Below are 71,114 nucleotides of genomic sequence, written 5' to 3'. Positions count from 1 at the left end.
AAACTAAATTTTAAAAACCTTGGGATAATTTTTGAGCATGAAATTCATTTTTTTTAAATACTTTTATTTTTAAATTTTCCAAAATAAATAACATGAAACAGGTAAGGACAAGGGCAGGTACAATTCTCAAAATGATAAAAACAGACATAAAAACACAGACACAGCATAAAAGCACAGTCTAACGATCTTAAATGAAAACTGAGGTTTTTTCCTTTATGACAATCCCATTTTTCCCAGTATTTCTCTCCTTTTTCCTTTTGAAGACGCAAAGTAAAAGTCATTTCCTACATTAAGCAAATAGAGGCTACAATATTTACAAGAAGTTTCACAGTTGGTGGATTCTTTTGGAGCCAGCACTTGGTAATTGCTTTCTTACTTGCAACCATGAATATCTTCAACAGATACGCATCACTCCTACAAAGGCAATCAGGTATTTTTCCAAGGAACAGAGAGGTGAAGGAAAAATCAAACGTTATGTCCAAGATTTTTACAATTACCTGCTTCACATCATTCCAAAAGGTAGTAAGACACGGGCAGGACCAACAAATATGAAAACGGTCCACAGAAACCATCCCACACCCCCCCCCCAGCAAGAGAACTGTGACCCACTTAACTTTGATTTCTGCAGAAATCACGCCAGAATAACGACTGTGTGGTGGAGGACTGAGTCTCCCACATTTGAGGCCACATTTCCTCTGAAGAGACTGCCTTAGCTTCTTTTTCCCAGCGCCTCCTAATAAAGTCTGTTGTATTTCTTCTGTTCAGTATGAAGCTTTTATAAAGTTTACCGGTAACACCTTTAGGGCTTTTTGAATCATAAGCATCAGTAAATAAATGTATTATTCCTGGGTCTTCAGCCAAATCAGATGTCTTTATTTCTTTCAATCTGCAGGTAGCGATAAAAATCTGCTTTAGCCAGCCCATAAGATTTACTCACATCCTCAAAACTAATCATATTTCTGTTTTATTATCCTACAGAAGGAGGCGATTCCTCTTTTAGCCCATTGCTTGTACTTTTGATCCTGTAATGCTGTGGAGCTCTCTGTGGAGCTGAAATCTCTGTACCACCTCTGATCACATTTTCAGAGAAACACCAACACAATGATGTTGTAGCTGGAATACTTCACTGATTCTACCAGGAAACCCAGGACTGCCTGGATGGGAATTTCCATTAAAGATAGCCAAGTGTCTTTCCATTTAGTTTCATAAGCTGGGTTACGCCAACACACCAAAGGCCTCAGCTGGGCTGACAGATAGTAGTCTCTGAGACAAGGCAGGGCCATGCCCCCCCCCCCCCCAGCCTGCTGCAGCGTTGAATATCTTACTCTTGGTCGTCTATTGTTCCAGATGAATCTTGACAGACGTTCATCCTGCTCCCTGAATTGTTTTAAAGGAACATCTATTGGAAGAGCTGTAAACAAATACAACAGTCTTGGGAGAATGTTCATTTTTATAGTTCGGATTCTGCTGCCAAGGTCGAGAGGAAGCAGGCCCCACCTGTCCAGGTCATCATACATTTTCTTATTTATCAGTTTATAATTATCATCATACATCTGAGAACGTTTTTTTCTCAACAAAACACCCAAATATTGAATATGTGGTTGATGCCAGTTAAATCGATGCCTTTGCATCAGCTGATTTGAAGGAGCAAAATTAAAGGTTAATACCTGAGTTTCTTGAATATGAAGTGTGTACCCAGAGTAACTACCATACTTTTCAAGAATATTCATTAGCAGTGGGACTCCACATTCAGGGTTTTTGACTGTCACTAGGACATAGGGTTAGGGTTAGGGTCTCCTATAGTTATACCCTCTAGAGCGGTCTCTTCTCTGACAGCTTGAGCAAGTAGCAGTCTCAGCGGGCAGCCCTGTCTACATCCTCGCTGTAGCATTACTCTGTCTGTAAGACAAGACTTGCTGTTGGGGAGGAGTAGAGCATTCTCATACATTGTATAAATGCATCACTAAGACCAAATCTTTCCTTAACTTGAAATAAGAAATCCCATCCAGCACAATCAAAGGCCTTCTCAGCATCAAGGCTGAGAAGGCCTGCATTTGATGCTTCTTTAGGAATGAGATCTATTATATGGATGGCTCTTATATTATCGTGTGTTTGTCTGTTGCTTATAAAACCCGTCTGATCCTCATCTATCAAGAAAGGCTTTATTGTACTCAATCGTTGGGCTAATACGGCTGCATACAGTTTATAATCCATGTTTAAGACACTAATTGGTCTATATCCTTTGCAGTCTGTTTTGTCCTTTCCCTCCTTTGGTATGACTGAGATAAACGCCTCACCCCATGGCGGTGGGATGGCCCCGCCCCTTAAGATATAATTAAAAGAGTCCTTTAATAAAGGCAGCAGGGATTCTCTCATGCTCATACACCATTCTGGAAGAATCCGTCACAGCCTGGTGATTTATTGGCGCTGAGGTTTGTGGTTTTGGTCTTTGCCTGTAGAGGGAAGATGTAATGAAGAGAGAAACTCTGAACTGTTGGTCTGTCTGCTTTTCCTGGTTGTGTATATACTAATGTGTAGTATTTTTCAAATGCCTTCTGGATCTCCTCTACCTTCGTGGTCATCTTGTCTGTTATTGGACCCTTAATTTTATGGATTGTATTTTCGGCCTGCTGTTTTCTAAGTCTCCATGCAAGCAACTTGGATGCTTCAGGCCCCGCCTCGTAATATCGTTGTTTCATGAATCTTAGCTTTTTTTCAATTTCTTCACAAAGAATTGTATCTATTTCCTGTTTAACAGGCCTCATTTGTTCACGTATAGAAGGGTCGCTGTTCAGAGAATGAAGTTGCTCCAGGTTCTATAACTGTTCCTGCAAGTCTGATAGCCTTTTAGCTCTCATCTGCTTTAGCATAGCACTCTTAGCAATAATCTTGCCTCTAAGAAATGCTTTTGCTGCACCCCATAAAACTGCAGGGTTTACTGTGCCATTATCATCATGTTCCATATACATTTTTAATTCCCTGGTCATTTCAATTTTGAATGAATTACTGTTTAATAAACCAGTATTCAGCCTCCATAAGGTGTTTTTGGGACTTCTATCAAGGTTAAAGGTCATAGTAAGTCCAGAGTGGTCAGAGAGGTCTCTCTGTCCGATTACACAATCCTTCATGGAGGTCTCTGCTAAACACGAAAAAATAATCAATTCTAGAATGAATATTGTGTCTTGCTGAATAAAATGTGGATTCCTTTTCAGATTTATGCAGAAATCTCCAAACATGGATCAGTCCTAATTCTTGCAGGATTTTATTTATTTGTTTTTCTAAGAGGCTCCTCCTCCTCACTTGATTAGTTGTGTCTACTCTAGGGTTAAGAAGTACATTAAAATCCCCTGTGTTTGTGCAGCGATGAGGCTGAATACCTCCCTGAATAAAGCAATGGTGCTACCAGGAGGCACATATATGTTACACAGAGTGACTTCCTCATGTTCTATTAGGGCTTAGGATTAGGGTTGCTCCTTTTGATGGGATTGTTTATGTCATTTACGTTCAAAGATTGTACATTGAAATGCTGCATAGACATTGATTATCATGAGCAGTTTTTCCCTGGACCTGTGAGAAACTAACCCCAGTCCTCAAAACACAAACAAACCAGAACAGAACATTCACTACACTTGTGGCAATCTTAATACAGGACAGGTCTTCCAGTTCAGAGGGTCTCTTGTTACCCCTTTAGGTGGGGAAAAGCCACTTGGTGGGGCCCCTCAGTGATACCAAACAAGAAAAATAAAAACTGGTGTCTTAGTGCTAGAGTTACCTGCATGGATCCACTATTGTAAACTTGTATTTTCAGGAATACTTCCAGTCACTGTTTCCAACAAGTCTTAGCATTACCGCTGGCTCTTTATTTCCATAGTTTGTTGTAACAGAATGTCAATAAAAATAAATACAAATGTTCTTTAAAGAGCCATTAAACTTAAGAGGTATAGGTAAATTATGACTTCCCAGTATAAAGGGGGCGTACAAAAGAAAAGGTTACTCATCCATTATGACATCCTCTCTATTCGGCCTCTGAAACACCTTCAGCTTCTCACGCACACTCTCCTGGCAGTCGTGCGCGCTCCCTGATCGCTGTACTCCACGGTAGAAGTCTGTCAGTTGTCTCCATGGTGATTTCTTTGGTCTTCCTTTTAGGCAGGGGTCCCACATTGAATCCACGTTTCTTTAAATCCTCCGCGGCTTCCACAGCGTTGGTGTATGTCACCGTGCCCGAGTCGAAGTGCACACGCATCTTGGTCAGCGGGGTTTGAAAGCAGATCTTCCTTCCTTTTCTTCTGTACATTGTCAGCGTAATCGTGGTCAAAGAACACCCGTTGTTCTTGAATGTAGGTGGGCTTCCTCCATGCCGCACGTGGGATTTCTTCCTTGGTTTTAAACTGTAGGAAACGGACCACCGTTGACCGCGGTGGTGCGCCTGCAGGTGGCTGAGGGCCAAGTGCCCTATGTGCTCTCTGGATTCCCAGACTTTTCTCCCCACACAGACCCTCACTGTCCCCCAGTTCAGTCATTATCATATTTTCCATGTACTCTGGCATAGACGTGCCCTCTGCATTTTCGGGGATGCCATAATTCCTAATGTTGTTGCGTTGTGAACGCCCTTCTAAGTCTGTTATCTTCTCCTGGAGTGACTTTTGGTTATTTAACAGCTGAATGAGCGAGTCTTTAACTCCAATGTCCCATTCCTCTCTCTCTGCCATGCCGCTCTCTTATTCTCCCAGTCGTTTAGCCACTTCCTCAATCTTGCCTGTAGCGATGCTAACCTGCTGGTGGATCTCGATCGTTAGCTCATCCAGTTGAGCTTTCATGTCATCCTTAAAACTTACTCTTATTTGCAACAGTTCTTTTTTCATCTCTGATTTAAGATCCTGCATGCCTTCAGCTTCTACTTCACTCACCACTTTTCTTAGGGAGCTGAGTGTAGCCGGGAAGGTCTCCTGGTCCTTTCTGTGGCCTCTGCCGTATGCACGTGTTTCGCTAGGAATGTTTTCCTTATGTGTTTCAAAGCAAGTCTGACTCCAAGTTGGAACTTTTCCTTTTTTGTTATTGTCCCCATTCTTCTTTCAATTTAAACCACTGTTTCCGTGTTAAAACCTCAAATTATGGGGTATTATATCTGTCGATGCGGAAGCTCCTTTTGACGCTACCGTACTCGTCGCCATGCCACCGGATGTCCTCATGAAATGCATTTTGATGAACATGTCAAGTCCCTGTCCCGTTCTTGTTTCTTTCATTTAAGAAATATGGCAAAACTCAAATCTATTGTGTCTCATGCAGAGCTGGAAATGCTTATTCACGCTTTTATTTCCTCCTGGCTTGATTATTGTAATTCCCTTTTTACCTGATTGAATAATTCCTCACTTTATCGTTTACAGTTAGTTCAAAATGCTGCAGCAAAACTGCTAAAGAGGTCCAGCAGGAAGACTCACATAAATGCTATTTTACATTCCTTACATTGCATCCAACTGATTCTCGAATTCAATTTCAAATCCTTGTTGTGGTTTATAAAGCCCTGCATGTACAGGCACCTGATTATATCAGAGACCTGCTCCATCCCTACATCCCTGTAGATCTCTCAGGTCTTCTGACCAGGGTCTCCTTGTGGTCCCTAGGGGTCATTTAAAAACTAAAGGTGATAGTGTTTGTAAATTTGTGATGCTAACTCTTTGGGACTCTCTTCTATGTCAGTTATGCTCAGCTGCTTCTGCAGAAGCTTTCAAAATGGAGCTTAGACTCATCTTTTCTGATTGGCTGTTGGACATCTGAGTCAATGATTTGGTTAATTTTCCATGTTACATGTTTTCATGCGTTGTTGTTGTTTTTAATGATTTCTGTTGAAGAACACATGGTGGACTTGTTCAGTGAAAGGTGCTATACAAATAAAATGTACTTACGTACCAGAAACTGTACAGCAGTAACTCTACCAGTTAGTTGACAGCAGTAACTCTACCAGTTAGTAGACAGCAGTAACTCTACCAGTTAGTAGACAGCAGTAACTCTACCAGTTAGTAGACAGCAGTAACTCTACCAGTTAGTTGACAGCAGTAACTCTACCAGTTAGTTGACAGCAGTAACTCTACCAGTTAGTAGACAGCAGTAACTCTACCAGTTAGTGGACAGCAGTAACTCTACCGGTTAGTGGACAGCAGTAACTCTACCAGTTAGTTGACAGCAGTAACTCTACCGGTTAGTAGACAGCAGTAACTCTACCGGTTAGTTGACAGCAGTAACTCTACCAGTTAGTTGACAGCAGTAACTCTACCAGTTAGTTGACAGCAGTAACTCTACCAGTTAGTTGACAGCAGTAACTCTACCAGTTAGTAGACAGCAGTAACTCTACCAGTTAGTAGACAGCAGTAACTCTACCAGTTAGTAGACAGCAGTAACTCTACCAGTTAGTTGACAGCAGTAACTCTACCAGTTAGTTGACAGCAGTAACTCTACCAGTTAGTGGACAGCAGTAACTCTACCAGTTAGTAGACAGCAGTAACTCTACCGATTAGTTGACAGCAGTAACTCTACCAGTTAGTTGACAGCAGTAACTCTACCAGTTAGTAGACAGCAGTAACTCTACCAGTTAGTGGACAGCAGTAACTCTACCAGTTAGTTGACAGCAGTAACTCTACCAGTTAGTGGACAGCAGTAACTCTACCAGTTAGTGGACAGCAGTAACTCTACCAGTTAGTGGACAGCAGTAACTCTACCAGTTAGTGGACAGCAGTAACTCTACCGATTAGTTGACAGCAGTAACTCTACCAGTTAGTTGACAGCAGTAACTCTACCGGTTAGTTGACAGCAGTAACTCTACCAGTTAGTAGACAGCAGTAACTCTACCAGTTAGTAGACAGCAGTAACTCTACCAGTTAGTAGACAGCAGTAACTCTACCAGTTAGTTGACAGCAGTAACTCTACCAGTTAGTTGACAGCAGTAACTCTACCAGTTAGTGGACAGCAGTAACTCTACCAGTTAGTAGACAGCAGTAACTCTACCGATTAGTTGACAGCAGTAACTCTACCAGTTAGTTGACAGCAGTAACTCTACCAGTTAGTAGACAGCAGTAACTCTACCAGTTAGTGGACAGCAGTAACTCTACCAGTTAGTTGACAGCAGTAACTCTACCAGTTAGTGGACAGCAGTAACTCTACCAGTTAGTGGACAGCAGTAACTCTACCAGTTAGTGGACAGCAGTAACTCTACCAGTTAGTGGACAGCAGTAACTCTACCGATTAGTTGACAGCAGTAACTCTACCAGTTAGTAGACAGCAGTAACTCTACCAGTTAGTGGACAGCAGTAACTCTACCAGTTAGTGGACAGCAGTAACTCTACCAGTTAGTGGACAGCAGTAACTCTACCAGTTAGTTGACAGCAGTAACTCTACCAGTTAGTGGACAGCAGTAACTCTACCAGTTAGTGGACAGCAGTAACTCTACCAGTTAGTGGACAGCAGTAACTCTACCAGTTAGTGGACAGCAGTAACTCTACCAGTTAGTGGACAGCAGTAACTCTACCAGTTAGTGGACAGCAGTAACTCTACCAGTTAGTTGACAGCAGTAACTCTCCCAGTTAGTAGACAGCAGTAACTCTACCAGTTAGTTGACAGCAGTAACTCTACCAGTTAGTAGACAGCAGTAACTCTACCAGTTAGTTGACAGCAGTAACTCTACCAGTTAGTTGACAGCAGTAACTCTACCAGTTAGTGGACAGCAGTAACTCTACCAGTTAGTGGACAGCAGTAACTCTACCAGTTAGTAGACAGCAGTAACTCTACCAGTTAGTGGACAGCAGTAACTCTACCAGTTAGTGGACAGCAGTAACTCTACCAGTTAGTGGACAGCAGTAACTCTACCAGTTAGTGGACAGCAGTAACTCTACCAGTTAGTGGACAGCAGTAACTCTACCAGTTAGTGTACAGCAGTAACTCTACCAGTTAGTGTACAGCAGTAACTCTACCAGTTAGTGGACAGCAGTAACTCTACCAGTTAGTTGACAGCAGTAACTCTCCCAGTTAGTAGACAGCAGTAACTCTACCAGTTAGTTGACAGCAGTAACTCTACCAGTTAGTAGACAGCAGTAACTCTACCAGTTAGTGGACAGCAGTAACTCTACCAGTTAGTGGACAGCAGTAACTCTACCAGTTAGTGGACAGCAGTAACTCTACCAGTTAGTGGACAGCAGTAACTCTACCGGTTAGTGGACAGCAGTAACTCTACCGGTTAGTGGACAGCAGTAACTCTACCGGTTAGTGGACAGCAGTAACTCTACCGGTTAGTGGACAGCAGTAACTCTACCGGTTAGTGGACAGCAGTAACTCTACCAGTTAGTGGACAGCAGTAACTCTACCGGTTAGTGGACAGCAGTAACTCTACCGGTTAGTGGACAGCAGTAACTCTACCGGTTAGTAGACAGCAGTAACTCTACCGGTTAGTTGACAGCAGTAACTCTACCAGTTAGTTGACAGCAGTAACTCTACCGGTTAGTAGACAGCAGTAACTCTACCAGTTAGTTGACAGCAGTAACTCTACCAGTTAGTGGACAGCAGTAACTCTACCAGTTAGTAGACAGCAGTAACTCTACCGATTAGTTGACAGCAGTAACTCTACCAGTTAGTTGACAGCAGTAACTCTACCAGTTAGTAGACAGCAGTAACTCTACCAGTTAGTTGACAGCAGTAACTCTACCAGTTAGTAGACAGCAGTAACTCTACCAGTTAGTGGACAGCAGTAACTCTACCAGTTAGTGGACAGCAGTAACTCTACCAGTTAGTGGACAGCAGTAACTCTACCAGTTAGTGGACAGCAGTAACTCTACCAGTTAGTTGACAGCAGTAACTCTACCAGTTAGTAGACAGCAGTAACTCTACCAGTTTGTTGACAGCAGTAACTCTACCAGTTAGTTGACAGCAGTAACTCTACCAGTTAGTGGACAGCAGTAACTCTACCAGTTAGTAGACAGCAGTAACTCTACCAGTTAGTGGACAGCAGTAACTCTACCAGTTAGTGGACAGCAGTAACTCTACCAGTTAGTGGACAGCAGTAACTCTACCAGTTAGTGGACAGCAGTAACTCTACCAGTTAGTTGACAGGAGTAACTCTACCAGTTAGTGGACAGCAGTAACTCTACCAGTTAGTAGACAGCAGTAACTCTACCAGTTAGTGGACAGCAGTAACTCTACCAGTTAGTTGACAGCAGTAACTCTACCAGTTAGTTGACAGCAGTAAGTTTCCCATTGGATTGCGTCTGGGCTTGTGTCACATTCTGGGATGCCTGGCTAGTAAAACAGAAAAGTGATATTCTGTGGTTGTTGCTCCATGAATGATTTGACACAGTCTCTGAGAACAGCCTGCTCTTCTACCAATGACCTTTAGCAACTCACCCTTCTCATAGAGGACGGTTGTCTACTGGACATACGTCCTGTTTGCAGTCTTCCCCTTGATTGTGGTCGTGTGTACTGAACCAGAGCCAGAGACTGAAGGCTCAGGAACCAAACCTTTGCTATGTGGACTTTTTCACAATATTCTCATATGATGTGGATTTGTGATTTTAATGAGATGTAAGCTGTCATCATTAGGCCTTCAAATATTTTGCTTTGCATGAGATGAATCTAGAATCTAGAGAAGTTGAACTAAATAACTGAATAAATGAACCTTTTCATCGTGTTCTTGTACATGCAGCTGTATTAACCCTCACAGAAACATGTGATACCCAGCTTGATCCACCAGAGGGAGCAGCTGAACTGTAAAGGAGATAGGGTTGATGGCGTCCAACCAGAGCAGGGTAAGACTTCAATTCAAAGTTACCCAGAATGCCATGCAGCAGTGGTGAGGACTCACTGTCACATGTTCAAGGAGACTCAGAGATCAGGAGAGGGTAAAGGGTCGCTCTCTCTCTCTCTCTCTGAGACACTGGGGCGAGTCAGACAGGCTGAGCTCTTTAAAAGGATTTTAGAGAAACGTAAAAATTTAACTAAATGTCTGAACATAAGAACGTCCTCCAACTTAACAGCCCTAAATCTATTTTTTTTTTCTTTCTGCCCATTTTTATTATATGTCACCGATGCTATTTTTAGATTTGTTTGTTTTGTCCTAAAATGAAATAAACAGATTTTATTCTGCAGCTCTTTTTCTCGTCATGCAGGTCACATGGTCTCTGTCTTTGTTTAACACTAGATTTAGTTTGTTTCAGTGATTTTCAGTGTTTTTTTAATATCTACAGCATGTTTGTGTGTTCTAATGTTTCAGTCTCTGTGCAGCGCCCTCTAATGGTTTAAAATGGGATTTATAAATAGAGTGGATTTAATAAATGCTTCAGAATAAAGGTGATAATGTGGCCTCTGTTTCTGCAGATGTTTCCTAATCTAGTCTCTATATCCTCATACAGATGGCTCTGGGGCCTCTGTCATTTAAAGTGTAATAAACTGTGTGTACGATGGCCTCTGAAGCATGATATAAGTATAAAGATAAGGATTGCTATCCTGTGAAACTGTGTGAAGTTCCCAGCTGTTAAATCAGACACAGTTAGTCCTTCAGACAAAACCATAAATCTCTAATGTCCAGCACTAAGATACAGACCAGGGGTGGAAGAAATGTCTGTAGGAATGTTTCCTCTCCGTGTGAAGGTCAGAGCACAAATGGTGTAGTTTCTGTGGAAAGGGAAACACTGCTTTTTCAAAACAAAAACAGCAATCAATCACCCAATCAGAGTGAAGACTCATGCTCTGGGGATCAGAACTCAGACAGACTCACGGATAAAAAAACACTACTATCAGCTGGAGGGATTGAGAACAGGTGAGAACGTCTGAAGACAGACTCAGGTACAAGAACACACACCTGAGTGTACATTAATACACACCTGAAGGTAATAACACACACCTGAGGGTACATTAATACACACCTGAAGGTAATAACACACACCTGAGTGTACATTAATACACACCTGAAGGTAATAACACACACCTGAGTGTACATTAATACACACCTGAAGGTAATAACACACACCTGAGTGTACATTAATACACACCTGAAGGTAATAACACACACCTGAGTGTACATTAATACACACCTGAAGATAATTACACACACCTGAGTGTACATTAATACACACCTGAAGGTAATAACACGAACCTGAGGGTTCAAATACACACCTGAAGGTCATAACACACACCTGAGGGTTCAAATACACACCTGAAGGTAATAACACACACCTGAGGGTACATAAATACACACCTGAAGGTAATAATACACACCTGAGTGTACATTAATACACACCTGAAGGTAATAACACGAACCTGAGGGTTCAAATACACACCTGAAGGTCATAACACACACCTGAGGGTTCAAATACACACCTGAAGGTAATAACACACACCTGAGGGTACATAAATACACACCTGAAGGTAATAATACACACCTGAGTGTACATTAATACACACCTGAGTGTAATTAATACACACCTCCTCCAAAAAAGGTGATCTTAGGAGGCATAACTGGTATAAAACCATTTTAATCAGGCATAACTGGTATAAAACCATTTTAATGGGGCATAACTGGTATAAAACCATTTTTAATGAGGCATGACTGGTATAAAACCATTTTAATGAGGCATTACTGGTATAAAACCATTTTAAATGAGGTATAACTGGTATAAAACCATTTTTAATGAGGCATGACTGGTATAAAACCATTTTAAATGAGGTATAACTGGTATAAAACCATTTTTAATGAGGCATAACTGGTATAAAACCATTTTTTAATGAGGCAACACTGGTATAAAACCATTTTAATGGGGCATAACTGGTATAAAACCATTTTAATGAGGCAACACTGGTATAAAACCATTTTAATGAGACATAACTGGTATAAAACCATTTTAATGAGGCATGACTGGTATAAAACCATTTTAATGAGGCATGACTGGTATAAAACCATTTTAATGAGGCAACACTGGTATAAAACCATTTTAATGAGACATAACTGGTATAAAACCATTTTAATGAGGCATGACTGGTATAAAACCATTTTAATGAGGCATGACTGGTATAAAACCATTTTAATGAGGCAACACTGGTATAAAACCATTTTAATGAGGCATGACTGGTATAAAACCATTTTAATGAGGCAACACTGGTATAAAACCATTTTAATGAGGCATGACTGGTATAAAACCATTTTTAATGAGGTATAACTGGTATAAAACCATTTTAATGAGGCATGACTGGTATAAAACCATTTTAATGAGGCATAACTGGTATAAAACCATTTTAATGGGGCATAACTGGTATAAAACCATTTTAATGAGGCAACACTGGTATAAAACCATTTTAATGAGACATAACTGGTATAAAACCATTTTAATGAGGCATGACTGGTATAAAACCATTTTAATGAGGCATGACTGGTATAAAACCATTTTAATGAGGCAACACTGGTATAAAACCATTTTAATGAGGCATGACTGGTATAAAACCATTTTAATGAGGCATGACTGGTATAAAACCATTTTAATGAGGCAACACTGGTATAAAACCATTTTAATGAGGCATGACTGGTATAAAACCAATTTAATGAGGCAACACTGGTATAAAACCATTTTAATGAGGCATGACTGGTATAAAACCATTTTAATGAGGCATAACTGGTATAAAACCATTTTAATTGAGGCATAACTGGTATAAAACCATTTTAATGAGGCATGACTGGTATAAAACCATTTTAATGAGGCATAACTGGTATAAAACCATTTTAATGAGGCATGACTGGTATAAAACCATTTTAATGAGGCAACACTGGTATAAAACCATTTTAATGAGACATGACTGGTATAAAACCATTTTAATGAGGCAACACTGGTATAAAACCATTTTAATGAGGCATGACTGGTATAAAACCAATTTAATGAGGCAACACTGGTATAAAACCATTTTAATGAGACATGACTGGTATAAAACCATTTTAATGAGGCATGACTGGTATAAAACCATTTTTAATGAGGTATAACTGGTATAAAACCATTTTAATGAGGCATGACTGGTATAAAACCATTTTAATGAGGCATGACTGGTATAAAACCATTTTCAATGAGGCATTACTGGTATAAAACCATTTTAATGAGGCATAACTGGCATAAAACCATTTTAATGAGGCATGACTGGTATAAAACCATTTTAATGAGGCATTACTGGTATAAAACCATTTTAAATGGGGTATAACTGGTATAAAACCATTTTTAATGAGGCATGACTGGTATAAAACCATTTTAATGAGGCAACACTGGTATAAAACCATTTTAATGAGACATGACTGGTATAAAACCATTTTAATGAGGCAACACTGGTATAAAACCATTTTAATGAGGCATGACTGGTATAAAACCAATTTAATGAGGCAACACTGGTATAAAACCATTTCAATGAGACATGACTGGTATAAAACCATTTTAATGAGGCATGACTGGTATAAAACCATTTTTAATGAGGTATAACTGGTATAAAACCATTTTAATGAGGCATGACTGGTATAAAACCATTTTAATGAGGCATGACTGGTATAAAACCATTTTCAATGAGGCATTACTGGTATAAAACCATTTTAATGAGGCATAACTGGCATAAAACCATTTTAATGAGGCATGACTGGTATAAAACCATTTTAATGAGGCATTACTGGTATAAAACCATTTTAAATGAGGTATAACTGGTATAAAACCATTTTTAATGAGGCATGACTGGTATAAAACCATTTTTAATGAGGCATAACTGGTATAAAACCATTTTAATGAGGCATGACTGGTATAAAACCATTTTAATGAGGCATTACTGGTATAAAACCATATTTAATGAGGCATAACTGGTATAAAACCATTTTTTAATGAGGCATAACTGGTATAAAACCATTTTAATGAGGCATAACTGGTATAAAACCATTTTAATGAGGCATGACTGGTATAAAACCATTTTAATGAGGCATGACTGGTATAAAACCATTTTCAATGAGGCATTACTGGTATAAAACCATTTTTAATGAGGCATAACTGGTATAAAACCATTTTAATGAGGCATTACTGGTATAAAACCATTTTAATGAGGCATTACTGGTATAAAACCATTTTAAATGAGGTATAACTGGTATAAAACCATTTTTAATGAGGCATGACTGGTATAAAACCATTTTAATGAGGCATTACTGGTATAAAACCATTTTAATGAGGCATTACTGGTATAAAACCATTTTAAATGAGGTATAACTGGTATAAAACCATTTTAATGAGGCATGACTGGTATAAAACCATTTTAATGAGGCATGACTGGTATAAAACCATTTTCAATGAGGCATTACTGGTATAAAACCATTTTAATGAGGCATAACTGGCATAAAACCATTTTAATGAGGCATGACTGGTATAAAACCATTTTAATGAGGCATTACTGGTATAAAACCATTTTAAATGAGGTATAACTGGTATAAAACCATTTTTAATGAGGCATGACTGGTATAAAACCATTTTTAATGAGGCATAACTGGTATAAAACCATTTTAATGAGGCATGACTGGTATAAAACCATTTTAATGAGGCATTACTGGTATAAAACCATTTTTAATGAGGCATAACTGGTATAAAACCATTTTTTAATGAGGCATAACTGGTATAAAACCATTTTAATGAGGCATGACTGGTATAAAACCATTTTAATGAGGCATGACTGGTATAAAACCATTTTCAATGAGGCATTACTGGTATAAAACCATTTTTAATGAGGCATAACTGGTATAAAACCATTTTAATGAGGCATTACTGGTATAAAACCATTTTAATGAGGCATTACTGGTATAAAACCATTTTAAATGAGGTATAACTGGTATAAAACCATTTTTAATGAGGCATGACTGGTATAAAACCATTTTTAATGAGGCATAACTGGTATAAAACCATTTTAATGGGGCATGACTGGTATAAAACCATTTTAATGAGGCATTACTGGTATAAAACCATTTTTAATGAGGTATAACTGGTATAAAACCATTTTAATGAGGCAAAACTGAGGTTTTAGTCATTGGTCCTGAGGCCTTGAGAGAGAAAATTTTACCCAAACTACAAGCACTGTCTTTTAATCCATCATCACAAGTGAAAAACCTGGGTGTAATTTTTGACTCTGAGCTGACTTTTATTCCACACATTAAGAATGTAACAAAAATAGGTTTTTATCATCTAAAGAACATCGCCAGAGTCCGCCCCATTCTCTCTCAAGCCAACACGGAGACGCTGATGCATGCTTTTATCACTAGTCGTATAGACTACTGTAATGCCCTGCTCTCTGGTCTTCCCAAAAAGAATATTTCAGGTCTACAGTTACTCCAAAATTCAGCAGCACGTGTCCTGACTAGGACCAGAGGGCGGGCCCACATTACACCGGTTTTAGAATCACTGCATTGGCTCCCCGTGTGTTTTAGGATCAATTTTAAAGTTCTTTTACTGGTTTTTAAATGTCTTAATGGTCTTGGGCCTTCTTATCTTTCAGAACTGCTTTTACCTTATGAACCCTCGCGGACCCTGCGCTCCTCTGGCAGCAGGCTCTTAGTCATTCCCAAAGTCAGGACACACACTCATGGCGAGGCGTCTTTCCAGCACTACGGCCCTCGTCTATGGAACAGCCTGCCAGAGGAGCTCAGGGCCGCAGAGAACGTTCATGTTTTTAAGAGCAGGCTCAAGACACACCTTTGTAGCTTAGCTTTTGATTAATATTTATCTATTTCATTTATGATATTTATTTATTTTAGGCCTTCAATCTGTATTTATTTATGAATTTTATTCTTTTCCTACCTTAATTTCTTAGTTATGCTATTTTATATTTTAGTTCTTAGGTTTTATTTGTACTGAGGTTTTATTTATTTTTATCCTTTTATCATTTTTAGGATCTCCAGTGTTTCCTCTGGGGGAGCCCTCTGCACCGGGAGCGGTGGTCGGCTATGGCTGCAGGGGTCTGTCTCGTGGGTTCCTGGTGGAGGTTTGGTGTCTCTGCCTCATCCCTCCTCTGGGTCCTGCGTCGGTGTCCTGTAGCTGTGGGTGACTTGCTGCTCCTGGTGCAGACGGCCCCTCTGATGGCGCTTTCTCAACTGGTTCATCTGTACTCAGCCTCTTGTACTCAGCCTAATGTCCACTATTTTTGTGTGTGTTTGTGAAACAGTGTGTGTGAGTGGGTGTGAGTGGGTGTAAGTGGGTGCACATGTAACTGTTGTCTGTAGGGTGGTTGCGGGTGTGTGGGTGTGAGGGAATGACTCTAATTGTCTATATTACGCAAAAGGTGGGGGTGGGTGGGTTTGAGGGAATGTTTTTAATTTGTCCATGTACAGCACTTTGAGTTACATGTCATGTATGAAAAGCGCTTTATAAATAAAGTTTGATTGATTGATTGATTGATAACTGGTATAAAACCATTTTAATGAGGCATAACTGGTATAAAACCATTTTTTATGAGACATAACTGGTATAAAACCATTTTAATGGGGCATAACTGGTATAAAACCATTTTAATGAGGCAACACTGGTATAAAACCATTTTAATGAGGCATGACTGGTATAAAACCATTTTAATGAGGCATGACTGGTATAAAACCATTTTAATGAGGCAACACTGGTATAAAACCATTTTAATGAGGCAACACTGGTATAAAACCATTTTAATGAGGCATGACTGGTATAAAACCATTTTAATTGAGGCATAACTGGTATAAAACCATTTTAATGAGGCATGACTGGTATAAAACCATTTTAATGAGGCATAACTGGTATAAAACCATTTTAATGAGGCATGACTGGTATAAAACCATTTTAATGAGGCAACACTGGTATAAAACCATTTTAATGAGACATGACTGGTATAAAACCATTTTAATGAGGCAACACTGGTATAAAACCATTTTAATGAGGCATGACTGGTATAAAACCATTTTAATGAGGCAACACTGGTATAAAACCATTTTAATGAGACATGACTGGTATAAAACCATTTTAATGAGGCATGACTGGTATAAAACCATTTTAATGAGGCAACACTGGTATAAAACCATTTTAATGAGACATGACTGGTATAAAACCATTTTAATGAGGCAACACTGGTATAAAACCATTTTAATGAGACATGACTGGTATAAAACCATTTTAATGAGGCAACACTGGTATAAAACCATTTTAATGAGACATGACTGGTATAAAACCATTTTAATGAGGCATGACTGGTATAAAACCATTTTAATGAGGCAACACTGGTATAAAACCATTTTAATGAGACATGACTGGTATAAAACCATTTTAATGAGGCAACACTGGTATAAAACCATTTTAATGAGACATGACTGGTATAAAACCATTTTAATGAGGCATGACTGGTATAAAACCATTTTAATGAGACATGACTGGTATAAAACCATTTTAATGAGGCAACACTGGTATAAAACCATTTTAATGAGGCATGACTGGTATAAAACCAATTTAATGAGGCAACACTGGTATAAAACCATTTTAATGAGACATGACTGGTATAAAACCATTTTAATGAGGCATGACTGGTATAAAACCATTTTAATGAGACATGACTGGTATAAAACCATTTTTATTGAGGTATAACTGGTATAAAACCATTTTAATGAGGCATAACTGGCATAAAACCATTTTAATGAGGCATGACTGGTATAAAACCATTTTAATGAGGCATAACTGGTATAAAACCATTTTAATGAGGCATGACTGGTATAAAACCATTTTAATGAGACATGACTGGTATAAAACCATTTTTAATGAGGTATAACTGGTATAAAACCATTTTAATGAGGCATAACTGGCATAAAACCATTTTAATGAGGCATGACTGGTATAAAACCATTTTAATGAGGCATAACTGGTATAAAACCATTTTAATGAGGCATGACTGGTATAAAACCATTTTTAATGAGGCATTACTGGTATAAAACCATTTTAATTGAGGCATAACTGGTATAAAACCATTTTTAATGAGGCATAACTGGTATAAAACCATTTTAATGAGGCATGACTGGTATAAAACCATTTTTAATGAGGCATAACTGGTATAAAACCATTTTAATGAGGCATGACTGGTATAAAACCATTTTAATGAGGCATAACTGGTATAAAACCATTTTTAATGAGGCATGACTGGTATAAAACCATTTTTAATGAGGCATAACTGGTATAAAACCATTTTAATGAGGCATAACTGGTATAAAACCATTTTTAATGAGGTATAACTGGTAGAAAACCATTTTTAATGAGGCATAACTGGTATAAAACCATTTTTAATGAGGCATAACTGGTATAAAACCATTTTTAATGAGGCATTACTGGTATAAAACCATTTTAATTGAGGCATAACTGGTATAAAACCATTTTAATGAGGCATAACTGGTATAAAACCATTTTAATGAGGCATAACTGGTATAAAACCATTTTTAATGAGGCATAACTGGTATAAAACCATTTTTAATGAGGCATGACTGGTATAAAACCATTTTTAATGAGGTATAACTGGTATAAAATCATTTTTAATGAGGCATAACTGGTATAAAACCATTTTAATGAGGCATAACTGGTATAAAACCATTTTTAATGAGGTATAACTGGTATAAAACCATTTTTAATGAGGTATAACTGGTATAAAACCATTTTAATGAGGCATAACTGGTATAAAACCATTTTTAATGAGGCATAACTGGTATAAAACCATTTTAAAGGATTTCTAAATAGTTGAGGTCCTTTTCCCCTTTTCAGATCACTCCTGGTCTAAGTCTGGACTGTCCTGTGTTGCAGGAAGTGGAACCCACCCTCTCTCTTGTTATGTTGATTGCCTCCCTCTCTCAACTCTGGCCTTATTTATGATCATTACCCTGACCTGCAGCAGCGATCACTAACATGCTCTCAGCTCTTTCCAACATGGCGTCCTTGGCTCTGTTACATAAACAGTTGAAGGTGATCTGTGGAGGAGGCCGGGGGGAAACCACTGAAACAATCACAGAATGTTTGGGTTCACTTTTAGTGAATATTAGATCAATCTAACCAGTCAACAAACCAACAAAACTCTGGTGAGACCAAATCAAAGTCCATGTTCCAGTCTGTCTCTGCTGACTGGAGCTTTATAAACAGAGAATCAGAAACAGAGAACGGATTTAGAGTCAGATGGTGTGCTGAGGATGAACCGTACTGAAAGAGACCAAAATCTTAATCACTGCTGACATGCTTCTCGCTTTCTTTAAGAATATTTCTGCTCTGCTCTGTCATGTGTTGCTCATTCCCATCTTGAATTAATGTATTTTGTGCTGTTTCTATCTGTGTAAATGGAACAGATTAAACTTGAAATGACTTTATGTAAGTATAAACAAGGGAAACCAACAACCATACAGTAAACCTATATAAACCTATATGATAACCAGAACCGGACCTAAATGATAAAACGTGTTGTTCAAAAAACGGAGATAAGAAGAATAAATATACTGACATCAAAGAAACTTAAAGAGCTACAGCTCTCATCTCTCTCCTGAATCTAATCCTAAAATAATCACTGACATCCTCCAGTGCACCGTTATATTTACACAGATTTATCTAAAGCCGTTCTGGCTCACTCCACAAAACACACATGACTACACACAAAACCAGCACCAAAAAAACCAACACCACAAAACCAGCACCAAAAAAACCAGCACCAAAAAACCCAGCACCACAAAATCAACACCACAAAACCAGCACCACAAAACCAGCACCAAAAAATCAGCACCACAAAACCACTACCTAAAACCAACACCTGAACCACTGATGTACTCAGCGACAGGTGTTTAACGGTAGACCAACAGTATTAGTTGACGATAGAAACATTTGAGAGCTGTAAAGAAAGACCCTAAAACAACTGTTAGTGACATCATCAACGACTTCCAGAGGACAGAAGTGAAGGTATCACCATCTACTGTTAGTGACATCATCAACGACCTCCACAGGACAGGAGTGAAGGTATCACCATCTACTGTTAGTGACATCATCAACGACCTCCACAGGACAGGAGTGAAGGTATCACCATCTACTGTTAGTGACATCATCAACGACCTCCACAGGACAGGAGTGAAGGTATCACCATCTACTGTTAGTGACATCATCAACGACTTCCACAGGACAGGAGTGAAGGTATCACCATCTACTGTTAGTGACATCATCAACGACCTCCACAGGACAGGAGTGAAGGTATCACCATCTACTGTTAGTGACATCATCAACGACTTCCACAGGACAGGAGTGAAGGTATCACCATCTACTGTTAGTGACATCATCAACGACCTCCACAGGACAGGAGTGAAGGTATCACCATCTACTGTTAGTGACATCATCAACGACCTCCACAGGACAGGAGTGAAGGTATCACCATCTACTGTTAGTGACATCATCAACGACCTCCACAGGACAGGAGTGAAGGTATCACCATCTACTGTTAGTGACATCATCAACGACCTCCACAGGACAGGAGTGAAGGTATCACCATCTACTGTTAGTGACATCATCAACGACTTCCACAGGACAGGAGTGAAGGTATCACCATCTACTGTTAGTGACATCATCAACGACCTCCACAGGACAGGAGTGAAGGTATCACCATCTACTGTTAGTGACATCATCAACGACTTCCACAGGACAGGAGTGAAGGTATCACCATCTACTGTTAGTGACATCATCAACGACCTCCACAGGACAGGAGTGAAGGTATCACCATCTACTGTTAGTGACATCATCAACGACCTCGACTGAACATTAACACACTCAGTGACTGTTCAAGGACTGTTTGAAGACCATTCAGTGACTGTTCAAGGACTGTTTGAAGACCATTCAGTGACTGTTCAAGGACTGTTTGAAGACCATTCAGGGACTGTTCAAGGACCACTCAAGGACCATCCAGCAGCAGCCCCTCTACTGTCCACTACAGAGACTGTTCAGGAAGTCCTTTGGGGGCCAAATCTCTGTGGGAGGTTCTAAGGCTGTCATCATCAGATTATCTGGTAAATTCATACACTCTTCACAGTTTTCCCTATTTGTGGGTAATAGCTCTTAGTGTGGTTAGCTGGAGTCCCAAAGCTTTCCAAATGGCTGACCACTGAGAAGTTTGACCACTCTTGTTTCTACCAACAATCTTTCCCTCACGTTGACAGGAAAAGTGGGTGGAACTGGTGAGGAGTGAGGGTGTCGCTCGCTCCACCCACTCCTTAATTTTCCAACTGGTCTACTATTTGGCAAAAATGGAGGGAAAAAGGCCCAAACACCCCCAGCTTCACCAACTTTTCGAACTCTCCAGTGTTCACAGTTTTGTCCATTTGTGGGTAATGGCTTTCAGCCTGGTTGACTAGAGTCCCAGAGCTTTAGAAATGTCTCTGTAACCCTTTCAGACTGACAGATGTCAGTGACCTTGTGCTTAAATTTCTTTAGATGGCGCTATGATGTATTTGAGATCTTTAACTTTGTCGGACAGGTTCTATTTAAAGGATTTCTGGATCCGGCTGGTCTGGCAGTCAAACTGGACTCAGCTTTATTAAAAATGTGATTATCACAGTTAATTCATGATTTAACAAGGGGACAGTGACTTTCTGATGGGACTGGGTAGGTTCTGATGGTTTTCTCTTCATTTAAAAACTGATGTTAGTATTTTCTCAGGTTTTCTCTGTCCAGGTCTGTTTCCAGAGTTAGATCCCAAATAGAGATGTTGTTTCTAGATGAAGCTGGTGGTCGTGTCCATTATTCATCCTCTGACAGATGCTGACGGCCGTCTAAACTCTGATTTATTGTCGTGTTCTCCTCCATTTAGACCGTTCCTCATGCTGCTGGCTCGTTCCTGACTTCCAGTCTGTTTCCAGCCTGCTTCCTGCGTGCTCGGCCTCCATGGCGTGCTGTCACCCACTTCCTGTGCGGGATCATTGTGTGGTTGAGCTGATAAAGACTCGCTGTGTTGCTATTCCTGTCTGCGCCCTGATTGGTGCTCAGTGCATGACCCCACAGCGCTCTCATCCGTCTTCATTCAGAGTAATCTGGATGGACAGAGGGCCGGGGTCTAAGCCAGGAGGGGGCGGGCTTTGGTCTGATGTATGGGCTGCAGACAGATGGAGGAGGTGAGGCGGTGGCGGTGAAGAATGGCGTTAAGATGGCTAAAGCTTTCTTTCTCCGTCCTTTGGAAGCAGACGGATGGTTTGACCTCAGATGGAGAGAGTGTGGGGGGGGGGCTGCAGCTCTGATGGATGTCCTGTTTCTGGGCCACGGCCGCCATCCAACCACCAACAGCACCAACACTGTTCTTAGGAATGCTGGAGGAGGAGGAGCTTATTTTCTGAGCTCTAAAAGCCTCAGAGGAGATCAGAAGATCCTCCTGGACCATCACCACTTCAGATCATCTCACTGAAACCTGACACTGTTCACTGTAAAGATAAAAACGCTCTGAAACTCGACATTTCAAGGCAACTTCCTGCACTCCATTTCTGGGTTTTGAGACCAAGTAAGACTCTTTAGTTCTGAAGAAAACTGCCTGATCTTGAGCCAACAAATAATCCGTAGTTGAGGTTACTTACAGTTCCTTTGTGATAAAACTTGGAATTTTAAGTTCTACAAAATAAAAACTCCACACTGCAAAAGTTATGCCAACTAATTATTTAGTGTTCAGATTTTTCAACTTTGATATGTAAAAAAACGTAGAATTTTAAGTTTTACATGCTGAGAACTCCAAAGTTGTACCAACTAATTCTCTTTCATACAAATAACAAACATTAAAATATATCAAATACACATGAAGATCACCAAACACAGCTCTCAGTAAATCACAGAATGTTGAACTCTTTCACAATAAAACAAAAGCTTGAATTGACTTTTACTGACATAATAATGATGGTAACAAATGAACATTTTCAGGGCAGACTGTAACAGCCATAATGTTGACGATGCAAGAATACAGAGTCCTTAACGAGGAAGTGATGTTAAACGAGGAGAAAAGTCATGATTTAAAACGTCAAAGAAAATAAAGCTATGTGGCTTTGAATAAGAGCTTAGAGTTTGAGTTCACAACACTTCAGCAACAATCCAGACGTTCAATGAAGATCTGCTGATTACTTCTTAAAGTGTTCCTTTCTTCTGTTGAAAGGTTCAAGGCATACAGGAGCCCAATGGGCGAGGAGATCTGTGAGGGCAATGGCATCCTAAAACACAACAGTTAATGTCCAATGGTGCATCATCATCATCATCATCACCATCATCATCATCATCATCATCATCACCATCATCATCATCATCATCACCATCATCACCATCATCACCATCACCATCATCATCATCATCATCACCATCATCATCATCATCATCATCACCATCATCATCATCATCATCACCATCATCACCATCATCACCATCATCATCACCATCATCACCATCATCACCATCATCATCACCATCACCATCATCATCATCATCATCATCACCATCATCACCATCATCATCATCATCACCATCATCATCATGAATGAATGCTTTATTTTGGTTTAAAAACTAAAATAAAATCATTTTATACATAATAATAATAATTTATCAACAGCAACTGAAAAAGGAATAGGCTGAAGCCCAGTGGCTTATTTTTGCCTTTCCTGTACTATCATAGGATTAATCAAGTAAATCAGAATACAACATCAGTACTAGTACATGATAGTTTAAAGTGGGAATCAATCAAATGAAACAAGTTTCAGGTCACATTGTAACCTTTGATCATTTTAGATCTCAGTCCTTTTGAATACTGATGTAGAATTACACATCTTTAGTTCATCATTTAGTCCATTCAGTAACTTCACACCCAAACTGACACACATCTGTACTTGAGATTAGTTCTCACTTTGTGGGTTTCAAACATTAGCAATCCCCTTAAATTATAAGTCCCCTGTCTTAGTTGAAAATTTTTTTGAATACAAACTCTTATTCACCACATGAAACATAATTTGTAATGTTTTTAAATATATATTGTCCAGAAATTTTAAGGTGGATGATCCTTTAAAAAGCTGATTGGTAGAATCACAATATCCAACTTTATTTATTATCCTAATAGCCCTTTTCTGCACTTTAGTTATTGGATCTAAGCTAGTTTTATATATATTTCCCCAAATTTCAGCACAGTATATCATATAAGGCATCACAAGTGAAAAGTACAGTAAATGAAGGCAGTTCTTATTCAGTAAATCCCTAGTGTTGTAAAGAATAGAAATAGATTTGGATAATTTCAGTTTTACATGTTCTATCTGAGGCTTCCAACAAAGTTTATCGTCTGTTATTACTCCCAAAAACTTAGTTTCATAAACTCTTTATGTTTCAACATTGAATTCAGTTTTACCAGTTTTCAGAATTCAGTTTTTAGCTTCCCTCCAGAACAAAATAAATGTCATCTGCAAACATGATATATTTTAATGTGTCACTTACTGTACAAATATCATTCATATTAAGTATGAATAACTTAGGTCCCAACACTGAACCTTGTGGAACTCCACAGGTTGATGTTTCAAGATGAGATTTAATGCTATCAGTGCTCACATACTGAAACCTATTATTCAAATAACTTCTTAACCAAAGTTGTGCCACACCTCTTATGCCATACCATTCACGTTTCTGTAGAAGTAAAGAGTGATCAATCATATCAAATGCTTTATGTAAATCAGTAAACACACCTACTCCAAACTGCTTATTATCTACAGCTGTTGCAATGTTTTCTACAAATTCCATCACTGCTAAAGATGTTGAGCGATTGCTCCTAAGCCCATACTGATGGTCATTCAATAAATCATATCTCTCAATAAAAGCATCCAGTTTGTTTACTAATAACTTTTCAAGAATTTTAGAAAATTGAGGCAGTAAAGAAACCGCTCTGTAATTTGACACAAATTGCCTATCTCCGTGTTTATAGATGGGATCGCTTTGGCTGTTTTCATCTTATCTGGAAAAATGCCTGTTAGAAATGATTTGTTACAAAAAATAACTTCTTTTATGAGTGACATATCTAGATCGTTGCAATCAGTAGATATTTTGCTCTTAAATTTTCTAACTACTCCTAAAATTTCACCCTCACAAACTCCTCCCAGAAACATCGAGTTACAGTTATTGAAAGTTAAATCAAAAATTTCATCTTTTACACCTGGAAGAGGAATCTTTTGCCAAATTTGGACCTACATTAACAAAGCAATCACTGAACTCATTGACCATGTTCTCAATATTCTCAGTCACTGAATTGTCATTTTTAACAATGTGTGTTGGAGAACACCTATTATTACAATTATTGATCACCTTATTAAGTACCCTCCAGGTAGCCTTAATGTTCTTTTTATATTTTTGGAGCTTCTGTTCATAGTTGTAGTTGTAGTTATCCTCCTTTTCCTTTGTTCTATGCGTTAAGAATTCCATGTATAGCCTGTTTTTCTTTTTACAAGCTTTCTCCCGTCCCTTTGTTATCCACGATTTCCTCCTCTTTTTAGAATTTTGTTTAAACTCTTTTAGTAGACAAAATCTGTCATAAAGTGTAAAAATGTATCCAAAAATGATTTGTATGCATCATTGGTATCCTCCACGTAAACTTCCTGCCAGTCATGGTTTGTCAATTCTGTTTTAAAGCTGCAAATTCTTCTGGTGTTTTCACTCCACCTGAATAAAGAGTCTGCACTTTCTTCTGAAAAATAAGCTGATTGTTCATTTCAAGCACTGAAAAAACAGGCAAATGATCACTTACTTCTGTCATTAAGAGTCCATTATTTATCTTCCCATCAGTCATACTTACAATTATATTATCAATCAAAGTTGCACTGTCCTTAGTTTTCCTGCTGAGCTTTAAAATCAATGGATAGAAACCAAAACTAAACTTTGTATCAAAAAATTCAGCAGTTTTCTTGTGATCATTTGACTTCAGTAGAAACAAAAGTCACCTTTTTTTTTTAAAATGTTTTTCAAGTATTTCAGAAATCTTCATGTTAAATTGATCAATGCAGGATCCTGGCATACGATAAATGCAGCTAATTAATATGTTTTTGGCTCTTTCCACCTGAATTTCAATGGTTAAACATTCCATCAGATTATCAATTACAGCTTCATATTGTTGATAGCAAAATTACAAATATGGCCACACCCCCTCCCCTTCTGTTCACCCTGATTTTCCAAAGCATTTCATAACCCTCTAGTCCGTCCTGCAGCTCTTTATCATTACTCAGCCATGTCTCACAAATTGCTACCACAGTAAACTTTTCTTGGAGCTGTTTTAGATGATTTGATAAAATTCCTGTAAAGACTCCTACTGTTAAAGTGGATCAAGGAGAAACCCTTCATTCTAGTATTTACCTCCTCCTCAGAATAGTACTCACACGTCATATTAACATTCTGGATCGATGCCATTTTCTAACTCATACAATTTGTGATCTTGAAAATCAAAAGATTTAAATTTTGTGTGTTCACACATTTTCATGCATAAGTATTATTTCCAACATGCATCACATTGATCACATCACAGAAACAAACAAAAAAGAATATTTTTCCACTAATCCATCCTTTTTCATTTATATCTCTCAAGATCTGTGAAATCTCTCGCAGCAGTTACTTTAGCCTGCTCTGGTGTACCACTGAGTCTTATGAATACCTTACAGTTCCTTGTCCAGGTGTCTTCAATTCACGTTTCCTTCTTCAGGAGTCTTGCCTGTCGTGAAATTTCCGCATTTCTCTTTGTGAGATGCTCGTTTACTTACACTCCTGTTCCCTTCAGTTTCTTTGCAAGCTTGAGCATCTCAATTTTATGTTTTCTGTTCACAAATTGGATTATATCATCATCATCATCATCATCCACGGAACCAATGACGATCATCATCATCAGGCCGTCTGCCCCCTAGGCCTCTGTTGAACCCTGTAGGCCCCCCTAGACCTCTGTCTGCCCCCTAGGCCTCTGTTGTTCCCTGTAGGCCCCCCTAGACCTCTATCTGCCCCCTAGGCCTCTGTTGTTCCCTGTAGGCCCCCCTAGACCTCTATCTTCCCCCCAGGCCTCTGTTGTTCCCTGTAGGCCCCCCTAGACCTCTATCTGCCCCCTAGGCCTCTGTTGTTCCCTGTAGGCCCCCCTAGACCTCTATCTTCCCCCCAGGCCTCTGTTGTTCCCTGTAGGCCCCCCTAGGCCTCTATCTGCCCCCTAGGCCTCTGTTGTTCCCTGTAGGCCCCCCTAGGCCTCTATCTGCCCCCTAGGCCTCTGTTGTTCCCTGTAGGCCCCCCTAGACCTCTATCTGCCCCTGCAGACCCCTGCAGGCTTCTGGAGGCCCCTGTGGCCGTCACTCCCTCTTCTATCCCTCACCCCTCTTTGGCCCCATTCACCCTCAGCTGGGCCAGTTATTGTGGAGCAGCCAATGGGAGACAGGCTGTGGCTGAGTTCAGCCAATCAGACATCAGATATCTCTGACAATGAAGGAGATGGTGGCAGGGCTGCTCTGTGTTTGTGGGCTCCATCCTGTCAGACAGAAACCAGAGGCACCAGACAGCTGAAAGAAGGAAAACTATGAGGTCAGCACGCCGCCTCCGCCGCCATCTTTCAAAGATCCAACAGGGAGTGGGACGATGAGAGACGACCGCCACTGAGGACGAAAAATGACCTGAAAGTGTAGAGCCTTGGACAGGAGAGAGAGAGAGAGAGAGAGAGAGAGAGAGAGAGAGAGAGTGTGATGGAGGTCAGAGAGAGGAAAGGGAGATTTAAGAAGAACGACTGATGCTTCACTAATGCTTCTTAATGCTCTCTGTCTGCAGTGGTTACAGTTCCCCACTGATTAAACCAGTTATACCCAAATTATCCATCCATCCCTCATCCATCCATCATCCATCCATCCATCATCCATCCATCATCCATCCATCCATCCATCCCTCATCCATCCATCATCCATCCATCCATCCATCCATCCATCCCTCATCCATCCATCCCTCATCCATCCATCCATCCATCCATCCCTCATCCATCCATCCCTCATCCATCCATCCATCCATCCATCCATCCATCCATCCATCCCTCATCCATCCATCATCCATCCATCCATCCATCCCTCATCCATCCATCATCCATCCACACATCCATCTATCCAACCATCATCCATCCATCACCCATCCCAGCTTTAGTCTATAAAGGAGGAGGCTGGGGTGGAGGAGGTGGAGCTTTAGTCTATAAAGGAGGAGGCTGGGGTGGAGGAGGAGGAGCTTTAGTCTATAAAGGAGGAGGCTGGGGTGGAGGAGGTGGAGCTTTAGTGTATAAAGGAGGAGGCTGGGGTGGAGGAGGTGGAGCTTTAGTCTATAAAGGAGGAGGCTGGGGTGGAGGAGGAGGAGCTTTAGTCTATAAAGGAGGAGGCTGGGGTGGAGGAGGTGGAGCTTTAGTGTATAAAGGAGGAGGCTGGGGTGGAGGAGGTGTTTCCTGTAGGTTTGTCTTGCTAATGAAAACAAAGGCTGTCAACAAACATTCGTAGTTATAGTTTAAGTTGACATCATTAGCACTGATACAAAAAGCAAGTATGGAATGTTTTTTTTGTACACTTTAAAAGAGATGGCATCATCCTCAATGGCAAGGATGGAGTGTTCAAAAGACTTTAATCAGGTCTGACCAGGACTTGATCTGGTTACCCTCCAATTCCCAGCTCTAGTCCTTACAGACTGAGTACTGACACCCACAGTGATATCTAAACCTGTCAGATCCATAAACTGTTCAGGTTGGGCTGTCTCAGTCTAGTCTCTTTGTTGCCATGGTCACAATCAGGTTCCGATGTTTTCAATGACAATCATAGCTTTCATTCCTGGTCCAATGATAACCCTTTTTATTAATAGATTAAACTCAGTCCTACTGCTCTTCCTCTCAGAGACATTAATGCCATCCTTCTCTGCTTGGCTCCTCCGTCAGTCTGCAAACTTTAAAGAACCACCAGTTTCTAAACAGACGGACGTTTTAATTCAGTCATCAATCAGCTGGTGGAGGACAAACAGCAGAAGTTTATGCTCGCTGCTCAGACTTAGAGACATCACAACGTTTATAACTCATCACCATTATTTCACTGTGACCATCATGGAGCGACAGAGCAGAGCCTCTATTTACAGCAGGAAAGAACATTTCACAGCTGGACTCATGGAAACTTCTAGATGTAAAGAAACAGGTCCTTCACTAGAATCAGAACAATCAAGAACAATTCACAGCTGGACTCATGGAAACTTCTAGATTTGGAGAAACTATTCACTTTTCATGGACTAAAGTAGACTCAAATGTGAGGACTGTTATGGACTAAAGTAGACTCAAATGTGAGGACTGTTATGGACTAAAGTAGACTCAAATGTGAGGACTTTGATGGACTATCTATTTAAACAGGATCCTGAACTGTCAGAGTTAGTCTGTAACAGACACTCAGACGGTTTGACAGAGTTTTTAAACTAAACATTACTGTTGAATGACCGTTCATTGTTCTTTACATTCTCCACTGTTTTTTAACCCTTTTCCATTCATCACCCTGTCGTCTGAGTTAGTCCTCTCTCATGTGGCTCAGTTTGGTCAAATCCAGTTTGGTTCAGTCCAGTTTGGTCCAGTCCAGTTTGGTTCAGTCCAGTTTGGTCCAATCCAGTTTGATCCAGTCCAGTTTGGTTCAGTCCAGTTTGGTCCAATCCAGTTTGGTCCAGTCCAGTTTGGTCTAATCCAGTTTGATCCAGTCCAGTTTGGTTCAGTCCAGTTTGGTCCAGTCCAGTTTGGTTCAGTCCAGTTTGGTCCAATCCAGTTTGGTCCAGTCAAGTTTGGTCCAGTCCAGTTTGGTCTAATCCAGTTTGATCCAGTCCAGTTTGGTTCAGTCCAGTTTGGTTCAGTCCAGTTTGGTCCAGTCCAGATTGGTCCAATCAAGTCTGGTTCAGTCCAGTTCGGTCCAATCCACCTTGTTCCAGTTGAGTTTGGTCCAGTCCAATCCAGTTTGGTCCAGGCCAGTTTGGCTGGCTGACTCAGCCCACAAGGTTTTTCCTGTTCTTAGTAAATCAGTATTTAGATTACAGACTGTTCTAGACTTCAGCAGGATTTTTATATGATATAAAGGTTCAGCTAGCCTCTTAGCTAGTCCTGCTAGACTCCTCCAGACTCTGGTCTCCCTTCATCTGGATAGACCACACTAGGAGGTCTGAGTACTAGTGGTAAAAAATCTCTCATTTATGGAATGTAGACCAGAACAGAGAGGATTTTAACGGCTTTTATTATAGTTTAGATCAGCTGTTCAGATCTAGGACTGCACAGCGGCGCAGGGGTCTGCAGGTTTCCTGGATTTCTCGGTCAGGGTCGTTCTGTGCAGACTCTGCATGTTCTCCCCGGATACTCTTCCTCCCTTCACCAAAGGCACACTACAAATTTGAAACTAAAAGTTTAACACCCTCAGAGTTAAAATTCCCTCTCTGCCAGGGTTTGTATGGGAACCAGTGATAGAGAGTTAGATTAACTAACAACTCTCACAGCGTCAAACATGAAGACTATCATAGCAGATCATCAGCGTTGATTTAACCCACATGGTGTTAAATTTAACCCTTTCCCAGAGTTTACGTAAGTTCCCTGGAATACCTCTCATAGTGCTCATTTTTAACATTCACAGTGTTGTTTTTGTACACATTGCAAAGTAATTTATATTGATTATAAATTGCCAGCTCACATCAATCTTCTCAGGTGATGTGAGGTATCTCATGGCGGGTGCAGAGCAGTAAGGCAGTCATCTGTGTTTGCCCTGAGTTTAACATTTGCACTGCCACTTTCAGTCAGCCATCCACCACCACAGTCAGGATGTGACCAACTGAATAGACAGCTACACTCATGGTGCAGAAGAGTTTAACATAAAAAACAACAATAATTCACCAGAAACATGAGCACAGGAATTCCAACAGTTATAGCTGTACAACAGGCACCATCTAAACACAACTGAGTACATCTGAACACCCTGCACCAAGGCACTGTGGGAAAACTCTGAAATAACAGTGGGCAGGGCTTAAATCAACTAACTCTCTTCAGAGTTTAATTAACACTGCACAGATCAACACTGTCAAATAACACTGAAGGCCATTTAACTCTGAATGGAGTTAAAATGACACTTTGAGTGTTAAAATCAACACTGAATTTTTTAACACTGAGAATTCAGCATTCCTGTTTTAGCTGTGCATGCTTGTTAGGTCAGCTGATCACTCTAAAGTGGCTGCAGGTGTGAGTACCTGGTTGTCTGTCTCTACATGTGAGCTCTGTGATTGACTGACCAGTCCAGGGTGACCCCTGCCTTTCACCCACTGACAGCTGGAAAAGGAAGGCTGCAGCTCCCTGTGACCCCCAGTGGGAAAAGTGGTGCAGAAACTGGATGGATGATGGACGCTGGACTCCAACCATAGACCTCTGCTGAACACCCTGTGGGGTGGGTTAGGGTGCTATGGTATCACTAATCTTATTTAAATCCTCGACCGCTCAGAAACACACTCTCTCTCTAACCCCCCCCATCTGGGGGAGTGAAGGATGATGGGACGTCAGTGAGCAGACAGGTGGAGGAAGTTATGATTTAAAGGCTGAGCTTCAGTCAGATTAATGTGAGAGCTATTCTAAAACACCATGACCCCCAACCCCCACTCACAGTTTCCTGTTTGTGATGGAGGTCAGAGGAAACACCAGGGAGAAAAAAACAGATTTACACACAGACACATAGAATACTACTATTACTAAAAGTGATGCTGAACACAGCTCCATCTACGACACAGGGACAGCGCTAATACAACAGACAGTTGAGGGTCCAGACCTGCCCCTATCCACTGAACTCTTCAGAGCATGTCTGTGTAGTAGGACAGGTGGAGTTCAGATTAAACCAGCTCAGCTCACAGCTGACCATCCTGTATTTGTGCTGCATCATGAAAGTAAGCCTCTTCTTGATGATAAGATTAGGTTGAGGTTGAGAACCACGGCAATAAAGACTTTTCAGCTCAAAGAATCATAAAACTAGTACAAATGACCCTGGTCTGAGGAGGTCAGAGAGGAAGGACCCTGTTCTGAGAAGGTCAGAGAGGAAGGACCCTGTTCTGAGGTTCAGAGAGGAAGGACCCTGTCCTGAGGAGGTCAGAGAGGAAGGACCCTGTTCTGAGGTTCAGAGAGGAAGGACCCTGTCCTGAGGAGGTCAGAGAGGAAGGACCCTGTTCTGAGGTTCAGAGAGGAAGGACCCTGTTCTGAGGTTCAGAGAGGAAGGACCCTGTTCTGAGGAGTTTAGAGTGGAAGGACCCTGTTCTGAGGTTTAGAGAGGAAGGACCCTGTTCTGAGGAGGTCAGAGAGGAAGGACCCTGTTCTGAGGTTCAGAGAGGAAGGACCCTGTTCTGAGGAGGTCAGAGAGGAAGGACCCTGTTCTGAGGTTCAGAGAGGAAGGACCCTGTTCTGAGGAGTTTAGAGAGGAAGGACCCTGTTCTGAGGAGTTTAGAGAGGAAGGTCCCTGTTCTGAGGAGTTTAAAGAGGAAGGACCCTGTTCTGAGGTTCAGAGAGGAAGGACCCTGTTCTGAGGAGGTCAGAAAGGAAGGACCCTGTTCTGAGGAGGTCAGAGAGGAAGGACCCTGTTCTGAGGAGGTCAGAGAGGAAGGACCCTGTTCTGAGGTTCAGAGAGGAAGGACCCTGTTCTGAGGAGGTCAGAGAGGAAGGACCCTGTTCTGAGGAGGTCAGAGAGGAAGGACCCTGTTCTGAGGTTCAGAGAGGAAGGACCCTGTTCTGAGGAGGTCAGAGAGGAAGGACCCTGTTCTGAGGAGGTCAGAGAGGAAGGACCCTGTTCTGAGGAGGTCAGAGAGGAAGGACCCTGTTCTGAGGTTCAGAGAGGAAGGACCCTGTTCTGAGGAGTTTAGAGAGGAAGGACCCTGTTCTGAGGTTCAGAGAGGAAGGACCCTGTTCTGAGGAGGTCAGAAAGGAAGGACCCTGTTCTGAGGAGTTCAGAGAGGAAGGACCCTGTTCTGAGGAGTTTAGAGAGGAAGGACCCTGTTCTGAGGTTCAGAGAGGAAGGACCCTGTTCTGAGGAGGTCAGAAAGGAAGGACCCTGTTCTGAGGAGGTCAGAGAGGAAGGACCCTGTTCTGAGGAGGTCAGAGAGGAAGGACCCTGTTCTGAGGTTCAGAGAGGAAGGACCCTGTTCTGAGGAGGTCAGAGAGGAAGGACCCTGTTCTGAGGAGGTCAGAGAGGAAGGACCCTGTTCTGAGGTTCAGAGAGGAAGGACCCTGTTCTGAGGAGGTCAGAGAGGAAGGACCCTGTTCTGAGGAGGTCAGAGAGGAAGGACCCTGTTCTGAGGAGGTCAGAGAGGAAGGACCCTGTTCTGAGGTTCAGAGAGGAAGGACCCTGTTCTGAGGAGTTTAGAGAGGAAGGACCCTGTTCTGAGGTTCAGAGAGGAAGGACCCTGTTCTGAGGAGGTCAGAAAGGAAGGACCCTGTTCTGAGGAGTTCAGAGAGGAAGGACCCTGTTCTGAGGAGTTTAGAGAGGAAGGACCCTGTTCTGAGGTTCAGAGAGGAAGGACCCTGTTCTGAGGAGTTCAGAGAGGAAGGACCCTGTTCTGAGGAGTTTAGAGAGGAAGGACCCTGTTCTGAGGTTCAGAGAGGAAGGACCCTGTTCTGAGGAGGTCAGAGAGGAAGGACCCTGTTCTGAGGAGGTCAGAGAGGAAGGACCCTGTTCTGAGGAGGTTCAGCACCAACACTCACTGCCTCAGGCTGTTTTAGGGGTAAAATGTTGAAATGACCGTACTCCCTGGGTTTCATGGGTACCTTAAAGGTCTGGAGTTCTTAAAAACGATGAGGCTCTAAGGTGTAGTAGATCTGTGAACCAGATGACGACTTTGAGAGCCACTGAGAATTTTCTCAGTTTGATTCTTGCCAGTGATTTAAAGTTTTCATTTTGATGATCTTTGCTGGTCTTTGGCAATCCAGATCAGACCTGATATATCCTGTTATATTGTTTCTCATCCCTCCCTAGATCAGCTGATCTGATGCTCGTCAGGCTTTCTTTCAGTCTCCTCTTTACGTAACAAACTTTTAACTTTATGGATCAGATCTTATCAAATATGATTATAATTAATTCTAACGAAGCTGTTTGAGAACGGAGATTTGGTTTGTGAAGAACTTTATGAAAAACATTCCTTAGTTCTCCATCTTTCATGTTTAACTCTGTATTTTTCTATCATTCTCTTCATCTCAAAAACACCTTCCTCTCCATCAGGTGTGTTCATACCTGGCCCTGCGGCAGGCCCCACCCCCCAGCAGATAAGACCAATGGTCATAAAGCGATGCTGTTGTTGGTGCCATGATGTCGCCATGGCGGCAGTAAAACAGCAGCCAGGATGCTGAAAGGTCGGTGTTTTCCTCCACAACCAGCCGCCATAAAGATGAGTTGGAGCTTTACCTTTGGCCAACAGTAAGGCAACGCACATGGAGTCAGACTTTTCTGAGCATGTGCAGTGATGTCCTAATCAGAGAGTAAACATGACATCATAAATATTCATCCCCTTTAAAGTGAGTGACCTAATCCAACAGAGTGAAATGGGGATCAGCTGAGGTCAGTGGATGTGTCTCAGTGATTGTAGCATAAAGACACCTGTGTCTGGAAGGTCCAGTCACTGGTTGATCAGTATTCCTGGCCTCCGTTACACCCTGAAGACAAAAGAACTTCCAGAAAAAAGGTTACTGAAAAGTCTAAGACAGAAACATCTCCAAGTCTCTGAATCCATCATGAAGAAATGAAGGAATATGTCACATGGTTAAATCTGCCTAGATCAGACCGTCCTCACAGACTGAGTGGGCGTGCAAGAAGGAGACTAGTGAGAGAGGACACCAAGACACCTATGACTACTCTGAAGGAGCTCCAAGCTTCAGCAGCTGAGATGGAGAGACTCTGCAGACAACAACTGTTGGCCGGGTTCTTCACCAGTCAGAGCTTTATGGGAGAGTGGCAAAGAGAAAGACACTGTTGAAGAAAACTCAGATTCAATCTGGACTAGAGTTCACCAGAAGGACTGTGGGAGACTCCATGGTCAAGAGGAAGAAAGTTCTTTGGTCTGATGAGACCAGAATGGAGCTTTGAGACCATCAGACAAGACGCCAAACACTGACATCACCACAAACACACCATCCCCACTGTGGAGCACGCTGGTGGCAGCATCATGCTGTGGGGATGCTTCTCAGCAGCATCGTGCTGTGGGGATGCTTCTCAGCAGCATCGTGCTGTGGGGATGCTTCTCAGCAGCATCGTGCTGTGGGGATGCTTCTCAGCAGCATCGTGCTGTGGGGATGATTCTCAGCAGCATCGTGCTGTGGGGATGCTTCTCAGCAGCATCGTGCTGTGGGGATGATTCTCAGCAGATGGACCTGGAAGGCTTGTAAAGGTAGAAGGTAAAAAGAATCCTGAAGGACATTCTTCTTCAGTCTGACAGAGAACTACGGCGTAGAGAAGATTTATTTTCCAGTCAGACAATGAGCTGAAGCATCCAGAGAAAAGGTTTAAAGACAACAAGGAGAATGTTCTGGAATGACTGAGTCAAAGCCCAGACCTCAGTTCAGTAGAGGATTAGTGTCTGGACTTGAAAAGGGCTGTTCAGTCCTGATCCCTTATCAGAGAAGAATGGAGTAAAATTCCAGAGTCCAGATGACTGAGACCTATCCACACAGACTCAGAGCTGAGACTGCAGACAAAGGAGACTCTACTAAAGACTGACCAGAAGAATATTTATGCACTCACTAATCATATATCAAATTGTATAAATCTGCTTTCACTTAAACATTAAAGAGGATTTTTTTATTTTTTATTTTTTGGTCAAAAAAGCCAAATGATTTTGACCATGATTGATTGATAAAATCCATTAAAGGGTAAAACATCCAAGGGGATAAATACTTTTAAAGGTACTGTATTAAAACACACCAATACAATGGTAATACCTTAGATCAAAACACATGAAATTAAGATCGGGATGGTCCAAAAAACACCCCAAAATAATCATAGGGTATAAACATAACACCCTAGCATTAATATTTAATTCATAAAAACACTAAAATAATAATCATAACTGGTTAACATGTTAAAATAAAGGTCATCAGTTTTTTTTTTTTTATTAAAATTGAATAATTTTATTAACAGATTGTCAAACAAACATTGACTTTTTAAACTCATTTTAGGAGAAAATTCCACATAAAGACAATGAAATATGGTTAAATGTTTAAATAATTTCTCTATGTTGCCTTTAAAAATGCTTCTGAGCTCGTTAATGTCAGGTATAACGATGATCAGATCCTGATTGGTTGTTATGATGACGGTTTATGTGTCTGCTATAAAAAATAAAGCCATGATTATGTTGGACGATAAAACACGAGCTGGTCCTGAAGGTTCATCTGTCCTTATCTTAACATAAATACTGACTCTATAAACGTTAATCATCTACACGCTGTAAAGAGGCCGCCATAAAACACGGGCCCTTATTTCCTGTCTGCACCAATAACAATCAAGAGTTCTGTGGTGGATCCAGTATCGGAATGGATCCAGTCTCTGTGGTGGATCCAGTCTCTGTAGATGATCCAGAGAACTCTGAAATTCTTGACCCACATTTAGATGAAAATGGTTTTTGAAAGTTCCACATCCAGACCACTTTCAGACTGAAAACAAGCCCTGACCACAGATCCATGTCAGGCCAGTGGGTGGCGCAGTGACAACATGAGCATGCTCAGATCCGCTTCTAATTCTACTCCTGGTTTGGTGGCAATGTAGACACGGTTAAGCCCAGGTTTGATTCTAATGTAGTCCTTGATTAGTCCTGGTTCCTACTTTGGTGTGATGGTTTACACCAGGTGGTACCAGTGTAGAAATGGCTTAGTCCCATGGTGGTACCTGTTCAGTCCTGGTCCAAGTTTTTCTCAGTTAAGAAATGGTTTATTCTGAGAGCAGGACTGATTTGGTCCTGGTTGGTCCTTTTTTAGTGATTGTTTAGTCTGAGTGTACTCCTTATTGAGTCCTTTTTTGGCATCTGGATTAATCTGTATTTGGTCCAGGTTTCATCCTGGTTTAGTCCCCGTGTACTCCTGGTTTATTTCCAGTGCAGTCCTGATTTGGTTCTTGTTAAGTACCAGTTAAGTCCAAGTGTACACATTCTTTAGTCCTTACTTGGTCCTGGTTTAGTCCCTGTTTAATCCTGGCCTAGTCCCACTGTAGTCCTAGTTTGGTGCCTGATTTGGTCCTGTCTTCTGGCCTCATTTGGTCCTGCTTCCATAGTTTTTCTAATCTCCTGTGGCTGTAATAGTTGGAATGTTGTCAACAAAAAACTTGATTTTTAGTTCCTCACTGTCCTGGTCAGGCTAAATGGCAGTCCAGGTGAGTTAGAGATGACCTCCAGGACTTCTAGGTCCTGTAGATTTGGAGGAGGTTGTCGCAGTAACCCTCCTGTTGGAGCCCCGTGAAGCCATGATGTCACCAGCTGTGATGTCATCAGTGCCATCAGGTGGTGGAGTGTCTCAGGCTTGAGACAGAGCACACCATTTCTGTGCAGACATGGAGGCGGGGGAGAAGAGGAAGTCCTCATATTTGAGGTCAACCGATGGGAGGACATCATGCTGAGACGCCATCTGGAGGACCAAGACAAAAAAAGTTTATTAATATTAAAAAATATATATTATCAGCATTAATCAATAATAACAATAACTCCATTAATCTGGTGTTTATATTTATAATGATCAATAATATCAATAACTCCATTAATCTTGTGTTTATATTTATAATGATCAATAATATCAATAACTCCTTTAATCTGGTGTTTATATTTATAATGATCAATAATATCAATAACTTCATTAATCTTGTGTTTATATTTATAATGATCAATAATATCAATAACTCCATTAATCTGGTGTTTATATTTATAATGATCAATAATATCAATAACTCCATTAATCTGGTGTTTATATTTATAATGATCAATAATATCAATAACTCCATTAATCTGGTGTTTATATTTATAATGATCAACAATATCAATAACTCCATTAATCTGGTGTTTATATTTATAATGATCAATAATATCAATAACTCCATTAATCTTGTGTTTATATTTATAATGATCAATAATATCAATAACTCCATTAATCTGGTGTTTATATTTATAATGATCAATAATATCAATAACTCCATTAATCTTGTGTTTATATTTATAATGATCAATAATATCAATAACTCCATTAATCTGGTGTTTATATTTATAATGATCAATAATATCAATAACTCCATTAATCTGGTGTTTATATTTATAATGATCAATAATATCAATAACTCCATTAATCTGGTGTTTATATTTATAATGATCAATAATATCAATAACTTCATTAATCTGGTGTTTATATTTATAATGATCAACAATATCAATAACTCCATTAATCTGGTGTTTATATTTATAATGATCAATAATATCAATAACTCCATTAATCTTGTGTTTATATTTATAATGATCAATAATATCAATAACTCCATTAATCTGGTGTTTATATTTATAATGATCAATAATATCAATAACTCCATTAATCTTGTGTTTATATTTATAATGATCAATAATATCAATAACTCCATTAATCTGGTGTTTATATTTATAATGATCAATAATATCAATAACTCCATTAATCTGGTGTTTATATTTATAATGATCAATAATATCAATAACTTCATTAATCTGGTGTTTATATTTATAATGATCAATAATATCAATAACTCCATTAAAATTATGTTGATTAGACCTGTGTGGCTGATGTGAAAGTTTGTCCTGCATACGTGGAGGCAACCATGTTGGATTCACTCTTGATCATGGAAGCGTGGTCATAGTGGGTGAAATATTAGAGATGGCTTAACCCTCCCGTGGTCGCTTAGTCCGTCTCTGTCTGTCTTAACGCTCCCGTGGTCGTTTAGTCCGTCTCTGTCTGTCTTAACTCTCCCGTGGTTGCTTAGTCCGTCTCTGTCTGTCTTAACTCTCCCGTGGTCATTTAGTCCGTCTCTGTCTGTCTTAACTCTCCCGGGGTCGTTAAGTCCGTCTCTGTCCGTCTTTAATCTCCCGTGGTCGTTTAGTCCGTCTCTGTCTGTCTTAACTCTCCCGTGGTTGTTTAGTCCGTCTCTGTCTGTCTTAACTCTCCCCTGGTCGTTTAGTCCGTCTCTGTCTGTCTTTAATCTCCCGTGGTCGTTTAGTCCATCTCTGTCTTCTTTTCTCTCCCATGGTCGTTCAGTCCGTCTCTATCTGTCTTAACTCTCACGTGGTTGTTTAGTCCGTCTCTGTCTGTCTTTAACTCTCCCGTGGTCGTTTAGTCCGTCTCTGTCTGTCTTTAACTCTCCCGTGGTTGTTTAGTCGGTCTCTGTCTGTCTTAACTCTCCCGTGGTTGTTTAGTCCGTCTCTGTCTGTCTTAACTCTCCCGTGGTCGTTTAGTCCGTCTCTGTCTGTCTTAACTCTCCCGTGGTCGTTTAGTCCGTCTCTGTCTGTCTTAACTCTCCCGGGGTCGTTTAGTCCGTCTCTGTCTGTCTTTAATCTCCCGTGGTCGTTTAGTCCGTCTCTGTCTGTCTTTAATCTCCCGTGGTCGTTTAGTCCGTCTCTGTCTGTCTTTAATCTCCCGTGGTTGTTTAGACCATCTCTGTCTGTCTTTAAGCTCCCGTGGTCGTTTAGTCAGTCTCTGTCTGTCTTAACTCTCCCGTGGTCATTTAGTCCGTCTCTGTCTGTCTTAACTGTCCCGTGGTCGTTTAGTCCGTCTCTGTCTGTCTTTAATCTCCCGTGGTCGTTGAGTCCGTCTCTGTCTGTCTTTAATCTCCCGTGGTCGTTTAGTCCGTCTCTGTCTGTCTTAACTCTCCGGTGGTTGTTTAGTTGTCTTTTTTTTCTCTTCTCTCCCGTGGTCGTTTAGTCCATCTCTGTCTGTCTTAACTCTCCCCTGGTCATTTAGTCCGTCTCTGTCCGTCTTTAATCTCCCGTGGTCGTTTAGTCCGTCTCTGTCTGTCTTAACTCTCACGTGGTTGTTTAGTCCGTCTCTGTCTTAACTGTCCCGTGGTCGTTTAGTCCGTCTCTGTCTGTCTTAACTCTCTCATGGTTGTTTAGTCCGTCTCTGTCTTAACTCTCCCGTGGTTGTTTAGTCCGTCTCTGTCTGTCTTAACTCTCCCGTTGGTGTTTATTCCGTCTCTGTCTTAACTCTCCTGTGGTTGTTTAGTCCGTCTCTGTCTGTCTTTAACTCTCCCGTGGTTGTTTAGTCTGTCTCTGTCTGTCTTAACTCTTCCATGGTTGTTTATTCCATCTCTGTCTGTCTTAACTCTCCCGTTGGTGTTTAGTCCGTCTCTGTCTTAACTCTCCCGTGGTTGTTTAGTCCGTCTCTGTCTGTCTTAACTCTCCCGTGGTTGTTTAGTCCGTCTCTGTCTGTCTTTAACTCTCCCGTGGTTGTTTAGTCCGTCTCTGTCTGTCTTTAACTCTCCCGTGGTTGTTTAGTCGGTCTCTGTCTGTCTTAACTCTCCCGTGGTTGTTTAGTCCGTCTCTGTCTTAACTCTCCCGTGGTTGTGTAGTCCATATCTGTCTGTCTTTAACTCTCCCGTGGTTGTTTAGTCCGTCTCTGTCTGTCTTTAACTCTCCCGTGGTTGTTTAGTCCGTCTCTGTCTGTCTTTAATCTCCCGTGGTCGTTTAGTCCATCTCTGTCTTCTTTTCTCTCCCATGGTCGTTCAGTCCGTCTCTATCTGTCTTAACTCTCACGTGGTTGTTTAGTCCGTCTCTGTCTGTCTTTAACTCTCCCGTGGTTGTTTAGTCCGTCTCTGTCTGTCTTTAACTCTCCCGTGGTTGTTTAGTCCGTCTCTGTCTGTCTTTAACTCTCCCGGGGTCGTTTAGTCCGTCTCTGTCTGTCTTTAATCTCCCGTGGTCGTTTAGTCCGTCTCTGTCTGTCTTTAATCTCCCGTGGTCGTTTAGTCCGGCTCTGTCTGTCTTAACTCTCCGGTGGTTGTTTAGTTGTCTTCTTTTTCTCTTCTCTCCCGTGGTTGTTTAGTCCGTCTCTGTCTTAACTCTCCCGTGGTTGTTTAGTCCGTCTCTGTCTGTCTTAACTCTCCCGTGGTTGTTTAGTCTGTCTCTGTCTGTCTTCACTCTCCCGTTGGTGTTTAGTCCGTCTCTGTCTGTCTTAACTCTCCCGTGGTTGTTTAGTCCGTCTCTGTCTGTCTTAACTCTCCCGTTGGTGTTTAGTCCGTCTCTGTCCGTCTTAACTCTCCCGTGGTCGTTTAGTCCGTCTCTGTCTGTCTTTAACTCTCCCGGGGTCGTTTAGTCCGTCTCTGTCTGTCTTTAATCTCCCGTGGTCGTTTAGTCCGTCTCTGTCTGTCTTTAATCTCCCGTGGTCGTTTAGTCCGTCTCTGTCTGTCTTTAATCTCCCGTGGTCGTTTAGTCCGTCTCTGTCTGTCTTAACTCTCCGGTGGTTGTTTAGTTGTCTTCTTTTTCTCTTCTCTCCCGTGGTTGTTTAGTCCATCTCTGTCTGTCTTAACTCTCCCCTGGTCATTTAGTCCGTCTCTGTCCGTCTTTAATCTCCCGTGGTCGTTTAGTCCGTCTCTGTCTGTCTTAACTCTCCCGTGGTTGTTAAGTCCGTCTCTGTCTGTCTTAACTCTCCCCTGGTCGTTTAGTCCATCTCTGTCTGTCTTTAATCTCCCGTGGTCGTTTAGTCCATCTCTGTCTTCTTTTCTCTCCCATGGTCGTTCAGTCCGTCTCTATCTGTCTTAACTCTCACGTGGTTGTTTAGTCCGTCTCTGTCTTAACTGTCCCGTGGTCGTTTAGTCCGTCTCTGTCTGTCTTAACTCTCTCATGGTTGTTTAGTCCGTCTCTGTCTTAACTCTCCCGTGGTTGTTTAGTCCGTCTCTGTCTGTCTTAACTCTCCCGTTGGTGTTTATTCCGTCTCTGTCTTAACTCTCCTGTGGTTGTTTAGTCCGTCTCTGTCTGTCTTTAACTCTCCCGTGGTTGTTTAGTCCGTCTCTGTCTGTCTTAACTCTTCCATGGTTGTTTATTCCATCTCTGTCTGTCTTAACTCTCCCGTTGGTGTTTAGTCCGTCTCTGTCTTAACTCTCCCGTGGTTGTTTAGTCCGTCTCTGTCTGTCTTAACTCTCCCGTGGTTGTTTAGTCCGTCTCTGTCTGTCTTTAACTCAACGGTGGTTGTTTAGTCCGTCTCTGTCTTAACTCTCCCGTGGTTGTTTAGTCCGTCTCTGTCTGTCTTTAACTCTCCCGTGGTTGTTTAGTCGGTCTCTGTCTGTCTTAACTCTCCCGTGGTTGTTTAGTCCGTCTCTGTCTGTCTTAACTCTCCCGTGGTTGTTTAGTCCGTCTCTGTCTTAACTCTCCCGTGGTTGTTTAGTCCGTCTCTGTCTGTCTTAACTCTCCCGTTGGTGTTTAGTCCGTCTCTGTCTTAACTCTCCCGTGGTTGTTTAGTCCGTCTCTGTCTGTCTTAACTCTCCCGTGGTTGTTTAGTCCGTCTCTGTCTTAACTCTCCCGTGGTTGTGTAGTCCGTATCTGTCTGTCTTTAACTCTCCCGTGGTTGTTTAGTCCGTCTCTGTCTGTCTTTAACTCTCCCGTGGTTGTTTAGTCCGTCTCTGTCTGTCTTTAATCTCCCGTGGTCGTTTAGTCCATCTCTGTCTTCTTTTCTCTCCCATGGTCGTTCAGTCCGTCTCTATCTGTCTTAACTCTCACGTGGTTGTTTAGTCCGTCTCTGTCTTAACTCTCCCGTGGTTGTTTAGTCCGTCTCTGTCTGTCTTAACTCTCCCGTGGTTGTTTAGTCCGTCTCTGTCTTAACTCTCCCGTGGTTGTGTAGTCCGTATCTGTCTGTCTTTAACTCTCCCGTGGTTGTTTAGTCCGTCTCTGTCTGTCTTTAACTCTCCCGTGGTTGTTTAGTCCGTCTCTGTCTGTCTTTAACTCTCCCGTGGTTGTTTAGTCCGTCTCTGTCTGTCTTTAACTCTCCCGTGGTTGTTTAGTCGGTCTCTGTCTGTCTTAACTCTCCCGTGGTTGTTTAGTCCGTCTCTGTCTGTCTTAACTCTCCCGTGGTTGTTTAGTCCGTCTCTGTCTTAACTCTCCCGTGGTTGTTTAGTCCGTCTCTGTCTGTCTTAACTCTCCCGTGGTTGTTTAGTCTGTCTCTGTCTGTCTTCACTCTCCCGTTGGTGTTTAGTCCGTCTCTGTCTGTCTTAACTCTCCCGTGGTTGTTTAGTCCGTCTCTGTCTGTCTTAACTCTCCCGTTGGTGTTTAGTCCGTCTCTGTCTGTCTTAACTCTCCCGTGGTTGTTTAGTCCGTCTCTGTCTGTCTTTACTCTCCCGTTGGTGTTTAGTCCGTCTCTGTCTTAACTCTCCCGTGGTTGTTTAGTCCGTCTCTGTCTGTCTTAACTCTCCCGTTGGTGTTTAGTCCGTCTCTGTCTTAACTCTCCCGTGGTTGTTTAGTCCGTCTCTGTCTTAACTCTCCCGTGGTTGTGTAGTCCGTATCTGTCTGTCTTTAACTCTCCCGTGGTTGTTTAGTCCGTCTCTGTCTTTCTTTAACTCTCCCGTGGTTGTTAAGTCCGTCTCTGTCTGTCTTAACTCTCCCGTGGTTGTTTAGTCCGTCTCTGTCTGTCTTAACTCTCCCGTGGTTGTTTAGTCTGTCTCTGTGTTAACTCTCCCATGGTTGTGTAGTCCGTATCTGTCTGTCTTTAACTCTCCCGTGGTTGTTTAGTCCGTCTCTGTCTGTCTTTAACTCTCCCGTGGTTGTTTAGTCGGTCTCTGTCTGTCTTAACTCTCCCGTGGTTGTTTAGTCCGTCTCTGTTTGTCTTAACCTTCCGTGTGAATGTTTAGTTGTCTTTTTTTTCTCTTCTCTCCCGTGGTCATGTAGTCCATCTCTGTCTGTCTTAACTCTCCCCTGGTCGTTTAGTCCGTCTCTGTCCGTCTTTAATCTCCCGTGGTCGTTTAGTCCGTCTCTGTCTGTCTTAACTCTCCCGTGGTTATTAAGTCCGTCTCTGTCTGTCTTAACTCTCCCCTGGTCGTTTAGTCCGTCTCTGTCTGTCTTTAATCTCCCGTGGTCGTTTAGTCCATCTCTGTCTTCTTTTCTCTCCCATGGTCGTTCAGTCCGTCTCTATCTGTCTTAACTCTCACGTGGTTGTTTAGTCCGTCTCTGTCTTAACTGTCCCGTGGTCGTCTAGTCCGTCTCTGTCTGTCTTAACTCTCTCGTGGTTGTTTAGTCCGTCTCTGTCTTAACTCTCCCGTGGTTGTTTAGTCCGTCACTGTCTGTCTTAACTCTCCCGTGGTTGTTTAGTCCGTCTCTGTCTGTCTTAACTCTCCCATGGTTGTTTAGTCCATCTCTGTCTGTCTTAACTCTCCCGTGGTTGTTTAGTCCGTCTCTGTCTGTCTTAACTCTCCCGTTGGTGTTTAGTCCGTCTCTGTCTGTCTTTAACTCAACGGTGGTTGTTTAGTCCGTCTCTGTCTTAACTCTCCCATGGTTGTTTAGTCGGTCTCTGTCTGTCTTAACTCTCCCATGGTTGTTTAGTCCGTCTCTGTCTATCTTAACTCTCCCGTGGTTGTTTAGTCCGTCTCTGTCTGTCTTAACTCTCCCATGGTTGTTTAGTCCATCTCTGTCTGTCTTAACTCTCCCGTGGTTGTTTAGTCCGTCTCTGTCTGTCTTAACTCTCCCGTTGGTGTTTAGTCCGTCTCTGTCTTAACTCTCCCGTGGTTGTTTAGTCCGTCTCTGTCTGTCTTAACTCTCCCGTGGTTGTTTAGTCCGTCTCTGTCTGTCTTTAACTCAACGGTGGTTGTTTAGTCCATCTCTGTCTTAACTCTCCCATGGTTGTTTAGTCGGTCTCTGTCTGTCTTAACTCTCCCATGGTTGTTTAGTCCGTCTCTGTCTATCTTAACTCTCCCGTGGTTGTTTAGTCCGTCTCTGTCTGTCGTAACTCTCCCGTGGTTGTTTAGTCCGTCTCTGTCTTAACTCTCCCGTGGTTGTTTAGTCCGTCTCTGTTCGTCTTAACTCTCCCGTGGTTGTGTAGTCCGTATCTGTCTGTCTTTAACTCTCCCGTGGTTGTTTAGTCCGTCTCTGTCTGTCTTTAACTCTCCCGTGGTTGTTTAGTCCGTCTCTGTCTGTCTTAACTCTCCCGTGGTTGTTTAGTCCGTCTCTGTCTGTCTTAACTCTTCCGTGGTTGTTTAGTCCGTCTCTGTCTTAACTATCCCGTGGTTGTGTATTCCGTATTTGTCTGTCCTTTACTCTCCCGTGGTTGTTTAGTCCGTCTCTGTCTGTCTTTAACTCTCCCGTGGTTGTTTAGTCGGTCTCTGTCTGTCTTAACTCTCCCGTGGTTGTTTAGTCCGTCTCTGTCTGTCTTAACTCTCCCGTGGTTGTTTAGTCCGTCTCTGTCTTAACTCTCCCGTGGTTGTGTAGTCTGTATCTGTCTGTCTTTAACTCTCCCGTGGTTGTTTAGTCCGTCTCTGTCTGTCTTTAACTCTCCCGTGGTTGTTTAGTCCGTCTCTGTCTGTCTTAACTCTCCCGTGGTTGTTTAGTCCGTCTCTGTCTTAACTCTCCCGTGGTTGTTTAGTCCGTCTCTGTCTGTCTTAACTCTCCCGTGGTTGTTTAGTCTGTCTCTGTCTGTCTTCACTCTCCCGTTGGTTGTTTAGTCCGTCTCTGTCTGTCTTAACTCTCCCGTGGTTGTTTAGTCCGTCTCTGTCTGTCTTAACTCTCCCGTTGGTGTTTAGTCCGTCTCTGTCTGTCTTAACTCTCCCGTGGTTGTTTAGTCCGTCTCTGTCTGTCTTTAACTCTCCCGTGGTTGTTTAGTCCGTCTCTGTCTGTCTTAACTCTCCCGTGGTTGTTTAGTCCGTCTCTGTCTGTCTTAACTGTTGCGTGTTTTTTTAGTCCGTCTCTGTCTTAACTCTCCCGTGGTTGTGTAGTCCGTCTCTGTCTGTCTTTAACTCTCCGTGGTTGTTTAGTCTGTATCTGTCGGTCATTAACTCTCCCGTTGTTGTTTAGTCCGTCTCTGTCTGTCTTAACTCTCCCGTGGTTGTTTAGTCCGTCTCTGTCTGTCTTAACTCTCCCGTGGTTGTTTAGTCCGTCTCTGTCTTAACTCTCCCGTGGTTGTGTAGTCCGTATCTGTCTGTCTTTAACTCTCCCGTGGTTGTTTAGTCCGTCTCTGTCTGTCTTTAACTCTCCCGTGGTTGTTTAGTCGGTCTCTGTCTGTCTTAACTCTCCCGTGGTTGTTTATTCCGTCTCAGTCTGTCTTAACTCTCCCGTGGTTGTTTAGTCCGTCTCTTTCTTAACTCTCCCGTGGTTGTTTAGTCCGTCTCTGTCTGTCTTTAACTCTCCCCTGGTTGTTTAGTCCGTCTCTGTCTTAACTCTCCGTGGTTGTGTTAGTCCGTCTCTGTCTGTCTTTTCTATACCGTGGTTGTTTAGTCATTTTCAGTCTGTATTTAACTCTCCTGTGGTTGTTTAGTCCGTCTCTGTCTGTCTTAACTCTCCCGTGGTTGTTTAGTCCGTCTCTGTCTGTCTTTAACTCTCCCGTGGTTGTTTAGTCCGTCTCTGTCTGTCTTAACTCTTCCCGTGGTTGTTTAGTCCGTCTCTGTCTGTCTTAACTCTCCCGTTGGTTGTTTAGTCCGTCTCTGTCTGTCTTAACTCTCCCGTGGTTGTTTAGTCCGTCTCTGTCTGTCTTAACTCTCCGTGGTTGTTTAGTCCGTCTCTGTCTGTCTTTAACTCTCCGTGGTTGTTTAGTCCGTCTCTGTCTGTCTTAACTCTCCGTGGTTGTTTAGTCCATCTCTGTCTGTCTTAACTCTCACGTGGTTGTTTAGTCCGTCTCTGACTTAACTCTCCCGTGGTTGTTTAGTCCGTCTCTGTCTGTCTTAACTCTCCCGTGGTTGTTTAGTCCGTCTCTGTCTGTCTTTAACTCTCCCGTGGTTGTTTTGTCCGTCTGTCTGTCTTAACTCTCCCGTGGTTGTTTAGTCCGTCTCTGTCTGTCTTAACTCTCCCGTGGTTGTTTAGTCCGTCTCTGTCTGTCTTAACTCTCCCGTGGTTGTTTAGTCCGTCTCTGTCCTTTACTCTCCCATGGTTGTTTAGTCCGTCTCTGTCTGTCTTAACTCTCCCGTTGGTGTTTAGTCCGTCTCTGTCTTAACTCTCCCGTGGTTGTTTAGTCCGTCTCTGTCTGTCTTAACTCTCCCGTGGTTGTTTAGTCCGTCTCTGTCTTAACTCTCCGTGGTTGTGTAGTCCGTCTGTCTGTCTTTAACTCTCCGTGGTTGTTTAGTCCGTCTCTGTCTGTCTTTAACTCTCCGTGGTTGTTTAGTCCGTCTCTGTCTGTCTTTAACTCTCCGTGGTTGTTTAGTCCATCTCTGTCTGTCTTTAACTCTCCCATGGTTGTTTAGTCCGTCTCTATCTGTCTTAACTCTCACGTGGTTGTTTAGTCCGTCTCTGTCTTAACTCTCCCGTGGTTGTTTAGTCCGTCTCTGTCTGTCTTAACTCTCCCGTGGTTGTTTAGTCCGTCTCTGTCTTAACTCTCCCGTGGTTGTGTAGTCCGTATCTGTCTGTCTTTAACTCTCCCGTGGTTGTTTAGTCCGTCTCTGTCTGTCTTTAACTCTCCCGTGGTTGTTTAGTCCGTCTCTGTCTGTCTTAACTCTCCCGTGGGTGTTTAGTCCGTCTCGGTCTGTCTTAACTCTCCGTGGTTGTTTAGTCCGTCTCTGTCTTAACTCTCCGTGGTTGTGTAGTCCGTCTCTGTCTGTCTTAACTCTCCGTGGTTGTTTAGTCCGTCTGTCTGTCTTTAACTCTCCGTGGTTGTTTAGTCGGTCTCTGTCTGTCTTAACTCTCCCGTGGTTGTTTAGTCCGTCTCTGTCTGTCTTAACTCTCCGTGGTTGTTTAGTCCGTCTCTGTCTTAACTCTCCGTGGTTGTTTAGTCCGTCTCTGTCTGACTGACCGCTTCCGTGGTTGTTTAGTCCGTCTCTGTCTTAACTCTCCCGTGGTTGTGTAGTCCGTATCTGTCTGTCTTTAACTCTCCCGTGGTTGTTTAGTCCGTCTCTGTCTGTCTTTAACTCTCCCGTGGTTGTTTAGTCCGTCTCTGTCTGTCTTAACTCTCCCGTGGTTGTTTAGTCCGTCTCTGTCTTTCATAACACTACCGTGGTTGTTAAGTCAGTCTATGTAAGAACTATCTCGTGGTAGTGTATTCTGTATCTGTCTGTCCTTTAACTCTCCGTGGTTGTTTAGTCCGTATCTGTCTGTCTTTAACTCTCCCGTGGTTGTTTAGTCGGTCTCTGTCTGTCTTAACTCTCCGTGGTTGTTTAGTCCGCTCTGTCTGTCTTAACTCTCCCGTGGTTGTTTAGTCCGTCTCTGTCTTAACTCTCCCGTGGTTGTGTAGTCTGTATCTGTCTGTCTTTAACTCTCCCGTGGTTGTTTAGTCCGTCTCTGTCTGTCTTTAACTCTCCCGTGGTTGTTTAGTCCGTCTCTGTCTGTCTTAACTCTCCCGTGGTTGTTTAGTCCGTCTCTGTCTTAACTCTCCCGTGGTTGTTTAGTCCGTCTCTGTCTGTCTTAACTCTCCCGTGGTTGTTTAGTCGGTCTCTGTCTGTCTTAACTCTCCCGTGGTTGTTTAGTCCGTCTCTGTCTGTCTTAACTCTCCCGTGGTTGTTTAGTCCGTCTCTGTCTGTCTTAACTCTCCCGTTGGTGTTTAGTCCGTCTCTGTCTGTCTTAACTCTCCCGTGGTTGTTTAGTCCGTCTCTGTCTGTCTTAACTCTCCCGTGGTTGTTTAGTCCGTCTCTGTCTTAACTCTCCCGTGGTTGTGTAGTCCGTATCTGTCTGTCTTTAACTCTCCCGTGGTTGTTTAGTCCGTCTCTGTCTTAACTCTCCCGTGGTTGTTTAGTCCGTCTCTGTCTGTCTTTAACTCTCCCGTGGTTGTTTAGTCCGTCTCTGTCTGTCTTAACTCTCCCGTGGTTGTTTAGTCCGTCTCTGTCTGTCTTAACTCTCCCGTGGTTGTTTAGTCCGTCTCTGTCTTAACTCTCCCGTGGTTGTGTAGTCCGTATCTGTCTGTCTTTAACTCTCCCGTGGTTGTTTAGTCCGTCTCTGTCTGTCTTTAACTCTCCCGTGGTTGTTTAGTCCGTCTCTGTCTGTCTTAACTCTCCCGTGGTTGTTTAGTCCGTCTCTGTCTTAACTCTCCCGTGGTTGTTTAGTCCGTCTCTGTCTGTCTTAACTCTCCCGTGGTTGTTTAGTCCGTCTCTGTCTTAACTCTCCCGTGGTTGTGTAGTCCGTATCTGTCTGTCTTTAACTCTCCCGTGGTTGTTTAGTCCGTCTCTGTCTGTCTTTAACTCTCCCGTGGTTGTTTAGTCCGTCTCTGTCTGTCTTAACTCTCCCGTGGTTGTTTAGTCCGTCTCTGTCTGTCTTAACTCTTCCGTGGTTGTTTAGTCCGTCTCTGTCTTAACTCTCCCGTGGTTGTGTAGTCCGTCTCTGTCTGTCTTAACTCTCCCGTGGTTGTTTAGTCGGTCTCTGTCTGTCTTCACTCTCCCGTTGGTTGTTTAGTCCGTCTCTGTCTGTCTTAACTCTCCCGTGGTTGTTTAGTCCGTCTCTGTCTGTCTTAACTCTCCCGTGGGTGTTTAGTCCGTCTCTGGCTGTCTTAACTCTCCCGTGGTTTTTTAGTCCGTCTCGGGCTGTCCTAACCCTCGCGTGGTTGTTTAGTCCGTCTCTGTCTTAACTCTCCCGTGGTTGTGTAGTCCGTATCTGTCTGTCTTTAACTCTCCCGTGGTTGTTTAGTCCGTCTCTGTCTGTCTTAACTCTCCCGTGGTTGTTTAGTCCGTCTCTGTCTGTCTTAACTCTCCCGTGGTTGTTTAGTCCGTCTCTGTCTGTCTTAACTCTCCCGTGGTTGTTTAGTCCGTCTCTGTCTTAACTCTCCCGTGGTTGTTTAGTCCGTCTCTGTCTGTCTTTAACTCTCCCGTGGTTGTTTAGTCCGTCTCTGTCTGTCTTAACTCTCCCGTGGTTGTTTAGTCCGTCTCTGTCTGTCTTAACTCTCCCGTGGTTGTTTAGTCCGTCTCTGTCTTAACTCTCCCGTGGTTGTGTAGTCTGTATCTGTCTGTCTTTAACTCTCCCGTGGTTGTTTAGTCCGTCTCTGTCTGTCTTAACTCTCCCGTGGTTGTTTAGTCCGTCTCTGTCTTAACTCTCCCGTGGTTGTTTAGTCCGTCTCTGTCTGTCTTAACTCTCCCGTGGTTGTTTAGTCGGTCTCTGTCTGTCTTCACTCTCCCGTTGGTTGTTTAGTCCGTCTCTGTCTGTCTTAACTCTCCCGTGGTTGTTTAGTCCGTCTCTGTCTGTCTTAACTCTCCCGTTGGTGTTTAGTCCGTCTCTGTCTGTCTTAACTCTCCCGTGGTTGTTTAGTCCGTCTCTGTCTTAACTATCCCGTGGGTGTTTAGTCCGTCTCTGTCTGTCTTAACTCTCCCGTGGTTGTTTAGTCCGTCTCTGTCTGTCTTAACTCTCCCGTGGTTGTTTAGTCCGTCTCTGTCTGTCTTAACTCTCCCGTGGTTGTTTAGTCCGTCTCTGTCTTAATTCTCCCGTGGTTGTGTAGTCTGTATCTGTCTGTCTTTAACCCTCCCGTGGTTGTTTAGTCCGTCTCTGTCTGTCTTTAACTCTCCCGTGGTTGTTTAGTCCGTCTCTGTCTGTCTTAACTCTCCCGTGGTTGTTTAGTCCGTCTCTGTCTGTCTTAACTCTCCCGTGGTTGTTTAGTCCGTCTCTGTCTGTCTTAACTCTCCCGTGGTTGGTTAGTCCGTCTCTGTCTGTGTTAACTCTCCGTGGTTGTTTAGTCCGTCTCTGTCTGTCTTAACTCTCCCGTGGTTGTTTAGTCCGTCTCTGTCTGTCTTAACTCTCCCGTGGTTGTTTAGTCCGTCTCTGTCTGTCTTAACTCTCCCGTGGTTGTTTAGTCCGTCTCTGTCTGTCTTAACTCTCCCGTGGTTGTTTAGTCCGTCTCTGTCTTAACTCTCCCGTGGTTGTGTAGTCCGTATCTGTCTGTCTTTAACTCTCCCGTGGTTGTTTAGTCCGTCTCTGTCTTAACTCTCCCGTGGTTGTTTAGTCCGTCTCTGTCTGTCTTTAACTCTCCCGTGGTTGTTTAGTCCGTCTCTGTCTGTCGTAACTCTCCCGTGGTTGTTTAGTCCGTCTCTGTCTGTCTTAACTCTTCCGTGGTTGTTTAGTCCGTCTCTGTCTTAACTCTCCCGTGGTTGTGTAGTCCGTCTCTGTCTGTCTTTAACTCTCCCGTGGTTGTTTAGTCCGTCTCTGTCTGTCTTTAACTCTCCCGTGGTTGTTTAGTCGGTCTCTGTCTGTCTTAACTCTCCCGTGGTTGTTTAGTCCGTCTCTGTCTGTCTTAACTCTCCCGTGGTTGTTTAGTCCGTCTCTGTCTTAACTCTCCCGTGGTTGTTTAGTCCGTCTCTGTCTGTCTTAACTCTCCCGTGGTTGTTTAGTCCGTCTCTGTCTTAACTCTCCCGTGGTTGTGTAGTCCGTATCTGTCTGTCTTTAACTCTCCCGTGGTTGTTTAGTCCGTCTCTGTCTGTCTTTAACTCTCCCGTGGTTGTTTAGTCCGTCTCTGTCTGTCTTAACTCTCCCGTGGTTGTTTAGTCCGTCTCTGTCTGTCTTAACTCTTCCGTGGTTGTTTAGTCCGTCTCTGTCTGACTTAACTAAACCGTGGTTGTTTAGTCCGTGTCTGTCTGTCTTAACTCTACCGTGGTTGTTTAGTCCGTATCTGTATGTATTAACTCTTCCGTGGTTGTTTAGTCCGTCTCTGTCTGTCTTAACTCTCCGGTGGTTGTTTAGTCCGCTCTGTCTGTCTTAACTCTCCCCGTGGTTGTTTAGTCTGTATCTGTCTGTCTTTAACTCTCCCGTGGTTGTTTAGTCGGTCTCTGTCTGTCTTAACTCTCCCGTGGTTGTTTAGTCCGTCTCTGTCTTAACTCTCCCGTGGTTGTTTAGTCCGTCTCTGTCTGTCTTAACTCTCCCGTTGGTGTTTAGTCCGTCTCTGTCTGTCTTAACTCTCCCGTGGTTGTTTAGTCCGTCTCTGTCTTTCTTATCTCTCGGGTGGTTGTTTAGTCGGTCTCTGTCTGTCTTAACTCTCCCGTGGTTGTTTAGTCCGTCTCTGTCTGTCTTAACTCTCCCGTGGTTGTTTAGTCCGTCTCTGTCTGTCTTAACTCTCCCGTGGTTGTTTAGTCCGTCTCTGTCTGTCTTAACTCTCCCGTTGGTGTTTAGTCCGTCTCTGTCTGTCTTAACTCTCCCGTGGTTGTTTAGTCCGTCTCTGTCTGTCTTAACTCTCCCGTGGTTGTTTAGTCCGTCTCTGTCTTAACTCTCCCGTGGTTGTGTAGTCCGTATCTGTCTGTCTTTAACTCTCCCGTGGTTGTTTAGTCCGTCTCTGTCTGTCTTTAACTCTCCCGTGGTTGTTTAGTCCGTCTCTGTCTGTCTTAACTCTCCCGTGGTTGTTTAGTCCGTCTCTGTCTGTCTTAACTCTTCCGTGGTTGTTTAGTCCGTCTCTGTCTTAACTCTCCCGTGGTTGTGTATTCCGTATTTGTCTGTCCTTTACTCTCCCGTGGTTGTTTAGTCCGTCTCTGTCTGTCTTAACTCTCCCGTGGTTGTTTAGTCCGTCTCTGTCTGTCTTAACTCTCCCGTGGTTGTTTAGTCGGTCTCTGTCTTAACTCTCCCGTGGTTGTGTAGTCTGTATCTGTCTGTCTTTAACTCTCCCGTGGTTGTTTAGTCCGTCTCTGTCTGTCTTAACTCTCCCGTGGTTGTTTAGTCCGTCTCTGTCTTAACTCTCCCGTGGTTGTTTAGTCCGTCTCTGTCTGTCTTAACTCTCCCGTGGTTGTTTAGTCGGTCTCTGTCTGTCTTCACTCTCCCGTTGGTTGTTTAGTCCGTCTCTGTCTGTCTTAACTCTCCCGTGGTTGTTTAGTCCGTCTCTGTCTGTCTTAACTCTCCCGTTGGTGTTTAGTCCGTCTCTGTCTGTCTTAACTCTCCCGTGGTTGTTTAGTCCGTCTCTGTCTGTCTTAACTCTCCCGTGGTTGTTTAGTCCGTCTCTGTCTGTCTTAACTCTCCCGTTGGTGTTTAGTCCGTCTCTGTCTGTCTTAACTCTCCCGTGGTTGTTTAGTCCGTCTCTGTCTGTCTTAACTCTCCCGTGGTTGTTTAGTCCGTCTCTGTCTTAACTCTCCCGTGGTTGTGTAGTCCGTATCTGTCTGTCTTTAACTCTCCCGTGGTTGTTTAGTCCGTCTCTGTCTGTCTTAACTCTCCCGTTGGTGTTTAGTCCGTCTCTGTCTGTCTTAACTCTCCCGTGGTTGTTTAGTCCGTCTCTGTCTGTCTTAACTCTCCCGTGGTTGTTTAGTCCGTCTCTGTCTTAATTCTCCCGTGGTTGTGTAGTCTGTATCTGTCTGTCTTTAACCCTCCCGTGGTTGTTTAGTCCGTCTCTGTCTGTCTTAACTCTCCCGTTGGTGTTTAGTCCGTCTCTGTCTGTCTTAACTCTCCCGTGGTTGTTTAGTCCGTCTCTGTCTGTCTTAACTCTCCCGTGGTTGTTTAGTCCGTCTCTGTCTTAACTCTCCCGTGGTTGTTTAGTCCGTCTCTGTCTTAACTCTCCCGTGGTTGTTTAGTCCGTCTCTGTCTGTCTTAACTCTCCCGTGGTTGTTTAGTCCGTCTCTGTCTTAACTCTCCCGTGGTTGTGTAGTCCGTATCTGTCTGTCTTTAACTCTCCCGTGGTTGTTTAGTCCATCTCTGTCTGTCTTTAACTCTCCCGTGGTTGTTTAGTCCGTCTCTGTCTGTCTTAACTCTCCCGTGGTTGTTTAGTCCGTCTCTGTCTGTCTTTAACTCTCCCGTGGTTGTTTAGTCGGTCTCTGTCTGTCTTAACTCTCCCGTGGTTGTTTAGTCCGTCTCTGTCTGTCTTAACTCTTCCATGGTTGTTTATTCCATCTCTGTCTGTCTTAACTCTCCCGTTGGTGTTTAGTCCGTCTCTGTCTTAACTCTCCCGTGGTTGTTTAGTCCGTCTCTGTCTGTCTTAACTCTCCCGTGGTTGTTTAGTCCGTCTCTGTCTGTCTTTAACTCTCCCGTGGTTGTTTAGTCCGTCTCTGTCTGTCTTTAACTCTCCCGTGGTTGTTTAGTCGGTCTCTGTCTGTCTTAACTCTCCCGTGGTTGTTTAGTCCGTCTCTGTCTGTCTTAACTCTCCCGTGGTTGTTTAGTCCGTCTCTGTCCTTTACTCTCCCATGGTTGTTTAGTCCGTCTCTGTCTGTCTTAACTCTCCCGTTGGTGTTTAGTCCGTCTCTGTCTTAACTCTCCCGTGGTTGTTTAGTCCGTCTCTGTCTGTCTTAACTCTCCCGTGGTTGTTTAGTCCGTCTCTGTCTTAACTCTCCCGTGGTTGTGTAGTCCGTATCTGTCTGTCTTTAACTCTCCCGTGGTTGTTTAGTCCGTCTCTGTCTGTCTTTAACTCTCCCGTGGTTGTTTAGTCCGTCTCTGTCTGTCTTTAATCTCCCGTGGTCGTTTAGTCCATCTCTGTCTTCTTTTCTCTCCCATGGTTGTTCAGTCCGTCTCTATCTGTCTTAACTCTCACGTGGTTGTTTAGTCCGTCTCTGTCTTAACTCTCCCGTGGTTGTTTAGTCCGTCTCTGTCTGTCTTAACTCTCCCGTGGTTGTTTAGTCCGTCTCTGTCTTAACTCTCCCGTGGTTGTGTAGTCCGTATCTGTCTGTCTTTAACTCTCCCGTGGTTGTTTAGTCCGTCTCTGTCTGTCTTTAACTCTCCCGTGGTTGTTTAGTCCGTCTCTGTCTGTCTTTAACTCTCCCGTGGTTGTTTAGTCCGTCTCTGTCTGTCTTTAACTCTCCCGTGGTTTTTTAGTCGGTCTCTGTCTGTCTTAACTCTCCCGTGGTTGTTTAGTCCGTCTCTGTCTTAACTCTCCCGTGGTTGTTTAGTCCGTCTCTGTCTGTCTTAACTCTCCCGTGGTTGTTTAGTCCGTCTCTGTCTGTCTTAACTCTCCCGGTGGTTGTTTAGTCCGTCTCTGTCTTTCTTAACTCTCCGGTGGTTGTTTAGTCCGTCTCTGTCTGTCTTAACTCTCCCGTGGTTGTGTAGTCCGTATCTGTCTGTCTTTAACTCTCCCGTGGTTGTTTAGTCCGTCTCTGTCTGTCTTTAACTCTCCGTGGTTGTTTAGTCCGTCTCTGTCTGTCTTAACTCTCCGTGGTTGTTTAGTCCGTCTCTGTCTGTCTTAACTCTCCGTGGTTGTTTCGTCCGTCTCTGTCTTAACTCTCCCGTGGTTGTTTAGTCCGTCTCTGTCTGTCTTTAACTCTCCCGTGGTTGTTTAGTCCGTCTCTGTCTGTCTTAACTCTCCCGTGGTTGTTTAGTCCGTCTCTGTCTGTCTTAACTCTCCCGTGGTTGTTTAGTCCGTCTCTGTCTTAACTCTCCCGTGGTTGTGTAGTCCGTATCTGTCTGTCTTTAACTCTCCCGTGGTTGTTTAGTCCGTCTCTGTCTGTCTTAACTCTCCCGTGGTTGTTTAGTCCGTCTCTGTCTTAACTCTCCCGTGGTTGTTTAGTCCGTCTCTGTCTGTCTTAACTCTCCCGTGGTTGTTTAGTCCGTCTCTGTCTGTCTTAACTCTCCCGTGGTTGTTTAGTCCGTCTCTGTCTGTCTTAACTCTCCCGTGGTTGTTTAGTCCGTCTCTGTCTGTCTTAACTCTCCCGTGGTTGTTTAGTCCGTCTCTGTCTGTCTTAACTCTCCCGTGGTTGTTTAGTCCGTCTCTGTCTGTCTTAACTCTCCCGTGGTTGTTTAGTCCGTCTCTGTCTGTCTTAACTCTCCCGTGGTTGTTTAGTCCGTCTCTGTCTGTCTTAACTCTCCCGTGGTTGTTTAGTCCGTCTCTGTCTGTCTTAACTCTCCCGTGGTTGTTTAGTCCGTCTCTGTCTTAACTCTCCCATGGTTGTTTAGTCCGTCTCTGTCTGTCTTAACTCTCCGTGGTTGTTTAGTCCGTCTCTGTCTGTCTTAACTCTCCCGTGGTGTTTAGTCCGTCTGTCTGTCTTAACTCTCCGTGGTTGTTTAGTCCGTCTCTGTCGGTCTTAACTCTCCGGTTGGTGTTTAGTCCGTCTCTGTCTTAACTCTCCCGTGGTTGTTTAGTCCGTATCTGTCGGTCTTTAACTCTCCCGTGGTTGTTTAGTCCGTCTCTGTCTGTCTTAACTCTCCCGTGGTTGTTTAGTCCGCTCTGTCTGTCTTAACTCTCCCGTGGTTGTTTAGTCCGTCTCTGTCTGTCTTAACTCTCCGTGGTTGTTTAGTCCGTCTCTGTCCTTAACTCTCCCGTGGTTGTTTAGTCCGTCTCTGTCTTAACTCTCCGTGGTTGTTTAGTCCGTCTCTGTCTGTCTTAACTCTCCGTGGTTGTTTAGTCCGTCTCTGTCTTAACTCTCCGTGGTTGTGTAGTCCGTATCTGTCTGTCTTTAACTCTCCGTGGTTGTTTAGTCCATCTCTGTCTGTCTTTAACTCTCCGTGGTTGTTTAGTCCGTCTCTGTCTGTCTTAACTCTCCGTGGTTGTTTAGTCCGTCTCTGTCTGTCTTAACTCTCCCGTGGTTGTTTAGTCGTCTCTGTCTGTCTTAACTCTCCCGTGGTTGTTTAGTCCGTCTCTGTCTGTCTTAACTCTCCATGGTTGTTTAGTCCATCTCTGTCTGTCTTAACTCTCCGTGGTTGTTTAGTCCGTCTCTGTCTTAACTCTCCCGTGGTTGTTTAGTCCGTCTCTGTCTGTCTTAACTCTCCGTGGTTGTTTAGTCCGTCTCTGTCTGTCTTTAACTCTCCGTGGTTGTTTAGTCCGTCTCTGTCTGTCTTAACTCTCCGTGGTTGTTTAGTCCGTCTCTGTCTGTCTTAACTCTCCGTGGTTGTTTAGTCCGTCTCTGTCTGTCTTAACTCTCCCGTGGTTGTTTAGTCCGTCTCTGTCATTTAATCTCCCAAGGTTGTTTAGTCCGACTCTGTCTGTCTTAAATCTCCCGTTGGTGTTTAGTCAGTCTCTGTCTTAAGTCTACAGTGGTTGTTTAGTCCGTCTCTGTCTGTCTTAACTCTCCGTGGTTGTTTAGTCCGTCTCTGTCTTAACTCCCGTGGTTGTTTAGTCCGTCTCTGTCTGTCTTTAACTCTCCCGTGGTTGTTTAGTCCGTCTCTGTCTGTCTTTAACTCTCCCGGGGTCGTTTAGTCCGTCTCTGTCTGTCTTTAATCTCCCGTGGTCGTTTAGTCCGTCTCTGTCTGTCTTTACTCTCGCTTGGTAGTTTAGTCCGTCTCTGTCTTAAATCTCACGTGGTTGTTTAGTCCGTCTCTGTCTTAACTCTCCCGTGGTTGTTTAGTCCGTCTCTGTCTGTCTTAACTCTCCCGTGGTTGTTTAGTCCGTCTCTGTCTGTCTTAACTCTCCCGTGGTTGTTTAGTCCGTCTCTGTCTGTCTTTAACTCTCCCGTGGTTGTTTAGTCCGTCTCTGTCTGTCTTTAACTCTCCCGTGGTTGTTTAGTCCGTCTCTGTCTGTCTTTAACTCTCCCGTGGTTGTTTAGTCCGTCTCTGTCTGTCTTTAACTCTCCCGTGGTTGTTTAGTCCGTCTCTGTCTGTCTTAACTCTCCCGTGGTTGTTTAGTCCGTCTCTGTCTTAACTCTCCCGTGGTTGTTTAGTCCGTCTCTGTCTGTCTTAACTCTCCCGTGGTTGTTTAGTCCGTCTCTGTCTGTCTTAACTCTCCCGTGGTTGTTTAGTCCGTCTCTGTCTGTCTTAACTCTCCCGTGGTTGTTTAGTCCGTCTCTGTCTGTCTTAACTCTCCCGTGGTTGTTTAGTCCGTCTCTGTCTTAACTCTCCCGTGGTTGTGTAGTCTGTATCTGTCTGTCTTTAACTCTCCCGTGGTTGTTTAGTCCGTCTCTGTCTGTCTTTAACTCTCCCGTGGTTGTTTAGTCGGTCTCTGTCTGTCTTAACTCTCCCGTGGTTGTTTAGTCCGTCTCTGTCTGTCTTAACTCTCCCGTGGTTGTTTAGTCCGTCTCTGTCTGTCTTTAACTCTCCCGTGGTTGTTTAGTCGGTCTCTGTCTGTCTTAACTCTCCCGTGGTTGTTTAGTCCGTCTCTGTCTGTCTTAACTCTCCGGTGGTTGTTTAGTTGTCTTTTTTTTCTCTTCTCTCCCGTGGTCGTTTAGTCCGTCTCTGTCTGTCTTAACTCTCCCGTGGTTGTTTAGTCCATCTCTGTCTGTCTTTAACTCTCCCGTGGTTGTTTAGTCCGTCTCTGTCTGTCTTAACTCTCCCGTGGTTGTTTAGTCCGTCTCTGTCTGTCTTTAACTCTCCCGTGGTTGTTTAGTCGGTCTCTGTCTGTCTTAACTCTCCCGTGGTTGTTTAGTCCGTCTCTGTCTGTCTTAACTCTTCCATGGTTGTTTATTCCATCTCTGTCTGTCTTAACTCTCCCGTTGGTGTTTAGTCCGTCTCTGTCTTAACTCTCCCGTTGGTGTTTAGTCCGTCTCTGTCTTAACTCTCCCGTGGTTGTTTAGTCCGTCTCTGTCTGTCTTAACTCTCCTGTGGTTGTTTAGTCCGTCTCTGTCTGTCTTTAACTCAACGGTGGTTGTTTAGTCCGTCTCTGTCTTAACTCTCCCGTGGTTTTTTAGTCCGTCTCTGTCTTTCTTTAACTCTCCCGTGGTTGTTTAGTCGGTCTCTGTCTGTCTTAACTCTCCCGTGGTTGTTTAGTCCGTCTCTGTCTGTCTTAACTCTCCCGTGGTTGTTTAGTCCGTCTCTGTCTTAACTCTCCCGTGGTTGTTTAGTCCGTCTCTGTCTGTCTTAACTCTCCCGGGGTTGTTTAGTCGGTCTCTGTCTTAACTCTCCCGTGGTTGTTTAGTCCGTCTCTGTCTGTCTTAACTCTCCGTGGTTGTTTAGTCCGTCTGTCTGTCTTAACTCTCCCCGTGGTTGTTTAGTCCGCTCTGTCTGTCTTAACTCTCTCCGTGGTTTTTTTGTCGGTCTCTGTCTTTCTTTAACTCTCCCGTGGTTGTTTAGTCCGTCTCTGTCTGTCTTTAATCTCCCGTCGTCGTTTAGTCCATCTCTGTCTGTCTTAACTCCCATGGTCGTTCAGTCCGTCTCTATCTGTCTTAACTCTCACGTGGTTGTTTAGTCCGTCTCTGTCTTAACTCTCCCGTGGTTGTTTAGTCCGTCTCTGTCTGTCTTAACTCTCCCGTGGTTGTTTAGTCGGTCTCTGTCTGTCTTAACTCTCCCGTGGTTGTTTAGTCCGTCTCTGTCTGTCTTAACTCTCCCGTGGTTGTTTAGTCCGTCTCTGTCTGTCTTAACTCTCCCGTGGTTGTTTAGTCCGTCTCTGTCTTAACTCTCCCGTGGTTGTTTAGTCCGTCTCTGTTCGTCTTAACTCTCCCGTGGTTGTTTAGTCCATCTCTGTCTTAACTCTCCCGTGGTTGTTTAGTCCGTCTCTGTCTGTCTTAACTCTCCCGTGGTTGTTTAGTCCGTCTCTGTCTTAACTCTCCCGTGGTTGTGTAGTCCGTATCTGTCTGTCTTTAACTCTCCCGTGGTTGTTTAGTCCTTCTCTGTCTGTCTGTAACTATCCGTTGGTTGTTTATTCCGTCTCTGTCTGTCTTAACTCTCCCGTGGTTGTTTAGTCCGTCTCTGTCTGTCTTAACTCTTCCGTGGTTGTTTAGTCCGTCTCTGTCTTAACTCTCCCGTGGTTGTTTAGTCCGTCTCTGTCTGTCTTAACTCTCCCGTTGGTGTTTAGTCCGTCTCTGTCTTAACTCTCCCGTGGTTGTTTAGTCCGTCTCTGTCTGTCTTTAACTCTCCCGTGGTTGTTTAGTCCGTCTCTGTCTGTCTTTAACTCTCCCGTGGTTGTTTAGTCCGTCTCTGTCTGTCTTAACTCTTCCGTGGTTGTTTAGTCCGTCTCTGTCTTAACTCTCCCGTGGTTGTGTAGTCCGTATCTGTCTGTCTTTAACTCTCCCGTGGTTGTTTAGTCCGTCTCTGTCTGTCTTAACTCTCCCGTTGGTGTTTAGTCCGCCTCTCTGTCTTAATTCTCCCGTGGTTGTGTAGTCTGTATCTGTCTGTCTTTAAAACTCCCGTGGTTGTTTAGTCCGCTCTGTCTGTCTTTAACTCCCCGTGGTTGTTTAGTCGTCTCTGTCTGTCTTTAACTCTCCCGTGGTTGTTTAGTCCGTCTCTGTCTGTCTTAACTCTCCCGTGGTTGTTTAGTCCGTCTCTGTCTGTCTTAACTCTCCCGTGGTTGTTTAGTCCGTCTCTGTCTTAACTCTCCCGTGGTTGTTTAGTCCGTCTCTGTCTGTCTTAACTCTCCCGTGGTTGTTTAGTCCGTCTCTGTCTGTCTTAACTCTCCCGTTGGTGTTTAGTCCGTCTCTGTCTTAACTCTCCCGTGGTTGTTTAGTCCGTCTCTGTCTGTCTTAACTCTCCCGTGGTTGTTTAGTCCGTCTCTGTCTTAACTCTCCCGTGGTTGTGTAGTCCGTATCTGTCTGTCTTTAACCCTCCCGTGGTTGTTTAGTCCGTCTCTGTCTTTCTTTAACTCTCCCGTGGTTGTTTAGTCCGTCTCTGTCTGTCTTAACTCTCCCGTAGTTGTTTAGTCCGTCTCTGTCTGTCTTAACTCTCCCGTGGTTGTTTAGTTGTCTTTTTTTTCTCTTCTCTCCCGTGGTCGTTTAGTCCATCTCTGTCTGTCTTAACTCTCCCCTGGTCGTTTAGTCCGTCTCTGTCCGTCTTTAATCTCCCGTGGTCGTTTAGTCCGTCTCTGTCTGTCTTAACTCTCCCGTGGTTGTTAAGTCCGTCTCTGTCTGTCTTAACTCTCCCCTGGTCGTTTAGTCCGTCTCTGTCTGTCTTAACTCTCCCCTGGTCGTTCAGTCCGTCTCTATCTGTCTTAACTCTCACGTGGTTGTTTAGTCCGTCTCTGTCTTAACTGTCCCGTGGTCGTCTAGTCCGTCTCTGTCTGTCTTAACTCTCTCGTGGTTGTTTAGTCTGTCTCTGTCTTAACTCTCCCGTGGTTGTTTAGTCCGTCACTGTCTGTCTTAACTCTCCCGTGGTTGTTTAGTCCGTCTCTGTCTGTCTTAACTCTACCATGGTTGTTTAGTCCATCTCTGTCTGTCTTAACTCTCCCGTGGTTGTTTAGTCCGTCTCTGTCTTAACTCTCCCGTTGGTGTTTAGTCCGTCTCTGTCTTAACTCTCCCGTGGTTGTTTAGTCCATCTCTGTCTGTCTTAACTCTCCCGTGGTTGTTTAGTCCGTCTCTGTCTGTCTTTAACTCAACGGTGGTTGTTTAGTCCGTCTCTGTCTTAACTCTCCCGTGGTTGTTTAGTCGGTCTCTGTCTGTCTTAACTCTCCCGTGGTTGTTTAGTCCGTCTCTGTCTGTCTTAACTCTCCCGTGGTTGTTTAGTCCGTCTCTGTCTGTCGTAACTCTCCCGTTGGTGTTTAGTCCGTCTCTGTCTTAACTCTCCCGTGGTTGTTTAGTCCGTCTCTGTTCGTCTTAACTCTCCCGTGGTTGTGTAGTCCGTATCTGTCTGTCTTTAACTCTCCCGTGGTTGTTTAGTCCGTCTCTGTCTGTCTTTAACTCTCCCGTGGTTGTTTAGTCCGTCTCTGTCTGTCTTAACTCTCCCGTGGTTGTTTAGTCCGTCTCTGTCTGTCTTAACTCTCCCGTGGTTGTTTAGTCCGTCTCTGTCTTAACTCTCCCGTGGTTGTGTAGTCCGTATCTGTCTGTCTTTAACTCTCCCGTGGTTGTTTAGTCCGTCTCTGTCTGTCTTAACTCTCCCGTGGTTGTTTAGTCGGTCTCTGTCTGTCTTAACTCTCCCGTGGTTGTTTAGTCCGTCTCTGTCTGTCTTAACTCTCCCGTGGTTGTTTAGTCCGTCTCTGTCTTAAGTCTCCTGTATCTGACTGTCTTTAACTCTCCCGTGGTTGTTTAGTCCGTCTCTGTCTGTCTTAACTCTCCCGTGGTTGTTTAGTCCGTCTCTGTCTTAACTCTCCCGTGGTTGTTTAGTCCGTCTCTGTCTGTCTTTAACTCTCCCCTGGTTGTTTAGTCCGTCTCTGTCTTAACTCTCCCGTGGTTGTTTAGTCCGTCTCTGTCTTAACTCTCCCGTGGTTGTTTAGTCGGTCTCTGTCTTAACTCTCCCGTGGTTGTTTAGTCCGTCTCTGTCTGTCTTAACTCTCCCGTGGTCATGTAGTCTTTCTCTGTTTGTCTTCACTCACGTGTGGCTGTTTTCTTTTTGGGAATCTTTGGTTTCCTTTTCCTGGTCTGGATGCTCTCCTTCTTCATGGCCAGAGGTCTGGGTACCTGCCGGGCAATGGAAGGGGTAAAGGGTGAGCTGATCTAATCTCGCATAGACCATGCCCCCTTGTTTGCCAGCATCCACAAACAATTTTGGTCAGTTGTTTACCCCGTGCAGTTTCATGTAGAGTCCACAGGCGTTACAGACGGGCTCTCCGTCAGCGTTACGCCTCCACAGCGTGGTTGTGCTGGTATGACAATTGGTGCAGCAGAGTCCGGCGCGACGAGACGGAGTCTGCTTCAGGATGACAAACATGTTAACTGATACTAATGGTTATGTAAATGATGATATATTACAGGTGCATCTCAAAAAATAGATTATCATCTATGTTCATTTGTGTGCATTGATTTAATAAAAAGGTTAAACTTCCATCTATTCTACATTCTTCTTATCCAAGGAGAAATGTTTTCAAGACTTTTTGAGATTTTTTTTTTAATCTTGACAATAAAAACTTAAAGCCCATTTCTAAATATTACAATATTGTGGATATGTCCAAGTTATTGTCAGTTATTTCTCTCATTCTGGTTCAGATCAGACTGTGATCAGAGGCTGCACCAAAGCAGACACGGAGGGTACACCACAGAAAGTGAAGGGTTTTGTTTGTTGTAAGCCATAATAACCAAAACCGAATGTATCTTTGTCATGATGTTCTAATCTTCAGAGATTCACTTGTCAATTAAAAAAACACAACCACATAAAATCAGAGAAATAGTAAATGTAAGCACATCACATGGTAAATTAATAAATATAAACAATCATTTCAATATAAAGAAAAAAATTTGTGATAGATCTATTTAAAGCAACAGTTTGAAAAACAGGTAAACAAGGACAGATACTATTGGTTCAAACTGACAGACTGTTTTCTCTAGAATACAGAAATATTCATCCTGCTATTATCTCTCACCATGACTCAGCAGATTAGGCCTGTAGTACTCTATGAGGTCGCCAGCATTGTAGGGCCTGTGTGGTGTAGGAGTTGTGTAGTAGTTGTGTAGTTGTTCGGTAGTTGTTCTGCAGTTGTAGTTGTGTAGTTGTAGTCGTGTAGTAGTTGTTGTGTTGTTGTGTAGTCGTGTAGTAGTTGTTGTGTTGTTGTGTAGTTGTGTAGTAGTTGTTGTGTAGTAGTCATGTAGTTGTGTAGTTGTTGTGTAGGTGTGTAGCTGTAGTTGTGTAGTTGTAGTTAGGCAGTTGTTCTGTAGTTGTGTAGTTGTAGTCCTGTAGTAGTTGTTGTGTAGTAGTTATGTAGTTGTTGTGTAGGTGTGGAGTTGTAGTTGTGTAGTTTTTGTGTAGTTCTGCAGTTGTTCTGTAGTTATAGTTGTGTAGTAGTCATGTACTAGTCGTGTAGTTGTAGTGGTGTAGTAGTTTTTGTGTAGTTGTGCAGTTGTTCTGTTGTAGTTTCATAGTAGTTGTGTACTAGATGTGTAGCTGTAGTGGTGTAGTAGTTGTGAAGTTGTTGTGTGGTTGTGAAGTTGTTGTGTAGTTGTGTAGTTGTGTCGTTGTTCTGTAGTTGTAGTTATGTAATAGTGTAGTTGTAGTTGTGTAATAGTCATGTAGTATTTGTGAAGTTGTAGTGGTATAGTAGTTGTTGTGTAGTTGTGTAGTTGTTGTGTAGTTGTATTTATGTGGTTGTAGTTGTGTAGTATTTGTTTTGTAGTTGTGTCGTTCTGTAGTTGTTGTTGTGTGGTAGTTGTTGTGTAGTTGTGTAGTTGTTTTGTAGTTGTGTAGTTGTTGTGTAGTTGTGTCATTGTTTTGTAGTTGTAGGAATGTAATTGTATAGTTGTAGTTGTGTAGTAGTTGTTTTGTAGTTGTGTAGTTGTTGTGTAGTTGTGTCATTGTTTTGTAGTTGTAGGAATGTAATTGTATAGTTGTAGTTGTGTAGTAGTTGTTGTGTAGTTGTGTAGTTGTTGTTTAGTTGTGTAGTTGTTGTGTAGTTGTGCAGTTGTTCTGTAGTTGTAGTTGTGTAGTAGTAATGTACTAGTTGTGTCGTTGTAGCTGTGTAGCAGTTGTTGTGTAGTTGTATAGTTCTGTAGTTATAGTTGCGTAGTAGTCGTACTAGTCATGTAGTTGTAGCTGTGTAGTAGTTGTTGTGTAGATGTGTCGTTGTTGTGTAGTTGTGTAGTTCTGTAGTTATAGTTGTGTAGTAGTCGTACTAGTCATGTGGTTGTAGTTGTGTAGTAGTTGTTGTGTAGATGTGTCGTTGTTGTGTAGTTGTGTAGTTCTGTAGTTATAGTTGTGTAGTAGTCGTACTAGTCATGTATTTGTAGTTGTGTAGTAGTTGTTGTGTAGGTGTGTAGTTCTGTAGTTATAGTTGTGTAGTAGTCGTACTAGTCATGTAGTTTTAGCTGTGTAGTAGTTGTTGTGTAGATGTGTCGTTGTGTAGTTGTGTAGTTATAGTTGTGTAGTAGTCGTACTAGTCATGTAGTTGTAGTTGTGTAATAGTTGTTGTGTAGGTGTGTAGTTGTGTAGTTGTGTAGTTATAGTTGTGTAGTAGTCATACTAGTCATGTAGTTGTAATTGTATAGTTGTAGTTGTGTAGTAGTTGTTGTGTAGTTGTTGTTTAGTTGTGTAGTTGTTGTGTAGTTGTGCAGTTGTTCTGTAGTTGTAGTTGTGTAGTAGTAATGTACTAGTTGTGTCGTTGTAGCTGTGTAGCAGTTGTTGTGTAGTTGTATAGTTTTGTAGTTATAGTTGCGTAGTAGTCGTACTAGTCATGTAGTTGTAGCTGTGTAGTAGTTGTTGTGTAGATGTGTCGTTGTTGTGTAGTTGTGTAGTTCTGTAGTTATAGTTGTGTAGTAGTCGTACTAGTCATGTGGTTGTAGTTGTGTAGTAGTTGTTGTGTAGATGTGTCGTTGTTGTGTAGTTGTGTAGTTCTGTAGTTATAGTTGTGTAGTAGTCGTACTAGTCATGTATTTGTAGTTGTGTAGTAGTTGTTGTGTAGGTGTGTAGTTCTGTAGTTATAGTTGTGTAGTAGTCGTACTAGTCATGTAGTTTTAGCTGTGTAGTAGTTGTTGTGTAGATGTGTCGTTGTGTAGTTGTGTAGTTATAGTTGTGTAGTAGTCGTACTAGTCATGTAGTTGTAGTTGTGTAATAGTTGTTGTGTAGGTGTGTAGTTGTGTAGTTGTGTAGTTATAGTTGTGTAGTAGTCATACTAGTCATGTAGTTGTAGTTGTGTAGTAGTAATGTACTAGTTGTGTCGTTGTAGTGGTGTAGCAGTTATTGTGTAGTTGTGCAGTTGTTCTGTAGTTGTAGTTGTGTAGTAGTCATGTACTAGTTGTGTTGTTGTAGTGGTGTAGCAGTTGTGTAGTTGTATAGTTCTGTAGTTATAGTTGCGTAGTAGTCGTACAAGTCATGTAGTTGTAGTTGTGTAGTAGTTGTTGTGTAGGTGTGTCATCATGTAGTTCTGTAGTTATAGTTGTGTTGTAGTCATACTAGTCATGTAGTTGTTGTTGTGTAGTTCCGTAGTTATAGTTGTGTAGTAGTCGTACTAGTCATGTAGTTGTAGTTGTGTAGTAGTTGTTGTGTAGATGTGTCGTTGTTGTGTAGGTGTGTAGTTCCGTAGTTATAGTTGTGTAGTAGTCGTACTAGTCATGTAGTTGTAGTTGTGTAGTAGTTGTTGTGTAGATGTGTCGTTGTTGTGTAGTTCTGTAGGTATAGTTGTGTAGTAGACGTACTAGTCATGTAGTTGTAGTTGTGTAGTAGTTGTTGTGTAGGTGTGTAGTTGTGTCTCACCAGGCGCTTGTGCGGTCTGATCAGCGGTCTGTTGACCCCGTTCATCTTGTGGTACAGGCCACAGGCGTTGCAGAGGTAGTGTCCTGTTCCGTCTCTTCGCCACAGCGGCGTTGACACTGAGCCGCAGTTAACGCACTCCCGTCCCTCCGTGGAAACATCGTCCATCAGATCTGAGAGGACCAACATGAGCATGAGGGCCATGTTAATGTGTAATATTTGTCATATCACAAATGATCACAATTAGGCATAAATGATAACTGTTCTTTACATTTCATCATTTTAGTAGAACAATCTGATCTAGAACCATGAAATTACCTCTATAACCATCAGATAATCTAGAACAATGAAATGATCTTGAACAATAACATCTCTAGAACCATCAGATAATATAGAACCATGCAAAAATTACTATAACCAGATAATCTAGAACTATGAAATATTTTCAAGAACCATCAGATAATCTTGAGAACATTCACAAAGTCTTAAGAATCATCAGATAATCTAGAACCATGACTTTATCTCGATCAATCAGATAATCGAGAACCATCAAATAATCTTGGACAATCAAATTATCTAGAACCATCAAATAATGTAGAACAATCACATAATCTCTAGAACCATCAGACAATATCTAGAAAATCAGATTATCTAGAACCATGAAATAATCTCTGGAACCATCAGATAATCTAGATCTATGAAATAATCTAGAACAGTGGATCTGGTGCTAAATTGGTGCTAAATTTTCCAAATATCTACATTCTGTGATGAAAAATGTTGATGTTTTGACCCGGATAGAAAAAGATGCTTTGCTAAAGCGTTCCCTTATATTTGGTGTTTAATTAAAGTCGTTTTATTTTGGCGGGCATTTATATTTGGTTGTCTTTATTTAAGTAGTTTTATTTTGGAGGATCTTTATTTTTGATGATCTACTTAAATTGTTTTATTTTGGCGGGTCTTTGTATTTGATCGTCTACTTAAATTGTTTTATTTTGGTGGGTCTTTATTTTTGATCGTCTACTTAAATAGTTTTATTTTGGCGGGTCTTTATTTTTGATCGTCTACTTAAATAGTTTTATTTTGGCGGGTCTTTATTTTTGATCGTCTACTCAAATAGTTTTATTTTGGCACGTCTTTATTTTTGATCGTCTACTCAAATAGTTTTATTTTGGCGGGTCTTTATTTTTGATCGTCTACTTAAATAGTTTTATTTTGGTGGGTTTTTAGTAAAGAAATGTGTCCTTCTATCTAAGGTCGCAGTAGGGGGCAGAGGTACTCACCCACACCGGTCCATCTTCCATGGCCCCCCCCTCGGCCCTGCAGTTCCAAGGGTCCTTGGGTCCAGGAAGGGGATGGGGCCATCTCTGGGCTTATGTGGGTGTACGGCATGGAGTAAGCCCCTCCCACAGAGTGGACAAGAGCCCCACCGTATTGATCTCCCTGCCCCCGAGTACCCAGCAGCAGTGGACTCTGGTAGCTGGAGTCTCGGTTGGGGGGGGGGCTGTTTGGGAATGAAAAATCGTTGGGAGGGAGGGAGGGGCTGCTAGGGCTGAACCCAGAGCCATCCCCCCCGCTCTGAGTCCAGCAGAGGGTTTGATGGGTGGGATCACAGGTCTGTAGGTAGGGCAGGGGGGTTAGCATGGGTACCACCCTGCCGGAGGTGGGGGGCAGGTACGCCCCGGTGTCAGGGGGGTAGGGGACCTGGGGGGATGACAGATTTAGACTCTGGTACATGTTTCTGGTCCAGGATCAAATCTGGTGGGGGGGGAGAGTTTCCAGAAAGCTGGAAAATATATACCAAAGACATGATTAAGACGTGACAATTAATCAATCAATCAATTTTCAAATCGATTAATAAATCAATCACTAAGCAATCGTACAGTCTAGTCTGTGATGGCCTTTATTAGAATATTTATGGTACCAGTCAGTCTAGTCGTTGATGGGCTGTATTAGAATATTTACAGTACCAGTCAGTCTAGTCTGTGACAGTATTTATTAGAATATCGATGGTACCAGTCAGTCTAGTCTGTGATGGTATTTATTAGAATATCTATGGTACCAGTCAGTCTAGTCTGTGACAGTATTTATCAGAATATCTATGGTACCAGCCAGTCTAGTCTGTGATGGTATTTATTAGAATATTTACAGTAACAGTCAGTCTAGTCGTTGATGGGCTGTATTAGAATATTTACAGTACCAGTCAGTCTAGTCGTTGATGGGCTGTATTAGAATATTTACAGTACCAGTCAGTCTAGTCGTTGATGGGCTGTATTAGAATATTTACAGTACCAGTCAGTCTAGTCTGTGACAGTATTTATTAGAATATCGATGGTACCAGCCAGTCTAGTCTGTGATGGTATTTATTAGAATATCTATGGTACCAGTCAGTCTAGTCTGTGACAGTATTTATCAGAATATCTATGGTACCAGTCAGTCTAGTCTGTGACAGTATTTATCAGAATATCTATGGTACCAGCCAGTCTAGTCTGTGATGGTATTTATTAGAATATTTACAGTACCAGTCAGTCTAGTCGTTGATGGGCTGTATTAGAATATTTACAGTACCAGTCAGTCTAGTCGTTGATGGGCTGTATTAGAATATTTACAGTACCAGTCAGTCTAGTCTGTGACAGTATTTATTAGGATATCTATGGTACCAGCCAGTCTAGTGTGTGATGGTATTTATTAGAATATTTACAGTACCAGTCAGTCTAGTCTGTGACAGTATTTATTAGAATATTTACGGTACCAGTCAGTCTAGTCTGTGATGGCCTTTATTAGAATATTTACGGTACTAGTCAGTCTAGTCTGTAATAAACTTTTTAATAACATTAACCATACCAGTCACGCTCTGCTGGAATTTTTTGAAAATGTACATCACTAGTCGCTAAAAATGTCAATATTATAATAAAATAGTCTTAAAATGATCATTTCTAAAATGGTCTCAATATTATAACAGTTATAACGGTCTTAATATTTTAATAATTAGAATACTCATGAAAATAGAATAGTTAAAATAGTTATATTATAGTAGAATAGTTTTAATATTAAAATACTTATAACAGTTTTAATATTATAATAGTTACAATAATTTTAATATTATAATAGAATTGTTTTAATATTATAATACCTATAACACTTTTAATATTGAAATAGAATAGTTTTAATATTATAAAACTTACAACAGTTTTAATATTAAAATACTTAAAACACTTTTAATATTAGAATACTTATAACAGTTTTAATATTAGAACACTTATAACACTTTCAATATTAGAATACTTATAACAGTTTTAATATTAGAATACATATAACAGTTTTAATATTAGAATACTTATAACAGTTTTAATATTAGAATAGAATAGTTTTAATATTAGAATACTTATAACAGTTGTAATATTAGAATAGAATAGTTTTAATATTAGAATACTTTTAACAGTTTTAATATTAGAATAGAATCGTTTCAATATTAGAATACTTATAACACTTTTAATATTAAAATAGAATCGTTTTAATATTAGAATACTTATAACACTTTTAATAATAAAATAGAATAGTTTTAATATTAGAATACTTATAACAGTTGTAATATTAGAATAGAATAGTTTTAATATTAGAATACTTATAACAGTTTTAATATTAGAATAGAATAGTTTAAATATTAGAATACTTATAACAGTTGTAATATTAGAATAGAATAGTTTTAATATTAGAATACTTATAACACTTTTAATATTAAAATAGAATAGTTTTAATATTAGAATACTTATAACAGTTTTAATATTAAAATACTTAAAACACTTTTAATATTAGAATACTTATAACAGTTTTAATATTAAAATAGAATAGTTTTAATATTAGAATACTTATAACACTTTTAATATTAGAATAGAATAGTTTTAATATTAGAATACTTATAACAGTTGTAATATTAGAATAGAATAGTTTTAATATTAGAATACTTATAACACTTTTAATATTAAAATAGAATAGTTTTAATATTAGAATACTTATAACACTTTTAATAATAAAATAGAATAGTTTTAATATTAGAATACTTATAACACTTTTAATATTAAAATAGAATAGTTTTAATATTAGAATACTTATAACACTTTTAATATTGAAATAGAATAGTTTTAATATTAGAATACTTATAACACTTTTAATAATAAAATAGAATAGTTTTAATATTAGAATACTTATAACAGTTGTAATATTAGAATAGAATAGTTTTAATATTAGAATACTTATAACAGTTTTAATATTAGAATAGAATAGTTTTAATATTAGAATACTTATAACAGCTGTAATATTAGAATAGAATAGTTTTAATATTAGAATACTTATAACAGTTTTAATATTAGAATAGAATAGTTTAAATATTAGAATACTTATAACAGTTGTAATATTAAAATAGAATAGTTTTAATATTAGAATACTTATAACAGTTGTAATATTAGAATAGAATAGTTTTAATATTAGAATACTTATAACAGTTGTAATATTAGAATAGAATAGTTTTAATATTAGAATACTTATAACAGTTTTAATATTAGAATAGAATAGTTTAAATATTAGAATACTTATAACAGCTGTAATACTAGAATAGAATAGTTTTAATATTAGAATACTTATAACAGTTTTAATATTAGAATAGAATAGTTTAAATATTAGAATACTTATAACAGCTGTAATACTAGAATAGAATAGTTTTAATATTAGATTACTTATAACACTTTTAATATTAAAATACTTTTAAAACACTTTTAATATTAGAATACTTATAACAGTTTTAATATTAAAATAGAATAGTTTTAATATTAGAATACTTATAACAGTTGTAATATTAGAATAGAATAGTTTTAATATTAGAATACTTATAACAGTTTTAATATTACAATAGAATAGTTTTAATATTAGAATACTTATAACAGTTTTAATATTAGAATAGAATAGTTTAAATATTAGAATACTTATAACATCTGTAATATTAGAATAGAATAGTTTTAATATAAGAATACTTATAACAGTTTTAATATTAAAATGCTTAAAACACTTTTAATATTAGAATACTTATAACAGTTTTAATATTAAAAATACTTATAACACTTTTAATATTAGAATACTTATAACACTTTAAATATTAGAATACTTATAAATGTTATAATATTAGAATACTTATAACAGTTT

The 71,114-nt window shown here is 41.8% G+C and overlaps 1 protein-coding gene across 2 annotated transcripts; it reads right to left on the bottom strand.

The window, feature by feature from the left end:
* Positions 1-36,292: 36,292 nt before the first annotated feature.
* gata5 (GATA binding protein 5) lies at positions 36,293-67,970 on the bottom strand. Of its 2 annotated transcripts, none has more exons than XM_041799807.1 (5): positions 67,202-67,970; positions 65,925-66,094; positions 62,310-62,438; positions 62,122-62,206; positions 36,293-37,656 (listed from the first exon to the last, which is right to left on the bottom strand). In XM_041799807.1, exons 1-5 carry the CDS (start codon positions 67,653-67,655, stop codon positions 37,640-37,642), a joined length of 855 nt encoding a protein of 284 aa, XP_041655741.1. In that variant the 5' UTR covers positions 67,656-67,970; the 3' UTR covers positions 36,293-37,639. The 2 variants fall into 2 exon arrangements, with proteins under 2 accessions (XP_041655741.1, XP_041655742.1); XM_041799808.1 differs by having other exon boundaries at positions 62,310-62,435.
* Positions 67,971-71,114: the final 3,144 nt, after the last annotated feature.

The sequence above is a fragment of the Cheilinus undulatus genome, linkage group 11 (genome assembly GCF_018320785.1).
Source record: "Cheilinus undulatus linkage group 11, ASM1832078v1, whole genome shotgun sequence".
In the NCBI taxonomy this organism is placed as follows: Eukaryota; Metazoa; Chordata; class Actinopteri; order Labriformes; family Labridae; genus Cheilinus; species Cheilinus undulatus.
Note: the sequence above shows the minus strand (reverse complement) of the source record. Positions and strands in the feature narration are given on the sequence as shown.

What these genes read in the sequence shown, in the direction of transcription:
- gata5 (XM_041799807.1), bottom strand. Translation starts at nt 67,655, where the DNA reads ATGTACCAGAGTCTAAATCTGTCATCCCCCCAGGTCCCCTACCCCCCT. An exon ending in TGGAAGATGGACCGGTGTGG is followed by an intron (nt 66,095 to 67,201) that starts GTGAGTACCTCT and finishes TGGTCCTCTCAG; the next exon opens with ATCTGATGGACGATGTTTCC. An exon ending in TCTACATGAAACTGCACGGG is followed by an intron (nt 62,207 to 62,309) that starts GTAAACAACTGA and finishes ATTGCCCGGCAG; the next exon opens with GTACCCAGACCTCTGGCCAT.